The sequence below is a fragment of the Bombina bombina genome, chromosome 3, assembly GCF_027579735.1.
Source record: "Bombina bombina isolate aBomBom1 chromosome 3, aBomBom1.pri, whole genome shotgun sequence".
NCBI lineage: Eukaryota > Metazoa > Chordata > Amphibia > Anura > Bombinatoridae > Bombina > Bombina bombina.
In genome coordinates this window covers 1,074,345,870-1,074,417,958 of record NC_069501.1, presented here as the reverse complement: position 1 = coordinate 1,074,417,958, position 72,089 = coordinate 1,074,345,870, and positions in this window count along the sequence as shown.

Sequence of the window (72,089 nt, the reverse complement as noted above, 5' to 3'; positions counted from 1 at the left end):
TTGCTAATTTCGTTTTTAATTTTTTGTAATCTTAGAGTTGTTGTTTTTTTCGTAATTTAGTGTTTATTATTTTAAAGTTAGGGGGTGTTAGGTTTAGGGGTTATTAGTTTATTTTAGTATTTTGCAATGTGGGGGGGTGGCGGTATAGGGGTTAATTTGTTTAGTAGTTACGATGTGGGGGGCTGAAGGTTTAGTGGTTAATACTTTATTATAGTGTTGGCGATGTGGGGGGCAGCGGTTTAGGGGTTAATAGGTTTATTTAGGTGTCGGAGGTGTTGGGGGCAGCGGATTAGGGGTTAATAACTTTTATTAGTGTTGGCGATGTCGGGGAGCGGCAGATTAGGGGTTAATAGGTTTATTTACTGTCGACGATGTCGGGGGTGTTAGATTAGGGGTTAATAGGTTTATTTTATAGTCACGATGTGGGTGGGCGCCAGATTAGGGGTTAATAAATTATAGTATAGTATTTGCGATGCAGGAGGGTGGCGGTTTAGGGGTTAATAGGTAGTTAATAGGTAGTTTATGAGTGTTAGTGTACTTTGTTACATTTTAGTTATGAGTTTTGTGAAACATTTTTTAAAAACAAAATCCACTCTGCTCTCAGGTGGAGGTATGGATCGTGTCGGTATTGGCTGAAACGCAAGCATTTTAGCCGGATCACACAACCTGTAAAACATTTTTTTAGATGAGGAATGGATGTTGCGTTACAGGCTAAAATGCTTGTGGTATAGCTATACCGCTGCGACTCGTAATATGCGTTCCCGGCCATTCCACGCACAATAGCCAATTTTTCAGCGGTGTAGCTGTACCACAAAACTCATAATCTAGCCAATAGTTTGCAAGTATTTCAAGGCAATATGGAATAATTCTATTATGTGCACATGTGTTAGACAATCTGAAATGACCAAAGACGACATTTTATAGGTGTATTTGCATATATGGTCTAGATTCATTAACACTTTATTCATCCCTGTTGTGTAGTCCATCTGCAGTGAGCAGAACACAAAATTACATATGTTCTGTGGCCTCTATGGGGGGTAGTTATCAAGCCGTCTACTTTTCTGGCTTCGCCGGCCCAATACACCCGCCTAAGCTCGCCTACCTTTGCCGCCGCGGACCTTGAATACGTTCGCCTAAGTTATCAAATAAAGCTGTCAAAAAGCCGCGGGACGATGAGCAGCGGACTGTGAGAGTTATCACTCATCCGATCTCGCTGCTCTTCGGCTTTTTCCCAGCTTTATTGCTAGGCTGTCACTAAGCACTCACACTAAACTACACTGTTCTACCCCCTATACCGGCGCCCCCGGAGCCCCCCGCAACTAAATAAAGTTACTAACCCCTAAACCGCCGCTCCTAGACCCTGCCGCAAGCCTTATAAATGTATTAACCCCTAAACCGCCGCTCCTAGACCCTGCCGCAAGTCTTATAAATGTATTAACCCCTAAACCGCCGCTCCCGGACACCGCTGCCACCTACAGTATGCCTAGTAACCCCTATCCTGCCCCCCCTATACCGTCACCCTCTATAATAAAATTATTAACCCCTATCCTGCCGATCCCGCACCTCGCCGAAACTAAATAAATAGTTTAACCCCTAAACCGTCGCACCCTGAACCCGCCGAAACCTATATTAAACCTATTAACCCCTATCCTGCCCCCCCTACAACGTCCTCACCTATAATAAATGTATTAACCCCTATCCTGCCCCCCACTACACCGCCGCCACTGTAATAAAATTATTAACCCCTAAACCTAAGTCTAACACTAACCCTAACGCCCCCCTAACTTAAATATTAATTAAATAAATCTAAATAATATTTTTTATTATTAACTAAATTAATCATATTTAAAACTAAATACTTACCTTTAAAATAAACCCTAATATAGCTACAATGTAATTAATAATTATATTCTAGCTATTTTAGGATTTATTTTTATTTTACAGGCAACTTTCAATTTATTTTAACTAGGTACAATAGCTATTAAATAGTTATTAACTATTTAATAGCTTACCTAGCTAAAATAAACTGAAATTTACCTGTAAAATAAATCCTAACCTAAGTTACAATTACACCTAACACTACACTATACTTTAATAAATTATTCCTATTTAAAACTAAATACTTACCTGTAAAATAAACCCTAAGATAGCTACAATATAATTAATAATTACATTGTAGCTATCTTAGGATTTATATTTATTTTACAGGTAACTATGTATTTATTTTAGCTAGTTAGAATAGTTATTAAATAGTTATTAACTATTTAATAACTACCTAGCTAAAAGAAATACAAAATTACCTGTAAAATAAATCCTAACCTAAGTTACAATTAAACCTAATACTACACTATCATTAAATTAATTAAATAAACTACCTACAAATAACTACAATTAAATACAATTACATAAACTAATTAAAGTACAAAAAATAATCTAACCCAAACCCCCCTTACAAAAACCTAACACTAACCCCCTGAAGATCACTGAAGATCAACCCCCTGATTGGAACAGCCAATAGAATGCGAGCTCAATCTGATTGGCTGATTCCATCAGCCAATCAGATTTTTCCTACCTTAATTCCGATTGGCTGATAGAATCCTATCAGCCAATCAGAATTGAGGGGACGCCATCTTGGATGACGTCCCTTAAAGGAGCCTTCATTCGTCGTAGTCCGTCGGTGAAGAAGGAGGTTCCGCGTCGGCGGGAGGAAGATTCAAGACCCGGCTTGGAAGATGACATCGCCCGGATAGAAGACATCTTCAACTTTAGTTAGTTTATGTAATTGTATTTAATTGTAGTTATTTGTAGGTAGTTTATTTAATTAATTTAATGATAGTGTAGTATTAGGTTTAATTGTAACTTAGGTTAGGATTTATTTTACAGGTAATTTTGTATTTCTTTTAGCTAGGTAGTTATTAAATAGTTAATAACTATTTAATAACTATTCTAACTAGCTAAAATAAATACAAAGTTACCTGTAAAATAAATATAAATCCTAAGATAGCTACAATGTAATTATTAATTATATTGTAGCTATCTTAGGGTTTATTTTACAGGTAAGTATTTAGTTTTAAATAGGAATAATTTATTAAAGTATAGTGTAGTGTTAGGTATAATTGTAACTTAGGTTAGGATTTATTTTACAGGTAAATTTCAGTTTATTTTAGCTAGGTAAGCTATTAAATAGTTAATAACTATTTAATAGCTATTGTACCTAGTTAAAATAAATTGAAAGGTACCTGTAAAATAAAAATAAATCCTAAAATAGCTAGAATATAATTATTAATTACATTGTAGCTATATTAGGGTTTATTTTAAAGGTAAGTATTTAGTTTTCAATAGGATTAATTTAGTTAATAATAAAAATATTATTTAGATTTATTTAATTAATATTTAAGTTAGGGGGGCGTTAGGGTTAGTGTTAGACTTAGGTTTAGGAGTTAATAATTTTATTACAGTGGCGGCGGCATAGTGGGGGGCAGGATAGGGGTTAATAAATTTATTATAGGTGGCGACGGTGTAGGGGGGGGCAGATTAGGGGTTAATAAATTTATTATAGGTGGCGACGGGTTCAGGGAGCGGCGGTTTAGGGGTTAATACATTTATTATAGTTGCGGTGGGCTCCGGGAGCGGCGGTTTAGGGGTTAATATGTATAGAGTAGCTTGCGGTGGGCTCCGGGGGCGGTGGTTTAGGGGTTAATATGTATAGAGTAGCTTGCGGTGGGCTCCGGGAGCGGCAGTTTAGGGGGTAATAACTTTATTTAGTTGCCGCGGTGTAGGGGGGGTCAGATTAGCGGTGTTTAGACTTGGGGTACATGTTAGGGTGTTAGGTGCAGACAGCTCCCATAGGAATGAATGGGATGTCTGTCAGCAGCGAACTTGTACTTTCGCTATGGTCAGACTCCCATTGATTCCTATGGGATCCACCGCCTCCAGGGGTGGCGTTTTGAAAACCAGGTACGCTGGGCCGTAAAAGTGCCGAGCGTACCTGCTAGTCATTTGATAACTAGCAAAAGTAGTGAGATTGTGCCGCACTTGTGTGCGGAACATCTGGAGTGACGTAAGAATCGATCTGTGTCAGACTGAGTCCGGCGGATCGAAGCTTACGTCACTAAATTCTACTTTAGCCGGTCTCGAGCCTTTGATAACTAAGGCGAATCAGCCTCGCCACAAATACGCTGCGGAATTCCAGCGTATTTGAGGTTGACGGCTTGATAACTAGGCCCCTATTTATCAAGCCGTCAACCGCAAATACGCTGGAATTCCACAGCGTATTTCTGGCGAGGCTTATTCGACATAGTTATCAAGCCCTACAGATCGGCAAAAGTAGAATTTAGTGACGTAACATACAATCCGCTGGACTCAGTCTGACACAGATCGATGCTTACGTCACTCCAGATGTTCCGAATGCAAGTTCGGCACAATCTGACTACTTTTGGTAGTTATCAAAGAAGAACCAGGTACGCTCGCCACTATTCCGGCCCAGCGTACCTGTTTTTCAATCCGCCGCCCCGGAGGCGGCGGATCCCATAGGAATCAATGGGAGTCTGACAGCAGCGAAAGCTTATATTCGCTGCTGCTCAATATCCCATTGATTCCTATGGGAAGTGTCTGCACTTAACACCCTAACATGTACCCATTGTCTAAACACCCCTAATCTGACCCCCCTACACCGCCGATTCTTATTCTTATTTACAGGTAACATTAATGGTGACAGCATGTTTCCCAACGTTTTAGCTTTACGAGAGATGAAATTACACCCCTCATGCACTATGCCCTTAAGCCCATCATCAACCTCTAAGATGGATAAAGAGCTGCGTATAATATTACAGATTTTGTGGTACTCATTACTGTAGGTAGTTATGAATTTAGGTTTATGTTCATACGAACGAGACTCCTTTTTCTGACAGAGTACCCCTTTCCAAAACATCCACTTAGTTCTTAGCATTCACCAAAACACATATGTTATAGCCCCTCTCCAAAAACCAGTCGGTTAATTCTTATTTCTCTGAATCAGTACAATTACGTTTGACTCTCATATATTGACTCTTTGGTATAGAGACAACAGTATGTCTGGGGTGACAGGAGTTGGCATTAAGGATGGTATTACCTGCAACCTCTATTCTGTACAGTTGAACCTCTATACTATGTTTTACAATATTGGAATAAAGTTCAACATCCAAGTAAAAGATTTTCTCCCCACTACTTACATACGTGAATTTCAGATTCAGATCGTTATCCTGTAAATATGGGGCAACAGTCTCCTCAGGACCCTTCCATATAAATAGAAGGTCATCTATATTACGACCAAAATACATAATATGTTCCCTGAAGGGGTTAGTATCTCCAAAGACGCAGAACAGCTCCCACCAACCTAAATAAAGGTTGGCATATGATGGGGCAAATTTTCCCCCCATAGCTGTTCCGCGCTTCTGGAGATAGTAATCCCCTTCAAACATGAAAAAATTATGAGTAAGGAGAAAATCAAAGGACCTACGAATAATTCTTTCAATTCGGTACTGTAATGATCAAGAAAAAACTCAATAGCTCTTACACCTTTGTCATGAGGGATACATGTATAAAGTTAAACAACATCTACTGATAAGAATGAATAACCTGCCTTCCAATCCCTCAATCTGTTTAATGACATCACTAGTGTCCTTCACATGACTCATTAGATTCTCAACTAACGGTTGCAGATATGTATCAATCATTTCTGATAATAGCTCTATAAGGCCTAGATTTGGAGTTCGGCGGTAAAAGGGCTGTTAACGCTCCGCGGGCTTTTTTCTGGCCGCACCATAAATTTAACTCTGGTATCGAGAGTTTAATCAAATGCTGCGTTAGGCTCCAAAAAAGGAGCGTAGAGCATTTTTACCGCAAATGCAACTCTCGATACCAGAGTTGCTTACGGACACGGCCGGCCTCAAAAACGTGCTCGTGCACGATTCTCCCATAGGAAACAATGGGGCTGTTTGAGCTGAAAAAAAACCTAACACCTGCAAAAAAGCAGCGTTCAGCTCCTAACGCAGCCCCATTGTTTCCTATGGGGAAACACTTCCTACGTCTGCACCTAACACCCTAACATGTACCCCGAGTCTAAACACCCCTAACCTTACACTTATTAACCCCTAATCTGCCGCCCCCGCTATCGCTGACCCCTGCATATTTTTTTTAACCCCTAATCTGCCGCTCCGTAAACCGCCGCAACCTACGTTATCCCTATGTACCCCTAATCTGCTGCCCTAACATCGCCGACCCCTATATTATATTTATTAACCCCTAATCTGCCCCCCTCAACGTCGCCGACACCTGCCTACACTTATTAACCCCTAATCTGCCGAGCGGACCTGAGTGCTACTATAATAAAGTTATTAACCCCTAATCCGCCTCACTAACCCTATCATAAATAGTATTAACCCCTAATCTGCCCTCCCTAACATCGCCGACACCTACCTTCAATTATTAACCCCTTATCTTCCGATCGGAGCTCACCGCTATTCTAATAAATGGATTAACCCCTAAAGCTAAGTCTAACCCTAACACTAACACCCCCCTAAGTTAAATATAATTTACATCTAACAAAATAAATTAACTCTTATTAAATAAATTATTCCTATTTAAAGCTAAATACTTACCTGTAAAATAAATCCTAATATAGCTACAATATAAATTATAATTATATTATAGCTATTTTAGGATTAATATTTATTTTACAGGTAACTTTGTATTTATTTTAACCAGGTACAATAGCTATTAAATAGTTAAGAACTATTTAATAGTTACCTAGTTAAAATAATAACAAATTTACCTGTAAAATAAATCCTAACCTAAGATATAATTAAACCTAACACTACCCTATCAATAAAATAATTAAATAAACTACCTACAATTACCTACAATTAACCTAACACTACACTATCAATAAATTAATTAAACACAATTCCTACAAATAAATACAATTAAATAAACTAGCTAAAGTACAAAAAATAAAAAAGAACTAAGTTACAGAAAATAAAAAAATATTTACAAACATAAGAAAAATATTACAACAATTTTAAACTAATTACACCTACTCTAAGCCCCCTAATAAAATAACAAAGCCCCCCAAAATAAAAAATTCCCTACCCTATTCTAAATTAAAAAAGTTACAAGCTCTTTTACCTTACCAGCCCTGAACAGGGCCTTTGCGGGGCATGCCCCAAGAAGTTCAGCTCTTTTGCCTGTAAAAAAAAAACATACAATACCCCCCCCAACATTACAACCCACCACCCACATACCCCTAATCTAACCCAAACCCCCCTTAAATAAACCTAACACTAAGCCCCTGAAGATCTTCCTACCTTGTCTTCACCATCCAGGTATCACCGATCCGTCCTGGCTCCAAGATCTTCATCCAACCCAAGCGGGGGTTGGCGATCCATAATCCGGTGCTGAAGAGGTCCAGAAGAGGCTCCAAAGTCTTCCTCCTATCCGGCAAGAAGAGGACATCCGGACCGGCAAACATCTTCTCCAAGCGGCATCTTCGATCTTCTTCCATCCGGAGCGAAGCGGCAGGATCCTGAAGACCTCCAGCGCGGAACATCCATCCGGACCGACGACTGAACGACGAATGACTGTTCCTTTAAGGGACGTCATCCAAGATGGCGTCCCTCGAATTCCGATTGGCTGATAGGATTCTATCAGCCAATCGGAATTAAGGTAGGAATTTTCTGATTGGCTGATGGAATCAGCCAATCAGAATCAAGTTCAATCCGATTGGCTGATCCAATCAGCCAATCAGATTGAGCTCGCATTCTATTGGCTGTTCCGATCAGCCAATAGAATGCGAGCTCAATCTGATTGGCTGATTGGATCAGCCAATCGGATTGAACTTGATTCTGATTGGCTGATTCCATCAGCCAATCAGAAAATTCCTACCTTAATTCCGATTGGCTGATAGAATCCTATCAGCCAATCGGAATTCGAGGGACAGCCATCTTGGATGACGTCCCTTAAAGGAACAGTCATTCGTCGTTCAGTCGTCGGTCCGGATGGATGTTCCGCGCTGGAGGTCTTCAGGATCCTGCCGCTTCGCTCCGGATGGAAGAAGATCGAAGATGCCGCTTGGAGAAGATGTTTGCCGGTCCGGATGTCCTCTTCTTGCCGGATAGGAGGAAGACTTTGGAGCCTCTTCTGGACCTCTTCAGCACCGGATTATGGATCGCCAACCCCCGCTTGGGTTGGATGAAGATCTTGGAGCCAGGACGGATCGGTGATACCTGGATGGTGAAGACAAGGTAGGAAGATCTTCAGGGGATTAGTGTTAGGTTTATTTAAGGGGGGTTTGGGTTAGATTAGGGGTATGTGGGTGGTGGGTTGTAATGTTGGGGGGGGGGTATTGTATGTTTTTTTTTACAGGCAAAAGAGCTGAACTTCTTGGGGCATGCCCCGCAAAGGGCCCTGTTCAGGGCTGGTAAGCTAAAAGAGCTTGTAACTTTTTTAATTTAGAATAGGGTAGGGAATTTTTTATTTTGGGGGGCTTTGTTATTTTATTAGGGGGCTTAGAGTAGGTGTAATTAGTTTAAAATTGTTGTAATATTTTTCTTATGTTTGTAAATATTTTTTTATTTTCTGTAACTTAGTTCTTTTTTATTTTTTGTACTTTAGCTAGTTTATTTAATTGTATTTATTTGTAGGAATTGTGTTTAATTAATTTATTGATAGTGTAGTGTTAGGTTAATTGTAGGTAATTGTAGGTAGTTTATTTAATTATTTTATTGATAGGGTAGTGTTAGGTTTAATTATATCTTAGGTTAGGATTTATTTTACAGGTAAATTTGTTATTATTTTAACTAGGTAACTATTAAATAGTTCTTAACTATTTAATAGCTATTGTACCTGGTTAAAATAATTACAAAGTTGCCTGTAAAATAAATATTAATCCTAAAATAGCTATAATATAATTATAATTTATATTGTAGCTATATTAGGATTTATTTTACAGGTAAGTATTTAGCTTTAAATAGGAATCATTTATTTAATAAGAGTTAATTTATTTCGTTAGATGTAAATTATATTTAACTTAGGGGGGTGTTAGTGTTAGGGTTAGACTTAGCTTTAGGGGTTAATCCATTTATTAGAATAGCGGTGAGCTCCGCTCGGAAGATTAGGAGTTAATAAGTGTAGGCAGGTGTCGGCGACGTTGTGGGGGGCAGATTAGGGGTTAATAAATATAATATAGGGGTCGGCGGTGTTAGGGGTAGCAGATTAGGGGTACATAGGGATAACGTAGGTGGCGGCGCTTTGCGGTCGGAAGATTAGGGGTTAATTATTTTAAGTAGCTGGCGGCGATGTTGTAGGGGGCAGGTTAGGGGTTAATAAATATAATACAGGGGTCGGCGGGGTTAGGGGCAGCAGATTAGGGGTACATAAATATAACGTAGGTGGCGGTCGGCAGATTAGGGGTTAAAAATTTTAATCGAGTGTCGGCGATGTGGGGGGACCTCGGTTTAGGGGTACATAGGTAGTTTATGGGTGTTAGTGTACTTTAGGGTACAGTAGTTAAGAGCTTTATGAACCGGCGTTAGCCAGAAAGCTCTTAACTCCTGCTATTTTCAGGCGGCTGGAATCTTGTCGTTAGAGCTCTAACGCTCACTTCAGAAACGACTCTAAATACCGGCGTTAGAAAGATCCCATTGAAAAGATAGGCTACGCAAATGGCGTAGGGGGATCTGCGGTATGGAAAAGTCGCGGCTGAAAAGTGAGCGTTAGACCCTTTAATCACTGACTCCAAATACCAGCGGGCGGCCAAAACCAGCGTTAGGAGCCTCTAACGCTGGTTTTGACGGCTACCGCCGAACTCCAAATCTAGGCCTAAGAGATCCAATTCCAGCCACTATAGGGCGTCCTGGGGGCTTACATAAGCTTTTATGAATTTTAGGCAAGTAATGAAAAATTGCCACTTTCTGATGTTTAACAGTCAAAAATTCAGCATTTTTCTGAGTCTTTATACCATTATAGGTAGCCCAATCAATGATGGAATTTAGCTCTTTCTGATATTAAAAAGTGGGATTGTAAGGTAATTTCATATAAACCTCCTTATCAGATTAATTGTCTCCCTGCTTCTGCTAAATACTCATGCTTGTCTAACACAACAATTTTTCTCCCTTTGTCTGATCCTCAAATAACTATATCCTTAGAGTTCTGTAATGCCTGTAATGCCTGCTATTCACGTTTAGTTAAATTGTCACTCTTATGTGTTTTCCAATCAATACTAGCATGTAAATCTTTTAATTTCAACTCCACTGTGTTTGCACCCACATTCTTTGCATATGCAACCATGCGCTTGTAATCCGTGCAAAATGTTGTTTGGCATTGTCCTGCTGGAAAATGCAGGGACGTCCCTGGAAAAGACTACGGGGCCGATTTATCAAGGGCGGAATGGCCCCTGATACCCCTGTTTCTGCGCGAGCCTTTAGGCTCGCTGGAAACAGCAGTTATGAAGCAGAGGTCTTAAGACCGCTGCTCTATAACTGGTGGTCCGCTGCTTCTGAGGCTGCTGTCTGCAATCCGCCCGATCCTATACGATCGAGGTGATTGACACCCCCTGCTAGCGGCCAATTGTTTGCGAATCTGCAGGGGGCAGCATTCCACAAGTAGTTCACCAGAACTGCTTGTGCAATGTTAAATACCGACAGCGTATGCTGACGGCATTCAGCGATGTCTGTCGGACATGATACGCTACAGCATATCATGTCGGACAGACAATGATAAATCGGCCCCTACGTCTGGATGGCAGCATATGTTGCTCCAAAATGTATACATATCTTTCTGCATTAATGGTGCCCTCACAGATGTGCCAGTTACCCATGCCATGGGCACTGACACCCCCCATACCATGACAGATGCTGGCTTTTGGACCTGATGCTGATAACAGCTTGAATGGAGTTTGTTATACTGATAATATCATAGTCCTCTTCTGCAACTAAGAGCTCCAGCTCCCCCATTTTGTCATGCTTCTTGCATTTGCTGTCATACATTTAAGTTTCATGTGCTTTCTGTTGCTACTTGGTGCACTTTCCTCCAGACTTTCTAATGTGACATTTCCTAAGTGTACCCTTCTGTCATCTCTTCCTTGAGATATTCTAGGAGTGACATATTCACAGACTGATCTGTCTGTTCTTTTATGCTTGGACTGCTATTGGGTTGTAGGGTGTCTATATAACAACAATCTGGCAATTTATTTAAATAAAAACTATATAATATAATTCTGAAAAAAATATTAGGGAAAGGAGTATCCCAGTAATCCTCTTTGAGAAAAATGGGGCGTGGACATTGTAAGCTGCTGGTCTCCAAATTTCCCAGGGCTGCTTTTTATTCCCAGTCCGGCCCTGAGTGAAGGGGTTAAATAAAGTGTTGTTTGTCTGAGCCAGCGGCATGCTACACAGTAATTGCTTAGTTCAGAGCAAGAGCTCTTATTAGCTGAGAAGATAAATTATACATATTCAAAAGGCTTTCCAAGGACTATATCGTAGTGTTCGGAAAACTGCAAAATCCTGTGAATGAAATTACAGTTTTAAACCCTTATAAAACTTTAATATCTCATTATGTTTTACAAGACAGAGGCTACTCTCATCAATTTAGGTTTATGTAATTAAGAAGAATTTATCTGTCTAGCTGATTTATGAATAATGATTAATTTATGAAGTTCAAGCACATTTACAAGCCTCAGATGATTAGTGTCTCATTATTTTCTATCATCCCAGTATTCTGTGTTAAAGGGACAGTCCAGCCAAAACTGGAATCAACATGGATGCATTTCAATTTTGAATAGAAGCATTTTTGTAATATAATGTATTAGCAAAAACGCTTCTAATAAAATATATAGCTGTTTCAAATGGGTATTTAAGTATGCACCATGCACCAATATTTTAAACGGTATAATTAATTTAAAGTGCTTGTGTAATAGGTAATAAATGTGATAGCAAACAAATGCATGTGAGTAAGGTGTATTTATAAACACCTGTGATTAGTTAATAGCAAAAAAGTTTAAAAGAGCTTATTAGAGAGTTTGAAAAAGGCCCCCTAAGGCTGAAACGCGTTACTACTGTTTGTATTGTCTTTCCTGGGCTTCCGTAGTCCAGTTTCGTATCAAGTAAGTCGCCATACTCCCTTACCCTGTGATACATCAAGACTGTATCTAGAGACGCCGGGAGGTGTCCGTTCTAGTGAAAGCTTCACAGGATCGCTATTGCCTGCAGAGACGCTGTGTAGAACCAGCTCTGTCAGACTATAACATCTATCCGGAAAAATCATATGCCTGCAAGGATTCCCAAACGATACCCGGTGTAATACTTGGCACCTTTTTGTTTTGGTTCTGTGTTTTGCTTCTCATTGGAATCTTCTTGTATTTTAGCGCTCCTGGCCTCTCTATATCAGAAGAATTCTGTAAAAGACTCTCTGGCACCTTCACCTGGATGCAATTCTGGGATGTTTGTTTTTAATGTTTTGTTATTATGTCTGTAATTGTATTGTAATTGTACCTTTATTTGTATTTTTATTTCAATTGCTCATTTGAATTCAATTATTGCTGATACTATGCTTATATCAATTTTCTGTTGATATTATGTCCATACAAGTTTTTTATATTTGATGTGTCACATTTTTATGAAATTGTGCATTTTTTTATTAAATTATTAAACATTTTAATTGGGTCGCATTTGCACCTTACTCCTCCATGTTCTAGATATTGCATCATATCTCTCAATATTTTATACACCTTTTTGATATTAACTAATCACAGGTGTTTATAAATACACCATACTCACATGCATTTATTTGCTATGACATTTATTACCTATTGCACAAGCACTTTAAATTAATTATACTTTTTTTTTTAAATATCTTTTTATTGAAGGAGTCTGTTCAAGCAGTACAATATTCGTAACATAGACACACAATCTATGGTACATCAGAGCATATAAAACAAATTGCAATCCCAGACTCACAAATTATTTGGATAAAGCAGACTATACATAGTATCAAATAGTAAGTACATACATAAACAACAGCAAACATGTCTCAGAAATAATTAACAAGTTAAAAAACTAAATGGTTTATAATTATACCTTTTTTATTCACATTGTACATATATATTCTTTGCCATTTTTTATCTTACACTTACACACGCACATTATATTTTTTGAATTTGTCATCCTTGTTACTAAATCAGCTACACCTAATAGAGCATAGCACATTTTTTTTCTCTTGCAAAAGAGAAATTTCCTTAAAACTTTCTATACCTTACCTGCTATGTGATACAATACCCTTAACCCAATAACCCCAATAAACACACGGACACCAGTTATGGGAGAAAAAAATCCTTCCCCGTCCGGGGACAAGGGTTTCATTTATTAAAGAATAACTTAATACTTAACACTTAAATAACTTAGTAATAATAACTTAGCGTTGGCCGGCAAGAACATCCCTGTCCTACAACTCCTAAGAAAGGGGTGTGACCGCCCTAAAGGAATGGGGGGCGCACCCCATTCCGACAGCCTGGAGGGCTTTTTTAGGAGGGATCGTGCAGGGAGCCACCGAGCGGCAGCCCTTGCGGCTGGCGTTGAATGTGCTTGTCTGTCCCCCTCCTCTTTTCACCCCACCAGGCTGCCCCAACTGAAGATTTGTCACACCCCTGCTGCCGCCGCAACAGGAAGCATGACTCCATGTTCCTACCTAACTGGAGTTGAGGGACCCCCGAACTCCTAAGACAACGGTTCCTCGGCCAAAAGACTGTTAGTTCCGAAGGGGGGTCCCTAAGAGCAAAATACAGAACTTTGGGCTTACTAAGGTCCGAATGATTATTCAGCCCCCAGCCAAAGTGATACTCTTGCCAGCATCTCCGCAGACCACAGTCCACTGGAACACACCATTCATAACTGGAAACCGATCATCTGTAACTTGGGAGGGAAGATAGGGAAGACAAGAAACAGGTTAGTGATTCTACTTCCTGCCTGCAGACACTAATATAGGCTCTGCAACATCTCCCTCTAGCTGTCAGACCAGCTAAGACACTTAGACAGCAATACACCTAGCAATCAAGACAAAAGTTAACCCTTAAGTTGCTGCGCGCTTAATCAGCTCTCCACTTTCCTCCTGACTCACTGTTTAGGGGGATATAGGGATCCCCTTTCTCTTGTTAAGTGTATCCAGTCCACGGATCATCCATTACTTATGGGATATTAACTCCTCCCCAACAGGAAGTGCAAGAGGATTCACCCAGCAGAGCTGCTATATAGCTCCTCCCCTAACTGCCATTACCAGTCATTCTCTTGCACCCAACGAATAGATAGGATGTGTGAGAGGACTTTGGTGATTATACTTAGTTTCATACCTTCAATCAAAAGTTTGTTATTTTATAATAGCACCGGAGTGTGTTATTCCTTCTCTGGTAGAATTTGAAGAAGAATCTACCTGAGTTTTTCTATGATTTTAGCCGGAGTAGTTAAGATCATATTGCTGTTTCTCGGCCATCTGAGGAGAGGTAAACTTCAGATCAGGGGACAGCGGGCAGATTAATCTGCAAAGAGGTATGTAGCAGCTTATTATTTTCTGACAATGGAATTGATGAGAAAATTCTGCCATACCGATATAATGTAAACTCAGCCTTAAATGCAGTAGCAGCAACTGGTATCAGGCTGTCATGTATGTATATTTTACACTTCAGTATTCTGGGGAATGGCACTTCACTGGAATTATACTGTATGCATAAAACTTTAGCCTAATTTGCAGGGACTAGCAACAGGCTTTTTAATAACACTCAATTTATTAATGTTAAACGTTTTTTGCTGGCATGTAAAATCGTTTAATTTTCTGAGGTACTGGGTGAAAAAATGTTTTGGGCACTATTTTTTTCCACTTGGCAGTCGTTTTATTTAATTTATGACAGTTTATTGATCTCTCTCACTGTTATGTGTGAGGGGGAGGGGCCTTTTTTGGTGCTTTTGCTACGCATCAAAAAATTCAGTCAGAAGTTTATTGTCTTCCCTGCATGATCCGGTTCATCTCTACAGAACTCAGGGGTCTTCAAAACTTGTTTTGAGGGAGGTAATCACTCACAGCAGAGCTGTGAGATTGTAGTTGACTGTGATAAAAAAAAAACGTTTATTTCTGTATTTTTTTTCTGCTATCAGGGTTAGTTATCCTTTGCTAATGGGAGCAATCCTTTGCTAAAATTGTGTTTTTTACAAAGATTTGATGCTATAACTTTTCAGTTTATTAATTTTCAACTGTCATAACTTTTTCTGTGCTTCTTATAGGCACAGTACGTTTTCATATTATAGTAAATTACTTGAAAAGTATTTCCAAGTTGCTAGTTTATTTGCTAGTGTGTTAAACATGTCTGATTCAGAGGAAGATATCTGTGCTATATGTGCTAAAGCCAAAGTGGAGCCCAATAGAAATTTATGTACTAACTGTATTGATGCTACTTTAAATAAAAGTCAATCTGTACAAATTGAACATATTTCACCAAACAACGAGGGGAGAGTTATGCCGACTAACTCGCCTCACGTGTCAGTACCTGCATCTCCCGCTCGGGAGGTGCGTGATATTGTAGCGCCGAGTACATCTGGGCGGCCATTACAAATCACATTACAGGATATGGCTACTGTTATGACTGAAGTTTTGGCTAAATTACCAGAACTAAGAGGTAAGCGTGATCACTCTGGGGTGAGAACAGAGTGCGCTGATAATATTAGGGCCATGTCAGACACTGCGTCACAATTTGCAGAACATGAGGACGGAGAGCTTCATTCTGCGGGTGACGGTTCTGATCCAAACAAACTGGATTCAGATATTTCAAATTTTAAATTTAAGCTGGAAAACCTCCGTGTATTACTAGGGGAGGTGTTAGCGGCTCTGAATGATTGTAACACAGTTGCAATACCAGAGAAAATGTGTAGGTTGGATAAATATTTTGCGGTACCGGCGAGTACTGACGTTTTTCCTATACCTAAGAGACTTACTGAAATTGTTACTAAGGAGTGGGATAGACCCGGTGTGCCGTTCTCACCCCCTCCGATATTTAGAAAGATGTTTCCAATAGACGCCACCACACGGGACTTATGGCAAACGGTCCCTAAGGTGGAGGGAGCAGTTTCTACTTTAGCTAAGCGTACCACTATCCCGGTGGAGGATAGCTGTGCCTTTTCAGATCCAATGGATAAAAAGTTAGAGGGTTACCTTAAGAAAATGTTTGTTCAACAAGGTTTTATATTGCAACCTCTTGCATGCATTGCGCCTGTCACGGCTGCAGCAGCATTTTGGTTTGAGTCTCTGGAAGAGACACTTGAATCAGCTCCATTAGATGAGATTACACACAAGCTTAAAGCCCTTAAGTTAGCTAACTCATTTATTTCAGATGCCGTAGTACATTTAACTAAACTTACGGCTAAGAATTCCGGATTCGCCATTCAGGCACGCAGAGCACTGTGGCTAAAATCCTGATCAGCTGACGTTACTTCTAAATCTAAATTGCTTAATATACCTTTCAAAGGGCAGACCTTATTCGGGCCCGGGTTGAAAGAAATTATCGCTGACATTACAGGAGGTAAAGGCCATGCCCTGCCTCAAGACAGAGCCAAACCTAAGGCTAGACAGTCTAATTTTCGTTCCTTTCGTAATTTCAAAGCAGGAGCAGCATCAACTTCCTCTGCACCAAAACAGGAAGGAGCTGTTGCTCGCTACAGACAAGGCTGGAGACCTAACCAGTCCTGGAACAAGGGCAAGCAGGCCAGGAAACCTGCTGCTGCCCCTAAGACAGCATGAATCGAGGGCCCCCGATCCGGGAACGGATCTAGTGGGGGGCAGACTTTCTCTCTTCGCCCAGGCTTGGGCAAGAGATGTCCAGGATCCCTGGGCGTTAGAGATCATATCTCAGGGATACCTTCTAGACTTCAAATTCTCTCCCCCAAGAGGGAGATTTCATCTGTCAAGGTTGTCAACAAACCAAATAAAGAAAGAGGCGTTTCTACGCTGCGTACAAGATCTTTTATTAATGGGAGTGATCCATCCGGTTCCGCGGTCGGAACAAGGACAAGGGTTTTACTCAAATCTGTTTGTGGTTCCCAAAAAAGAGGGAACTTTCAGGCCAATCTTGGATTTAAAGATCCTAAACAAATTCCTAAGAGTTCCATCGTTCAAAATGGAAACTATTCGGACAATTTTACCCATGATCCAAAAGGGTCAGTACATGACCACAGTGGATTTAAAGGATGCTTACCTTCACATACCGATTCACAAAGATCATTACCGGTATCTAAGGTTTGCCTTTCTAGACAGGCATTACCAGTTTGTAGCTCTTCCATTCGGATTGGCTACGGCTCCGAGAATCTTCACAAAGGTTCTGGGTGCTCTTCTGGCGGTACTAAGACCGCGAGGAATTGCGGTAGCTCCGTACCTAGACGACATTCTGATACAAGCTTCAAGCTTTCAAACTGCCAAGTCTCATACAGAGTTAGTACTGGCATTTCTAAGGTCGCATGGATGGAAGGTGAACGAAAAGAAGAGTTCTCTCTTTCCACTCACAAGAGTTCCCTTCTTGGGGACTCTTATAGATTCTGTAGAAATGAAGATTTACCTGACAGAAGACAGGTTAACAAAGCTTCAAAATGCATGCCGTGCCCTTCATTCCATTCAACACCCGTCAGTAGCTCAATGCATGGAGGTGATCGGCTTAATGGTAGCAGCAATGGACATAGTACCCTTTGCACGCCTACATCTCAGACCGCTGCAATTGTGCATGCTAAGTCAGTGGAATGGGGATTACTCAGACTTGTCCCCTACTCTGAATCTGGATCAAGAGACCAGAAATTCTCTTCTATGGTGGCTTTCTCGGCCACATCTGTCCAGGGGGATGCCATTCAGCAGGCCGGACTGGACAATTGTAACAACAGACGCCAGCCTACTAGGTTGGGGCGCTGTCTGGAATTCTCTGAAGGCTCAGGGACAATGGAATCAGGAGGAGAGTCTCCTACCAATAAACATTCTGGAATTGAGAGCAGTTCTCAATGCCCTTCTGGCTTGGCCCCAGTTAACAACTCGGGGGTTCATCAGGTTTCAGTCGGACAACATCACGACTGTAGCTTACATCAACCATCAGGGAGGGACAAGAAGCTCCCTAGCAATGATGGAAGTATCAAAGATAATTCGCTGGGCAGAGTCTCACTCTTGCCACCTGTCAGCAATCCACATCCCGGGAGTGGAAAACTGGGAGGCGGATTTCTTAAGTCGTCAGACTTTTCATCCGGGGGAGTGGGAACTTCATCCGGAGGTCTTTGCCCAAATACTTTGACGTTGGGGCAAACCAGAGATAGATCTCATGGCGTCTCGACAGAACGCCAAGCTCCCTCGTTACGGGTCCAGATCCAGGGATCCGGGAGCGGTTCTGATAGATGCTTTGACAGCACCTTGGACCTTCGGGATGGCTTATGTGTTTCCACCCTTCCCGATGCTTCCTCGATTGATTGCCAGAATCAAACAGGAGAGAGCATCAGTGATTCTAATAGCGCCTGCATGGCCACGCAGGACTTGGTATGCAGATCTAGTGGACATGTCATCCTGTCCACCTTGGTCGCTACCTCTGAAACAGGACCTTCTGATCCAGGGTCCCTTCAAACATCAAAATCTAATTTCTCTGAAGCTGACTGCTTGGAAATTGAACGCTTGATTTTATCAAAACGTGGTTTTTCTGAGTCAGTTATTGATACCTTAATACAGGCTAGGAAGCCTGTTACCAGAAAGATTTACCATAAGATATGGCGCAAATACTTATATTGGTGCGAATCCAAGAGTTACTCATGGAGTAAGGTTAGGATTCCGAGGATATTGTCTTTTCTACAAGAAGGTTTAGAAAAGGGTTTATCCGCTAGTTCCTTAAAGGGACAGATTTCAGCTCTGTCCATTCTTTTACACAAACGTCTGTCAGAAGTTCCGGACGTTCAAGCTTTTTGTCAGGCTTTAGCTAGGATCAAGCCTGTGTTTAAAACTGTTGCTCCACCATGGAGTTTGAACTTAGTTCTTAATGTTTTACAGGGGGTTCCGTTTGAACCCCTTCATTCCATTGATATCAAGTTGTTATCTTGGAAAGTTCTGTTTTTAATGGCGATTTCCTCGGCTCGAAGAGTCTCTGAGTTATCTGCCTTACATTGTGATTCTCCTTCTCTGATTTTTCATTCAGACAAGGTAGTTCTGCGTACTAAACCTGGGTTCCTACCTAAGGTGGTCACTAACAGGAATATCAATCAAGAGATTGTGGTTCCATCTTTGTGTCCTAATCCTTCTTCGAAAAAAGGAACGTCTGCTACACAATCTAGATGTAGTCCGTGCCCTGAAATTTTATCTACAGGCAACTAAGGATTTTCGACAAACGTCTTCCCTGTTTGTCGTTTATTCTGGTCAGAGGAGAGGTCAAAAAGCTTCGGCTACCTCTCTCTCCTTTTGGCTTCGTAGCATAATACGGTTAGCCTATGAGACTGCTGGACAGCAGCCTCCTGAAAGAATTACAGCACATTCTACTAGAGCTGTGGCTTCCACTTGGGCCTTTAAGAATGAGGCTTCTGTTGAACAGATTTGCAAGGCTGCAACTTGGTCTTCTCTTCATACTTTTTCCAAATTTTCCAAATTTGACACTTTTGCTTCTTCGGAGGCTGTTTTTGGGAGAAAGGTTCTTCAGGCAGTGGTTCCTTCCGTATAAAGAGCCTGCCTGTCCCTCCCGTCATCCGTGTACTTTAGCTTTGGTATTGGTATCCCATAAGTAATGGATGATCCGTGGACTGGATACACTTAAAAAGAGAAAACATAATTTATGCTTACCTGATAAATGTATTTCTCTTGTAGTGTATCCAGTCCACGGCCCGCCCTGTCACTTTAAGGCAGGTAATTTTTCCATTAAACTACAGTCACCACTGCACCCTATGGTTTTCCTTTCTCTGCATGTTTTCGGTCGAATGACTGGTAATGGCAGTTAGGGGAGGAGCTATATAGCAGCTCTGCTGGGTGAATCCTCTTGCACTTCCTGTTGGGGAGGAGTTAATATCCCATAAGTAATGGATGATCCGTGGACTGGATACACTACAAGAGAAATAAATTTATCAGGTAAGCATAAATTATGTTTTTTTGCACTGTACTTTAAGTAACTTTTCTATAGCGCAAATATCCTTTCACACACTGTTACAAGTATTTTAAACACAGCATTTACTCGGAGAGCCTAAAGTGCTTATACCATCTGGTAATGACTCAATTTGTTATTGCTCACATGATACAAGTCCCACTGGTGCTCTAGTCTGAGCAGCTTCAGTATTTAAAATGCTGGTGCACTTAGAATATCTAGCTATGCTTCACTTACAGAATAAAAGTTAACTCTAAAACAGTGATAACTTTTACCAGAAACATTTTTGCCAATACATGTATATTGTAAATGTGTTTCTATTCAAAGATGTTATTCAACTTTGTGCATTAAAATATTGACTGGATTATCCCGTTATTGTCACCCAAACATTTATGGGCATCTTGAGCATACTTTCAGTCCACAGATGCCCTATTATATATATATATATATATATATATATATATATATATATATATATATATATATAATATATGTAAATATGTGTAAGCGTGTATATGTGTGTATTTGTGTGTATTTATGTGTTTATGTGTGTAAATATGTATGTGAACAAAAAAACAAACGCCTAGATTTAGAGTTTTGCGTTAGGGTTCAAAACCAGCGTTAAGGGCTCCTAACGCTGCTTTTTCCCGGCCGCTGGTATTTAGAGTTTCCTTAACGTGACTACAAAATAGTTTAACGCTGAAATCATTACCGACAGCTCAGACCCAGTAGTTAACATCTAACGACAAAATAAACATCCACAAATCGAATAAAAAATATTACACAAAGTACAATTACACTCATACAAACACTACACTATATATATATTTTTTTTTTCATATTTTCCTGGCAAAATAGAAAGGATCAAAGTTACGAGATCTCGGATGTTTGAAAAAAAAGCAACAGAAAACCATTTTCCATTGACTTACATTGACAGACGGGAACAGACTGTAATGCTAAGCAGCAGTGTTGGATCTATTTTTGCAGATGAGAGAAACAAAGAACTTGGTTAACATAATATATTTATGCTTTCAAATTATGTTTTTTGTAGCTTGATTCAGATCTGAAATATGACTGAAATAATCCAGAATTTGTGAAGCAAGCAATTACTATATAAGTAGTGTTTTAGAAGTGTTTATAAGAACTAGACTGGTAAATCACTTCTGGCAGCACACTACTTAACAGCAACACCTAACACCTGAAAAAAAGCCGCGTTCAGCTCCTAACGCAGCCCCATTGTTTGCTATGCGGAAACACTTCCTACGTCTGCACCTAACACTCTAACATGTACCCCGAGTCTAAACACCCCTAACCTTACACTTATTAACCCCTAATCTGCTGCCCCCGCTATCGCTGACCCCTGCATATTATTATTAACCCCTAATCTGCCGCTCCGTAAACCGCCGCTACTTACATTATCCCTATGTACCCCTAATCTGCTGCCCTTACATCGCCGACCCCTATATTATATTTATTAACCCCTAATCTGCCCCCCACAACGTCGCCTCCACCTGCCTACACTTATTAACCCCTAATCTGCCGAGCGGACCTGAGCGCTACTATAATAAAGTTATTAACCCCTAATCCGCCTCACTAACCGTATAATAAATAGTATTAACCCCCTAATCTGCCCTCCCTAACATCGCCGACACCTAACTTCAATTATTAACCCCTAATCTGCCGACTGGAGCTCACCGCTATTCTAATAAATGTATTAACCCCTAAAGCTAAGTCTAACACTAACACCCCCTATATAATTTACATCTAACGAAATTAATTATCTCTTATTAAATAAATTATTCCTATTTAAAGTAAATACTTACCTGTAAAATAAATCCTAATATAGCTACACTATAAATTATAATTATATTATAGCTATTTTAGGATTAATATTTATTTTACAGGTAACTTTGTAATTATTTTAACCAGGTACAATAGCTATTAAATAGTTAAGAACTATTTAATAGTTACCTAGTTAGAATAATAACAAAATTACCTGTAAAATAAATCCTAACCTAAGTTACAATTAAACCTAACACTACACTATCATTAAATTAATTAAATAAAATATCTACAATTACCTACAATTAAACCTAACACTACATAATACATTAATTAAATACAATATCTACAAATAACTACAATGAAATAAACTAAAGTACAAAAAATAAAAAAGAACTAAGTTACAAAAAATAAAAAAATATTTACAAACATAAGGAAAATCTTACAACAATTTTAAACTAATTACACCTACTCTAAGCCCCCTAATAAAATAACAAAGCCCCCCAAAATAAAAAATGCCCTACCCTATTCTAAATTACTAAAGTTCAAAGCTCTTTTACCTTACCAGCCCTGAACAGGGCCCTTTGCGGGGCATGCCCCAAGAAGTTCAGCTCTTTTGCCTGTAAAAAAAAACATACAATACCCCCCCCCAACATTACAACCCACCACCCACATACCCCTAATCTAACCCAAACCCACTTAAATAAACCTAACACTAAGCCCCTGAAGATCATCCTACCTTGTCTTCACCAAACCAGGTTCACCGATCCGTCCTGGCTCCAAAATCTTCATCCAACCCAAGCGGGGGCTAGCGATCCATCTTCCGGCGGCTGAAGAGGTCCAGAAGAGGCTCCAAAGTCTTCATCCTATCCGGGAAGAAGAGTAGATCCGGACCGGCAACCATCATCTTCCAAGCGGCATCTTCTATCTTCATCTGATGAGGACCGGCTCCATCCTGAAGACCTCCACCGCGGACCCATCTTCATCCGGCGACGTCCAACTGAAGAATGACGGTTCCTTTAAGGGACGTCATCCAAGATGGCGTCCCTCGAATTCCGATTGGCTGATAGGATTCTATCAGCCAATCGGAATTAAGGTAGGAATATTCTGATTGGCTGATGGAATCAGCCAATCAGAATCAAGTTCAATCAGATTGGCTGATCCAATCAGCCAATCAGATTGAGCTCGCATTCTATTGGCTGTTCCGATCAGCCAATAGAATGCGAGCTCAATCTGATTGAAGTTAGGTGTCAGCGATGTTAGGGAGGGCAGGTTAGGGGTTAATAAATATAATATAGGGGTCGGCGGTGTTAGGGGCAGCAGATTAGGGGTACATAGCTATAATTTAATGGCGGCTCTTTGCGGTCGGCAGATTAGGGGTTAATTATTGTAGGTAGGTGGCGGCGACGTTGTGGGGGGCAGGTTAGGGGTTAATAAATATAATATAGGGGTCGGCGATATTAGGGCAGCAGATTAGGGGTACATAGGGATAATGTAGCTGGCGGCGGCGTGCGGACGGCAGATTAGGAGTTAATAAGTGTAGGTAGCTGGCGGCGACGTTGTGGGGGGCAGATTAGGGGTTAATAAATATAATATAGGGGTCGGCGGTGTTAGGGGCAGCAGATTAGGGGTACATAAGGATAACGTAGGTGGCGGTCGGCAGATTAGGGGTTAAAAAAAATTAATCGAGTTGCGGCGATGTGGGGGACCTCGGTTTAGGGGTACATAGGTAGTTTATGGGTGTTAGTGTACTTTAGAGTACAGTAGTTAAGAGCTTTATGAACCGGCGTTAGCCCAGAAAGCTCTTAACTACTGACTTTTTTCTGCGGCTGGAGTTTTGTCGTTAGATTTCTAACGCTCACTTCAGACACGACTCTAAATACCGGAGTTAGAAAAATCCCATTGAAAAGATAGGATACGCAATTTACGTAAGGGGATCTGCGGTATGGAAAAGTTGCGGCTGAAAAGTGAGCGTTAGACCCCTTTTTGAGTGACTCCAAATACCGGCGGTAGCCTAAAACCAGCGTTAGGAGCCTCTAACGCTGGTTTTCACGGCTACCGCCAAACTCCAAATCTAGGCCATAGGTAATTGCAACTGAAGCTGTGCAGCTGAACCAGGGGGTTAGCTGATGAAGTTAGATAGGTAACATTTGCAACAAGTTTAGAATGATCCCTTTAGTTCGTAGTTACACATATTTGTAGAATTATGCAGTTAGAGTAAAAGTCTTTCTGAGTGGAAGTCCCAAAATACTCACAGTATTAGCAAGAAATGATATGTTGTATCCGAATGGGAGATAAAGATACAAAAGGATAATCCTCAATTCAGGAAACGGCTGGGCAAAAGAGCAGCTAGTGAATCTAGCAAGGATTCAAATTACCAAGCAATGAATTATGGGAAAGGTAAGGCTTTATAGGGAGGATGCAAGCAGGTGATCAATCTCCTTAAAGGTATATGCATGACACAGACACTCATATAGCTACATATAAATAAGAATATTATCACATACATACACTCATCGATACATACAAACAATATACACCACATTACATACACAAATAACATTTTGATTATGAAATAAATACGATTTAGCTACTTTTTCACACAAGACCATGACGTCACTCACTTTACGCTCAAAACCAGTCTTGGATTTTATTTACACACACATTTTTAGCCTCCATTGACTTCTATGGGGAAGACGTGCTCGTGCACGAGACAGACAGATTTCCCTAACGCAAAAAAAGCGTAGACAAGAAAACTCTAAATACCAGTGTTACAATTCTTAAATTAACTCATGTTTTCCTGCGTTAGTCCAGCTATGACAAATACATCAAGAAATGGCTATTTCCATATGGACTTATGGCTTTTACTCATGTGAAATTCACAACAACATCAAATAGTTTGAGACATTCACATGACATCAACTATAAATCACCATCACTAATAACAAACTTTTTGAATAATTACAACACATTTAAACGGACAGAAAAATAATTGGAACATTTCAGGATTCACAAACAGTAGACTATTGGAAACACCTCTCATTTACCTCGATTATATAATTTCATTTATTCAACTCATATGCTTGCATCAACACATATCTACATCGGATTAACACATGATCATTAATGGATGCACATACATTACTTTTAGCATTCACTCATACATGTGCATTCATATGATGTAGGGAAAACACATTAAATTCTCTCTAGGAATCACGAATCATAAAATAGGGATTTCTCTTGTAAGGTGTATCCAGTCCACGGGTTCATCCATTACTTGTGGGATATTCTCCTTCCCAACAGGAAGTTGCAAGAGGACACCAACAGCAGAGCTGTCTATATAGCTCCTCCCCTAACTGCCACTACCAGTCATTCTCTTACAACTCTCGACAAGATAGGAAGTATCAAGAGATATGTGGTGACTTAGTGTAGTTTTTACCATCAATCAAGAGTTTGTTATTTTTAAACGGTACCGGCATCGTACTGTTTTACTCGCAGGCAGAAATTAGAAGAAGAATCTGCCTGGAGGTTGATGATCTTAGCGGTTTGTAACTAAGGTCCATTGCTGTTCTCACACATAACTGAAGAGTATGGGAAAGACTTCAGTTGGGGGAACGGTTTGCAGATTACCTGCCTTGATGTATGTTCAGTATATTTATTTCTAGAGAGATGATAAGATCTAGAAAACGCTGACAGAGCCTTGTATAATTGAGGTAAGCCTGATGCAGTGATTTAACAATGACTGGGATCATGCTTACAAAAAAAGGGTAATATTCATGTTAATACTCATATTTCTTAGTGACAAAACGTTTACATATTATATAGAAAGAACGTTTTTTTCTCTGAGGGTGATAAATCGTTTTTTTTGGGGCCTAGTTTCCACATGGCTAGTCAGATACTCCTAGGAGTATTTTCTTAAGGCCCTCTGACATCGAGTGCATGGTGGGAGGGGCCTATTTTCGCGCTCTAGATGCGCAGTTCTTATTCAGACTGAGACATCCAGCTTCCCTAAAGGAGTCCTCTAGCATCTGAGGACCACTATATAGGGCTTATTTCTTCCCTAAATCGTATTTGAGGGCAGGTAGGAGCCACAGCAGAGCTGTGGCAAGGTGTTTAACTGTTTATTAACGTTTTTTAACGTTTTTCAAATCCGGTTTGGGGCCTAAAGGGTTAATCATCCATTTGCAAGTGGGTGCAATGCTGCTTTAGTCCGTTATACACACTGTAAAAATTTCGAAGAGTTTACTACTTTTTAACACTGTTTTGCAGTTTATGTGATAGTTTTTTTCTCTTAAAGGCACAGTACCGTTTTTGTTTAATTGATGTTTCACATTTATTAAAGTGTTTTCCAAGCTTGCTGGTCTCATTACTAGTCTGTTAAACATGTCTGACATAGAGGAAACTCCTTGTTCAATATGTTCAGAAGCCATTGTGGAACCCCCTCTTAGAATGTGTACCAAATGTACTGAGATTTCTATAAATCATAAAGACCATATTATGGCATTTAAAGATTTATCACCAGAGGTTTCTCAGACTGACAAAAGGGAGGTTATGCCATCTAGCTCTCCCCACGTGTCAGAACCTATAACTCCGGCTCAAGTGACGCCAAGTACATCTAGCGCGTCCAATGCGTTTACCTTACAAGACATGGCGGCAGTTATGACTAATACCCTCACAGAGGTATTGTCCAAACTGCCAGGGTTACAGGGAAAGCGAGACAGCTCTGGGGCTAGAACAAATACAGAGCTTTCTGACGCTTTAGTAGCTATGTCCGATATACCCTCACAATGCTCCGAAGCCGTGGCAAGGGAGTTGCTATCTGAGGGTGAGATTTCAGATTCAGGGAAGACGTTACTTCAGTCCGATTCTGAAATGACAGCCTTTAAATTTAAGCTTGAACACCTCCGCTTATTGCTCAGGGAGGTTCTAGCGACTCTGGATGACTGTGACCCCATTGTAGTTCCAGAGAAATTGTGTAAAATGGACAAATACTTTGCAGTGCCTGTTTACACTGATGTCTTTCCAGTCCCTAAGAGGTTTTTTGGAAATTATTACTAAGGAATGGGATAGACCAGGTGTTCCGTTCTCTCCCCCTCCTGCTTTTAAAAAGATGTTTCCCATAGATGTCGCTATACGGGACTCGTGGCAGACAGTCCCTAAGGTGGAGGGTGCTGTTTCTACCCTAGCTAAGCGTACAACTATCCCCGTCAAGGACAGTTGTGCTTTCTTAGATCCTATGGATAAAAAATTGGAGGGTCTCCTTAAGAAATTTTTTATCCATCAAGGTTTTATTCTCCAGCCTCTTGCATGCATTACCCCAGTTACTGCTGCAGAGGCTTTTTGGTTCAAGTCTCTTGAGGAGGCTCTACAGGTGGAGACCCTGTTAGATTATATTTTAGACAGGATTAAAGGTCTCAAGTTAGCTAATTCCTTTATTTCTGACGCTGTTTTTCATCTAACCAAACTAACGGCTAAGAATTCAGGTTTTGCCATTCTGGCGCGCAGGGCGCTATGGCTTAAGTCCTGGTCATCAGACGTTACTTCAAAGTCTACGCTTCTTAACATCCCCTTCAAAGGACAGACCCTTTTCAGGCCGGGCCTGAAGGAGATCATTTCTGATATTACTGGAGGAAAAGGTCACGCCCTTCCTCAGGATAGGTCCAATAAATAAAGGACCAAATAGAATAATTTTCGTTCATTTTGAAACTTCAAAAGTGGCGCAGCTTCAGCTTCCTCTAATGCAAAACAAGAGGGAAATTTCGCCCAGTCCAAACCAGTCTGGAGACCGAACCAGGCTTGGAACAAGGGGAAGCAGGCCAAAAAACCTGCTGCCACCTCTAAGACAGCATGAAGGAGTAGCCCCCGATCCGGGACCGGATCTAGTAGGGGGCAGACTACTGGTTATGGGAGTGATCCACCCAGTTCCAAGGGAGGAACAGGGGCAGGGCTTCTATTCAAATCTGTTTATAGTTCCCAAAAAAGAGGGAACTTTCAGACCAATCTTGGATCTCAAGATCCTAAACAAATTTCTCAGGGTCCCATCCTTCAAGATGGAGACTATCCGAACCATCCTCCCTATGATCCAGGAGGGTCAATATATGACTGCTGTGGACTTAAAGGATGCTTATCTCCACATTCCGATTCACAGAAATCATCATCAGTTCCTCAGGTTCGCCTTCTTAGACAGGCATTACCAGTTTGTGGCTCTTCCCTTCGGGTTAGCCATGGCACCAAGAATCTTTGTGAAGGTTCTAGGGTCCCTACTGGCGGTTCTAAGGCCACAGGGCATAGCGGTGGCTCCTTTACCTAGACGACATTCTGATACAGGTGTCGACTTTTCAAATCGCCAAGTCCCATACGGACATTGTCATGGCCTTTCTGAGGTCTCACGGGTGGAAGGTGAACGAAGAAAAGAGTTCTCTCTCCCCTCTCACAAGAGTTTCCTTCCTAGGAACACTGATAGATTCAGTAGAAATGAAAATTTTTCTGACAGAGGTCAGGTTATCAAAGCTTCTAACTTCCTGCCGTGCTCTTCATTCCACTTCTCGGCCATCAGTGGCTCAGTGTATGGAAGTAATCGGCCTAATGGTAGCGGCAATGGACATAGTTCCGTTTGCCCGCCTACATCTCAGACCACTGCAACTTTGCATGCTCAATCAGTGGAATGGGGGCTACACAGATTTGTCCCCTCTGCTAAATTTGGATCAAGAGACCAGGGATTCTCTTCTCTGGTGGTTATCTTGGGTCCATCTGTCCAGGGGAATGAGTTTCCGCAGGCCAGAGTGGATTATAGTGATGACAGATGCCAGCCTTCTGGGCTGGGGCGCAGTCTGGAACTCCCTGAAGGCTCAGGGTTAGTGGACTCAGGAGGAAGCCCTCCTTCCGATAAACATTCTGGAACTGAGAGCGATATTCAATGCTCTTCAGGCTTGGACTCAACTAGCTGCAGTCAGGTTCATCAGATTTCAGTCGGACAATATCACGACTGTAGCCTATATCAACCATCAGGGGGGAACAAGAAGCCCCCTGGCAATGTTGGAGGTTTCAAAGATAATTCTATGGGCAGAGATTCACTATTGCCATCTCTCAGCTATCCATATCCCAGGAGTAGAGAACTGGGAGGCGGATTTTCTAAGTCGGCAGACTTTTCATCCGGGGGAGTGGGAGCTCCATCCGGAGGTATTTGCCCAGCTGATTCAACTATGGGGCAAACCAGAACTGGATCTGATGGCGTCTCGTCAGAACGCCAAGCCTCCTTGTTACGGGTCAGGTCAAGGGATCCCCAAGCAGCGCTGATAGATGCTCTAGCAGTGCCCTGGTCCTTCAGCCTGGCTTATGTGTTCCCACCATTTCCTCTCCTACCTCGTCTGATTGCCAAGATCAAGCAGGAGAGAGCTTCAGTGATTTTGATAGCACCTGCATGGCCACGCAGGACTTGGTATGCAAATCTGGTGGACATGTCATCCCTTCCACCATGGACTCTGCCGCTGAGGCAGGACCTTCTACTCCAAGGTCCATTCAAACATCCAAATCTAATTTCTCTGCGGCTGACTGCTTGGAGATTGAACGCTTGATTTTATCAAAACGTGGTTTCTCTGAGTCGGTCATTGATGCCTTAATTCAGGCTCAAAAGCCTGTCACCAGGAAAATCTATCATAAGATATGGTGTAAATATCTTCATTGGTGTGAATCCAAGGGTTACTCATGGAGTAAAGTCAGGATTCCTAGGATATTATCCTTTCTCCAAGAAGGATTGGAGAAGGGATTGTCAGCTAGTTCCTTAAAGGGACAGATTTCTGCTCTGTCTATTCTTCTGCACAAGCGTCTGGCAGATGTTCCAGACGTTCAGGCGTTTTGTCAGGCTTTAGTTAGAATCAAGCCTGTGTTTAAACCCGTTGCTCCACCAAGGAGTTTAAAATTTAGTTCTTAAAGTTCTTCAAGGGGTTCCGTTTGAACTCTGCATTCCATAGATATCAAGCTTTTATCTTGGAAATACTGTTTTTGGTAGCTATCTCTTCTGCTCGAAGAGTTTCAGAGTTATCTGCCTTACAGTGTGATGCCCCTTATCTGATATCCATGCAGATAAGGTAGTTTTGCGTACCAAACCTGGGTTTCTTCCTAAGGTGGTATCTAATAAGAATATCAATCAGGAGATTGTTGTTCCGTCACTGTGTCCTAATCCTTCTTCAAAGAAGGAACGTCTATTACACAATCTTGACGTGGTTTGTGCTTTAAAGTTTTATTTACAAGCTACTAAGGATTTTCGTCAAACATCTGCATTGTTTTTTGTCTACTCTGGACAGAGGAGAGGCCTAAAGGCTTCGGCATCTTCTCTTTCTTTTTGGCTGAGAAGCATAATCCGTTTAGCTTATGAGACTGCTGGCCACCAGCCTCCTGAAAGAATTACAGCTCATTCCACTAGAGCGGTAGCTTCCACATGGGCTTTTAAAAATGAGCCCTCTGTTGAACAGATTTGTAAGGCGGCGACTTGGTCTTCGCTTCATACTTTTTCTAAATTCTACAAATTTGATACTTTTGCTTCCTCGGAGGCTATTTTTGGGAGAAAGGTCTTGCAGGCAGTGGTGCCTTCCGTTTAAGTTCCTGCCTTGTCCCTCCCTTCATCCGTGTCCTAAAGCTTTGGTATTGGTAATGGATGAACCCGTGGACTGGATACACCTTACAAGAGAAAACAAAATTTATGCTTACCTGATAAATTTCTTTCTCTTGTGATGTATCCAGTCCACGGCCGGCCCTGTCACTTTAAGGCAAGTGTTTTTTATTTTTTAACTACAGTCACCACTGCACCCTATAGTTTCTCCTTTTTTCTTGCTTGTCTTCGGTCGAATTACTGGGAGTGGCAGTTAGGGGCAGAGCTATATAGACAGCTCTGCTGTGGGTGTCCTCTTGCAACTTCCTGTTGGGAAGGAGAATATCCCACAAGTAATGGATGAACCCGTGGACTGGATACACCACAAGAGAAAGAAATTTATCAGGTAAGCATAAATTTTGTTTTTTATATAATATATATAGTAGGAATATGGCTGCACCTCATTAACGAGGCATATTGAAGTCCAAAACGATTATCTGGGATTGCCTTGTTCCTTGTTCAGAGAGGAAATTCCTGGTATTTCAGTGCTGGACTAACCTTAATAGGCGGGATGAGACTGATATACTACAGGAAAGTTCTACTTTGTGAAAAACATTACTGGGCTAAAAAGCTGCTGCACCCTGGTGGAAAATCACCATATAAATAGCTAACAGGTTGTTTGTTCTTGAGAGTGCGCTTCTCTGTGTATATATATATTTTATCACAACATACAATGAGGGAGCCAATGGGGCTATTTTTGAAAATATACACATATTTCAAATCTGATGACTGCAACACGTTCCAAAAAAGTTAGGACAGGGGCAATTTAGGACTAATAGCGATGTGACAAGTTGAAATAAGAAGGTGATGTGAAACAGGTGAGGCAATCGTGTAATCAAAGTATATAAGAAGCCTCCAAAAATGGCCTACTCCTTTAAGAGCAAGGATGGGTTGAGGCTCGCCAATCTGCCAACAGATTTGCAAGCGAATAATCCAACACTTTGAGAACAACATTTCCCAAAGACAAAATGGTAGGATTTTGGGCATTTCACCTTCTACAGTGCACAATATAATTAAAAGATTCATGGAATCTGGTCAAATCTAGGTGCATAGAGGGCAAGGCCAAAAAAAAAAACACTTCTGAATGCTCGTGATCTCTGATCCCTCAGACATGGATATCCTGACAAGGGTTCGGAAATACTTTGGTAAACCTTTGTCAGTCAACACCATTCACTGCTGCATCCACAGATGCAAGTTAAAGCTTTACTATGCAAAGCAGAAGCCATACATCAATACTGTCCAGAAGTGCAGCCAACTTCTCTGGGCTCGGTCTCATCTGAGATGGACAGTAGCACAGTGGAATCGTGTTTTGTGGTCCGACGAGTCAACATTTCAAATAGTTTCAAAAAGGAAAAGGATCATCCAAGCTGTTATCAGCGTTAGATATAAAAGACAGCGTCTGTCATGGTATGGGGGTCTGTCATGGCATGGGTAACTTGCACATCTGTGAGGGCACCATTAATGCTGAAAGATATTTATACATTTTAGAGCAACATATGCTGCCATCCAGATGTCATCTTTTCCAGAGACAGAGAATATGTGGAGCATTATGAAGTGCAAAACAAGGTAATGAAGGCTCCGTACAGTTGCACAGCTGAAGACATGCATAATGGATGAATGGGGGAAAATTCTGATTGCTAAACTTAACCAACTGGTGTCTTCAGTACCCAAACGCTTAATAAGTGTTATTAAAAGAAAAGGTGATGTTACACAGTCGCAAACAGTCTACTGTCCCAACTTTTTTGGAGTGTGTTGCAGTCATCAGATTTGAAATTAGTGTATATTTTCATTTAAATCATCTTATTGAGGTTTTGTAGAAAAGAAAACACAATAAATGATACATGTCGTAAATGACAACAGTTTGTCATAGAACACAATACAGGTGGCCCTCGTTTTACAACGGTTCAATTTACACCGTTTCAGAATAACAACCTTTTTTTCCAGTCATGTGACTGCTACTGAAAAGCATTGAGAAGCAGTGCATTTATTAAAATAGCCAGTAGGTGGATCTGTCCACTTGTGTTGCAGCAAAGCCAAGCAAGCTGAAATTATTCAGTTTAACCAGACCTGAGCTATCGAGCAGATTTCAAAGGAACAAGATCTTCCTGTCTATAACTTAGTCCAGATTGGAATGCATAGAAAGAACTGTTTGCAGAAAAATGCAAGTGAAGTCTGTGTTGTGTGATTGTTTTATTAGGTTTATAATGCTGTTTAGCAAATATTTTTGTTCAATTAACTTAGTTTAATTATATATTTTGTGTTGTCATTATTTTATTAGGTTTATAATGCTGCCTACCATTTAAAGTCTTCATTTCAAAGCTTTAAAAATAATGTATTAGGTGTTACTTATGACAATTTTGAGAGGGGTCTGGAACCTATCTCCCTCACTTCCCATTGACTTACATTATAAACTGGGTTTCAATTTACAACGGTTTCGATTTACAACCATTCCTTCTGGAACCTAACCCCGGCATAAACTGAGGGCTACCTGTACAATGAAATAAGTAAAATAAAAACCAACAAACATAAGAAGTGGCAAAATATTAACTGAAACCTCTATTTTATATATGTAATAGTTTTCATAAATGACTAGGTAGCTGGCCTCTCATGGACTCTTTGATGTAGGAAAAACTGCTGGGACATGGTAGTCATGTCAGAGACCCTATTGGGCCTAATGGCACTTAAAAAATTTAAAAAAATTAAGAAATATAATAGTCAATTATAAACTTATATTAAGTTTAAGATATTTTTTCAGCGGGTAAGCACTGCTTGAGATTATGTGGTCACTTATGGACTTTAGTACTGATAGGTGGATATTATCAGATAGAGAATGATATAAAATAATATAGAATGTGGGGGGGGGGGGTGAGGTTAATATCAGAGAGAGGGAGGTTTACCAGATATAGGAGGAGCAACTGTAGTGTGAATGGTTAGTGATGAGGCCAGATATGGGCTAATCATAGAGGAGTATTCCAATCATAGAGAGCCTTTCCATAGGAGATAAGAGCTACGCATGATGTTGAAAATATATATTGGCGTATCTACCTACTTTTGCTTGCATGTCTGTCTCAACATCAAGCTTGCAGGTCATGGGTAAATAAAAGGTTCACCTGTGTGGCAGATCAAGCTAGTGGGGTAAATAAGTTGTAAAGTCTTGCTCTTGGGGTAATTGATGTAGTCAGGGAATTAAGTTGATCATGTGTAGTCCAACGAGTAGCATACTTAAACACTATACAGTAACCAGTTAAACATACTCAGCCATTATAGAGATTATTTGACATAGCTGCTATTATATTAAACTACTCATTTAACAACTCTCAGGAATAATATTAATTATAGGTAAGCACTTCATCATTTCTAGGTTGTGCTCATGAAGAAGTCAGTCCAAAGCTCCTGTAACTGTATCACTATGGGCTATTGATTAGGGCTCGGACTTAAGTTGTGAAAATGAGAGTTCAGTTCTCCAGCTCACACAGGTCCCAAAAGTGAGTCTAGTATGATAGCATAGAGACACGAATCAAAGGGAGGTATGTCAGTGTTTTTGTGTAGATGTGGGTCATGATGTCAGAAAATCAGTCAAGGCACTAAGCCCATATTGGAGAACCGTCATAAATTGTTAAATGTATGCTATTTAGTAAGTGAGGTGTGTGAGCCCACAAACTAACGTCCCTCCTCACCCTCACTGGCTGAGGGGAATGGAGGGATCAAATCAATGCGGTTTTAGTAAGAGGACTTAGCAGTGATCAGCACAGGGCATTCACAGACTGTCTGGGGGATAATAGTCTGATACATTACAAGATATAGCATTAAACGACAATGAGCATAGTTTCAGAACAAAATATAATCAACACTTTAGAGAGTTAATAAATAAATGCAACAGTCTGTAGGAAATATACTAGTTCAGGGTAAGAGTTAACCTTGCAGAATATAACTCTAAGCTTATATAGAGAAAGGCATATGGAACGAACTATAACTAGAAAACTAGGCCTCTGAGAAGCCCATAGAATATTTGTCTCTGATCTCTGTTCACTAATGTTACCGAGCAGAGATTTAGGACTGTTAGTAATGTTCCCAGAATATGAGTCAGGACTAACTAGCTAATTTGTATAAGGAAAAATGAACCTCTTGCAAGGTAGAAATCGTTCCGCAAAACTTGGTGCAAGTAAAAATAGATTTTATTGTAAGTCGTGACATACATACAGGGTACAAACAAGCTCAGCAAAGATTATACTAGAAAGAGGAGGTATCAACGGCACTACTTAGCCTAATGTGGCTTAAATATTTCTAATTCCCTATTTAACCCCAATTTGTCCTTAATATATGTGGGGATAATTCCCCTAAGAGAATGTGGACTGCTAAAGGTGCTATGTAGTTTTCAACATGTGAAACTAGGTAGAGAGAGGCTCTAACTCGACAGACTACATGTATAGCACTCTTGGGGGTTAATATAGGGTATAATTCTGTATGGTATGAAAGACTTTATTCCTATAGGCAAAATAGAGTTACTGATGGTCTAGTGAGTTTGCGTGTTCCACGTTAAAACATAACTTTTATTGTGTCAAACTTAATAAAAATTGCTGGAAATAAATTTAAAAACACACTTAGATGCTAAAAACTCAATGGTTAGCCTGTTCTTTGTAAGTAGATTCTAGCCAGGTGGGTTCTAGGTTATGTTGGTAACCTTCTAAAGTATAATTGCAACAAGTTAGTGAACCTGATGCAGACTTATAACAAGAGGTCCTGTAAAAGTTGTATGTATATCCGTGTAATGGACCTAACAGAGTAAAATATTCTGTAGTCTTAAATAGTATTAATCTTTATAAGACATTACTTAGTTATACACAACAGTTACTGTGTATTGTGATTTGACCTTTGGTTAATACAGCTCTAATTCTATTATATCACCTCAATGCTGTTTACTGGTGGATAGTATACTTTATATACTAACATAGGGTAATAAGAGTACCTTGAATCTTATTAAAGAAGTTAATGGTGCTGTAGTCAGCAATTTTTAACCCAATGTATTCGTTCTAAATGTCAGACTAATGACAGATTGATATTCCACATATCAACAGCTTATAAACTTGTCATTATAACGTAACCGTTATTATCAAATGAGTAAGAGAGGTGATCTTCAATATGATATAAATGTGCACTTTATATACCGTGTTTTCCAGGCAATGTTAATTCTCATTAATAAAAATTCAGTATACATATGTTTTATACGCTATAACTACTCATGTATAGCTCATTCGTATCGTTTCAGGTATACTGTGTTACCATTTAAATGACTGATGGAAACACATGTTGCATGTGAGTTTGTAACTGTAGCATAGCGGTTATTGCCAATAGGTGACAGGGCTGTTTGCTGATTATATAGAGAGTTTTAAATGCAGCTTAACTCGAACACAAATGCTGTTTAATTTCAGCACACTCATGTACTGCCGGTTTTACCAGTTCAAATGGGGTTACTGCTAGCCACACCACTCGGTATAGAGCCGATGGAGTAGATGTAATTTTACCCGATAATTATTAAGTAGTATGCCCGTATTATGTATTAATATTTGATTCCCAGCTTGCCGGTATAGCTTTATCTGTGTCGAGTGAATCCTGCAGCTCTGCCCCACAATTAGGTATACAGATTTAGTATCGTTTGCACATCAAGTCTATTAAACGAATATCGAGCGTGTAAGAACAAACATCGTTAGATTTTAACCAGAATAATAACCACCAAAGGCTAGTGTTTAAGTAAATTTAGAGCAGGTTGTGTACTAAAGCATTCTAAGGCTCATCTAAAAAATACAGGAGCTCCAGGACTCCTCACCAATTCCCTAACGTCCCTAACATGTTTCGCCCTAACGGCTTTCTCAAAGGGTGAGCGCGCCGCTCACTGACTGGTTATTTAAAGGATTTTGGGTCCCGCCCTTCTGATGACGTCACGATTCTACTTATAACTGGGTGCTTTCTATTGGACCCCCGTATTATTACTGATGGAAGTTACATTGTGTGGTTAATACATTGCGATTCATTTCAGAACACTGTTGTATTCATATCATAACTGTCAGTCTATTGTTAAAGACCATTACATCTATCCGCGGTCTTTAAATTATTATAACTTTCATTCCCATAACGTTGTTTACTTGAACATATGTTATATAAAAGCAAAGATTTGTTTTTTGTATCAGAGGCAATAACATTATTGTCATCCTATTTTCCATGCTTTTGACTTACTTTGATGGAGTAATAAATGTTAACTAAATCTTATATTGTAACATTATATGCAGTGCTAATCTCGGAAATTGTGTTTGTGACAAATTAGTGGTAAATAAAAATTGTATATAAAAAAGTGAACGATAGACGATAAGGTGCAAAAATAAAAATTCTAGTGCACTGTGCTAACTGGATATTTGTGTTCATTTTATTACAGATGAGTCAGTCTAGTTGTGTAGCTGTGTGTGTCCAAAGATAACTTAAAAGTTTGAAAGGTTTTGTATAGATACCCATATTATTAAGTGATGGTATCTATTGTGTTGTTTAAATCTTTCGAAAAAGTATCAATTTTTATGTGAAGTTTACTTAAGTTAAGCTAGTTGAACTTGATAGGGGGAATTTATATTATAGGTGATTGTGACATTGTTGTGTTTACTAACTTTGATGACCAGGTATTATAATGTTACATTTTGATGGTTGTAGTACCAGTTTTTTATAGGAATATGTTATTTGTACTGTATATGGTTAGGTCTTATATTTAGTAGTCACTATTAGTATGTGATCCTGACATATATAAATAATTCGACAGATACTGACAGTAGTCTTCACATTGATTTAACCAATCTAATCAATAGTTGTATGATATTTCCCAAATTGGGGTCCTATAGGGTTATGAGTATTGACCCCACATTTGGGGTCCTGTAGAATTGTGAATTCCAATCTTTACAAGAAAGATGAGAAGTTGTTATTCTTGTTAAGACCTGAGGGTTGGACTGAATTCATCAAGAAAATCCATCTACTTTCCGCTTGTAGTAGTTTGTTTTCTAAGTTTCCACCCCTAATACCCAGGTTTATTTTTTGTAGGCCAAAACATTTCAGATCACTTTGTCTACAGTTCTGTTTTTTCATAAAATGTCTTGCTACTGATGTTAATTGTTTTCCTGCTTGTAGGTCTTTTGCTGCATTTTTGATGTTTCTAAGATGCTCTTGCAATCTTGTTCTTATTTTTCTGGTTGACATCCCTATGTAAAATAGGTTACATGTACATTTGATTGCATAGATGATCCCCTCTGTTTGACAGTTAATGTGTGAATTTATTGTGTGGGTTTTATTAAATCGGTCCTTTACTGTGTGTGTTTTCACCATGTGACAATATGTTGAACATGTACCACATTTAAAGGATCCTTTGGTAAAGGCCGTTGCTGTTTTTTTACTTTGCAGATGACTAGGGCTGATTAGATCTTTTAGATTGCTACTTCTCCTATAACCTGTTAGAATTTTTGGTCCTAGAATTTTATTTAGGATAGGGTCTGATAATACAATATGCCAGTTATCTTGTAAGATTTTCCTTACTTGTGGACTAGCTGGATTATATGTAGAGATAAATCTGATGTTGTCCTGTTAGTTGCTGTTGGTTTTCTATGCACATCCATGGATAGGAGTCCTTCTGTAGTTTTACTGATTTCTAAATCCAGAAAGTTGATCTTGGTTAAACTGGTTTCATGAGTTAATTTGATATTGAGCCTATTCCTATTAAGGTTTTGGAGAAAGAGATCTAATTCATTCTTGGTGCCCTCCCACAGAAACAGTATGTCATCTATAAACCTCATCCAGAGGGGAATTTTCTCTAGAGACTGTGAATTTTGATCAGAAAAGACATATTTTTGCTCCCACCACCCTAAAAATATGTTGGCGTAGGTAGGGGCACAAGCAGTACCCATCGCGGTTCCTCTTCCACACAATGTAACTTCCATCAGTAATAATACGGGGGTCCAATAGAAAGCACCCAGTTATAATTAGAATCGTGACGTCATCAGAAGGGCGGGACCCAAAATCCTTTAAATAACCAGTCAGTGAGCGGCGCGCTCACCCTTTGAGAAAGCCGTTAGGGCGAAACATGTTAGGGACTTTAGGGAATTGGTGAGGAGTCCTGGAGCTCCTGTATTTTTTAGATGAGCCTTAGAATGCTTTAGTACACAACCTGCTCTAAATTTACTTAAACACTAGCCTTTGGTGGTTATTATTCTGGTTAAAATCTAACGATGTTTGTTCTTACACGCTCGATATTCGTTTAATAGACTTGATGTGCAAACGATACTAAATCTGTATACCTAATTGTGGGGCAGAGCTGCAGGATTCACTCGACACAGATAAAGCTATACCGGCAAGCTGGGAATCAAATATTAATACATAATACGGGCATACTACTTAATAATTATCGGGTAAAATTACATCTACTCCATCAGCTCTATACCGAGTGGTGTGGCTAGCAGTAACCCCATTTGAACTGGTAAAACCGGCAGTACATGAGTGTGCTGAAATTAAACAGCATTTGTGTTCGAGTTAAGCTGCATTTAAAACTCTCTATATAATCAGCAAACAGCCCTGTCACCTATTGGCAATAACCGCTATGCTACAGTTACAAACTCACATGCAACATGTGTTTCCATCAGTCATTTAAATGGTAACACAGTATACCTGAAACGATACGAATGAGCTATACATGAGTAGTTATAGCGTATAAAACATATGTATACTGAATTTTTATTAATGAGAATTAACATTGCCTGGAAAACACGGTATATAAAGTGCACATTTATATCATATTGAAGATCACCTCTCTTACTCATTTGATAATAACGGTTACGTTATAATGACAAGTTTATAAGCTGTTGATATGTGGAATATCAATCTGTCATTAATCTGACATTTAGAACGAATACATTGGGTTAAAAATTGCTGACTACAGCACCATTAACTTCTTTAATAAGATTCAAGGTACTCTTATTACCCTATGTTAGTATATAAAGTATACTATCCACCAGTAAACAGCATTGAGGTGATATAATAGAATTAGAGCTGTATTAACCAAAGGTCAAATCACAATACACAGTAACTGTTGTGTATAACTAAGTAATGTCTTATAAAGATTAATACTATTTAAGACTACAGAATATTTTACTCTGTTAGGTCCATTACACGGATATACATACAACTTTTACAGGACCTCTTGTTATAAGTCTGCATCAGGTTCACTAACTTGTTGCAATTATACTTTAGAAGGTTACCAACATAACCTAGAACCCACCTGGCTAGAATCTACTTACAAAGAACAGGCTAACCATTGAGTTTTTAGCATCTAAGTGTGTTTTTAAATTTATTTCCAGCAATTTTTATTAAGTTTGACACAATAAAAGTTATGTTTTAACGTGGAACACGCAAACTCACTAGACCATCAGTAACTCTATTTTGCCTATAGGAATAGAGTCTTTCATACCATACAGAATTATACCCTATATTAACCCCCAAGAGTGCTATACATGTAGTCTGTCGAGTTAGAGCCTCTCTCTACCTAGTTTCACAAGCTCAGCAAAGAGCTTGAGACAACAAAGACGTCCGACGCGTTTCCTGCCCGTAGGCACTTTGTCAGGGACTAAACATGGTAATTCCAACACTGCTTAAAAAGACACACCTAGCTATGTCATGATGGTAACACCTGTTATTTCACTGCATATTCACATTGACTGGCAATTAGGAGTAACAGTTACATAACCGAATTGTCTTTAAAGGTACAGGACTACCGCAGCAGTGCACACACATCTTCACTTTCTTCTGCTTAAACTGCATTTTCTGTTTGTGTTAACTAATTTGTATAGCAGAGTGCTAGATTCTTCCCCACAGGTAATAAAATACAGTAATTAATGTTTTGTGTAATTTCAGGTTATTCTTTAAATAAAGAAAAAAAAGGTACTTGGGGAAACAGGCAAAAACAACTCTCTTATAACATACAAGACCTATAAATGAAAATGCAGGTAGTTGCTATTATTTAGGTAATACCACTAAATCCTAGCAATTGTACTAAATGTATAACATATTGTCTAACCAACTCCTGCTTTCACACATATTGTCTCTCTCTGTTTTATGGAGTTCTTGTTGAGGACAATTTCTCTGTAGTGCCATCCAAACCTAAACCTTGCAATCCAGGGCTTAAACATCCAGTCAGAAGCAAGAGTCTCACGTACCAGCAAGAGTCTATTTATCGTTCCAGCTGTAGAGGAGGATTTGGGCTCGAGTTGTGAACCCTCTGCATATGAGGCTTCAGACGTTTGCTCTGAGTCTGTAGAAATAGATCTATTGAGCTGTATGTTTGACTCAAAGGACTCAACGAAGTCCGTCCTCCCCTGTAGCCTGATCAGCTCTATATTGGTGGTTAAGGGTGTATGAGCTGCTGCTAATATCCTTCATCTTGTCAATTAACGCACTCTGAGCAGGGTTGGATGCAGACCTGATCTCATGAGCCAGGACATGGTGATGGCGGTCCAGTTTAGAAATTAAACTGTGCAACATGCAAGTAACCTGTATCTCCATATTGAGTAGTATTGTAACAGTTTGGAAAATATGTACTTGTGGGCTTTTTAAAAAAAACGATATAGGGGTCCATCCGATAAAAATCGTCACCCACAAAAGCCGGCGACGCCAATATTTACGCTGGTTTGGTATCACATATACGGCGTAACCTAGAAGTTACGCGCGTATATTTCTGCCGTCGCCCGTAGTTTTTTGGGCTATAGGCAGGTATACCAAACCAGCGCAGTTTGGTATCCAATATGCAGCGTAAGGACTTACGTGGCGAAAATGGAGAAAACTTACTCCATTTTCACCTCGCCACAAAAAGCAGCCGTAAGAAGCCTTACGCTGACTATTGGAACCCCGTAACTCCCTAAACTGGCTGCTAAAATAAACCTAACACCTAACGCAAGCGCAATGTCTATCTCCCTGTCAACCGCGATCTTCTAAAATAAACCTAACACCTAACGCATGCGCAGTCTATCTCCCTGTCAACCGTGATCTTCTAAAATAAACCTAACACCTAACGCATGCGCAATGTCTATCTACCTGTCAACCGCGACCCCCCCCCCCCGAAATCCCTAATAAAGTTATTAACCCCTAAACCGCCACTCCCGGACCCCGCCGCCATCTACATAAACTAACCCCCTACTGTGAGCCCCTAAAACCGCCGCCATCTACCTTATCTATCCCCTAATTAGAACCCCTTACACCGCTGTCATCTACCTTATCTATCCCCTAATCTTGACCCCTTACACCGCCGCCACCTATATAAAAATTATTAACCCCTAATCTAATCCCCCTATACCGCCGCCAGCTATATTAATATTATTAACCCCTAATGTAAGCCCCTTACACCGCCGCCATCTCTATTAAAATGATTAACCCCTAATTTAATCTACCTACCCCGCCGCCAGCTATATTATCTATATTAACCCTAAGTATATTATAGTTAATATAGGTATTACATTATATATATTAACTATATTAACCCTTATTATATTAGGGTTAATATAGTTAATATAGTTACTATAGTATTTATATTAACTATATTAACTCTATCTAACCCTAACACCCCTAACTAAATTTATATTAAATTAATCTAATTAATTTATAAACTAAAATATTCCTATTTAAATCTAAATACTTACCTATAAAATAAACCCTAAGATAGCTACAATATAATTAATAATTACATTGTAGCTATGTTAGGGTTAATATTTATTTTACAGGTAAATTGTTAATTATTTTAACTATGTATAATAGCTATTAAATAGTTATTAACTATTTAATATCTACCTAGTTAAAATAATTACCCAATTACCTGTAAAATAAATCCTAACCTAAGTTACAAATACACCTACACTATCAATAAATTAAATAAACTACAAACATCTATCTAAAAATACAATTAAATTAACTAAACTAAATTACAAAAAAAAACAAACACTAAATTACAAAAAATAAAAAAAAGATTTTTAAGCTAATTACACCTATTCTAAGCCTATTCTAAGCCCCCTAATAAAATAATAAACCCCCAAAATAAAAAGAATTCCCTGCCCTATTCTAAATAAAAAAAAATTCAAAGCTCTTTACCTTACCAGCCCTTAAAAGGGCCTTTTGTGGGGCATGCCCCAAAGAATTCAGCTCTTTTGCATACAAATACAATACCCCCCCCATTACAACCCACCACCCACATACCCCTATTCTAAAACCACCCAAACCCCCCTTAAAAAAGCCTAACACTACCCCCCTGAAGATCTCCCTACCTTGTCTTCACCACACCGGGCCGAACTCCTGATCCGATCCGGGCGATGTCTTCCTCCAAGCGGCAAAGAAGAATTCTTCCTCCGGCGATGTCTTCCTCCAAGCGGCAAAGAAGAATTCTTCCTCCGGCGATGTCTTCCTCCAAGCGGCAAAGAAGAATTCTTCCTCCGGCGACGTCTTCCTCCAAGCGGCAGCAAAGTCTTCATTCTTCCGGCGGCATCTTCAATCTTCTTTCTTCGCTCCACCGCCGCGGAGCATCCATCCCGGCCGACGACTGAACGACGAATGAGGTACCTTTAAATGACGTCATCCAAGATGGCGTCCGCCGAATTCTGATTGGCTGATAGGATTCTATCAGCCAATCGGAATTAAGTTAGAAAAATCTGATTGGCTGATTGAATCAGCCAATCAGATTCAAGTTCAATCCGATTGGCTGATCCAATCAGCCAATCAGATTGAGCTCGCATTCTATTGGCTGATTTTGGGGGTTTATTATTTTATTAGGGGGCTTAGAATAGGTGTAATTAGCTTAAAAATCTTGTAATCTTTTTTTATTTTTTGTAATTTAGTGTTTGTTTTTTTTTGTAATTTAGTTTAGTTAATTTAATTGTATTTTTAGATAGATGTTTGTAGTTTATTTAATTTATTGATAGTGTAGGTGTATTTGTAACTTAGGTTAGGATTTATTTTACAGGTAATTGGGTAATTATTTTAACTAGGTAGATATTAAATAGTTAATAACTATTTAATAGCTATTATACCTAGTTAAAATAATTAACAATTTACCTGTAAAATAAATATTAACCCTAACATAGCTACAATGTAATTATTAATTATATTGTAGCTATCTTAGGGTTTATTTTATAGGTAAGTATTTAGATTTAAATAGGAATATTTTAGTTTATAAATTAATTAGATTAATTTAATATAAATTTAGTTAGGGGTGTTAGGGTTAGATAGAGTTAATATATAGTTTATATAAATACTATAGTAACTATATTAACTATATTAACCCTAATATAATTAGGGTTAATATAGTTAATATATATAATGTAATACCTATATTAACTATAATATACTTAGGGTTAATATAGATAATATAGCTGGCGGCGGGGTAGGTAGATTAAATTAGGGATTAATCATTTTAATAGAGATGGCGGAAGTGTTAGGGGCTTACATTAGGGGTTAATAATTTTAATATAGATGGCGGCGGTGTTAGGGGCTCACTTTAGGGGGTTATAGATATAATATAGCTGGCGGCGGGGTACGGGAGCGACGGTTTAGGGGTTAATAACTTTATTAGGTTGCGGCGGGGTCCGGGAGCGGCGGTTTAGGGGTTAATAGCTTTTTTATTGTTAGGATAGTGAGGGGGGATAGCGGATAGAGGGTTAGACGTGTCGGGCTATGTTTAGGAGGCGTGTTAGACAGTGCGGGTGATTTAGACTTTAGTCAGGTTTTATAGGCGCTGGCAGTTTCTAACGTGGCGCAATTCACTGGCGACTCCAAAAATCTGTACTTACGTAGATTTCTGGACATCGCTGGTTTGTGAGACTTGCGCCACTTTAGCAAGTGACGGCGCCGCATATTGGATGGCTCGAGTTGCGAGCTGAAACTGCGGGCGACGTGGGTTCCCTCGCTTGCGCCGCAAATTGCGATCTATATCGGATCGCGCCCATAGAGTGCACAGTTGCTACCCCGCCGAACCGGGGGGGAGGGGTAATATGTTATATTATAGGAGCCGTAGTGTTGGTTTCAGCACTAGTTAAAGCAGAGAATGACTTACTGTAACCTGAAAGAAAGCCGCTGCATTCCAAGATGGCGTCTCACGCCGCTCCAGCTATTTGCACCACCCGTAACCTGCTTTTAGATCCTTTGTCTGTAATGTTGTTCCACTGCGTCAGACTTTGGTACATGCAGGGAAAAACAGGCTTTGATGGGAGCAGATCCATGCACCCTGACTCTGAAAGGAACAAGAGTTCTTTCCCATAGGCGTCTTAATATGAGCTGAAACCAGAGATCGTCTGAAATACAATGTCCTGTAGTTTAAGACCATACATAGCAGGTAGTTTGCTGTGTAGTAGTAGGTAATATAAAGTTATTATGCTAAAGTCACTGAGAGCTCAAGAGGTGCACGTCTTGTTGCTTCGGCTGTTGGCTCCGCTGCCCATGAGTGTATATTTTAAAAAATATATTAAATTAACAAAGTAAAACATCAAATAATGTGTTAATAATGTGTTTTTATAGTACAGGGTGAATTGAATTTTCAAACTACTCTTTTTGTTTGTTTTATTGCATTTTCCATACTGTCCAAATTTTTTCGGAATTCGGGTCGTATGTTTCCGTGCTTGTAATTGGATATTACAGTAGCTTACAAAGTATTATCATCGACCTAATATACATTTGAGATGTATTTAACCTAATATAACTATTGTACACATTTGTTTCACTACTAATATTTACATTTCATCTGAACACTGTATACCATTTCACTTTATATGGGTTCAATGTACATTCTGCTGCTTGCATGAGTACCCCCACAAAAAAACATATATATATATATATATATATATATATATATATATATATATATATATATATACAGTATATCTTTATGTATTCATATAGATATATAGGTATAGATACATATTTTACAAAAAATAATTATATAGATCTATAACCATATATGAATATATATATAATATATATATATATATATTTCAAAATAAAAAAATAAAAAATTTCTAAGGGAAGAACATAGAAAAGTAAAGTATTGCTAACGCTCATTCGGCTTTAGTGCAACAGTGTCGGGTTACCGCGCAATCCATAATTAATACACATTTCTTCAGTTGGGGAGAAGATATACAAAGTCTATCCACTTTCGCACTAACTTTTTACTTTCAACTTGTAATATGCGCATTACTCTAGTAGCGTTACATTTTTACTCTGAGCGCAGTTAGCGTGCGAGTGAAAAAAACCTATAAGCACACCACTTGTAATCTGGGCCTATGTTACTCTATTTTGAAAGTGCTAGTGACTCATCCCTTTTTATTTGATTTGATTGCATTTCAGTTTGCATTCTGCCTTGAGGGGATTACATGTTAACAAATGTTCATCTTTTTATTTGATAATCCAACCTTTCTCTTTTGCAGGAGATCTGGCATCGTATGTCTTTAATACTAAATAATGTGAACAAGATATTGGAAAACAACACAATGATTGCAGAGTTCTATAAAGAGTCAGAGGATAAGTCTTTGATTGAACGACCAGTATTAACGGAGAAGATAAAAATTATGCTTGAGACATCTATGGTGACCCAGGATGATCTGCAACATGTGCTTGCATGGTTATCTAATTTAAGTATGTTTAGATGAAGTTGGATTATCTAAAAGGGAACAGTAGTGGTACTTCTGTTTAGGCCTATAGCCAAAAAAAATATTAAATGGACTTTGTACTCAAACAATTTCTAAGCATGCACATGAAAGAAAGCCATTTACACATAAATATATATATATATATAACAAAATGAGGTATGTATATAGCATATAGGACCTTAATAGGTCCCTCCACGAGTGGGTATCAGATAGAAATCCCCAATTCCTGTTAAAGGCTCCGTAGAGAGGCCCCACACAGCTGATAATAGATCTCAATTGAGGTATATACAGTAAAAAGTTATTCGCCTCTTAAAAATAGCGCTAGAAGTCTAGCTAAGAGGAGGTACAACAATGTCTAAAATCAAGTAAACAGTAAACAGTTAAAATATATAATATAAAATAGATATTCCCTGACGCGTTTCAAAGGTTGCTTTCGATAGTTCCTTCTTCTTCAGAGGGGTGTATCGGGGGGGGACAGTGATTGTAGAGGATAAGATGAAAAGCAAAAGTTACAGATGTAGGTTATCAATCCTTGTATTCAAATCCCAAAACAAATATATTTACAGTTTTCATGTATTTTTTTACCTTTATATAATAAATAAATTAAATTAAATGCACAGTGGTCTGTAAAATCGTCTCCCTTTAAATGTTTTCCCAATCATCTATTTTTCCTGCCTAAGGCCTAGATTTAGAGTTTGGCGGTAGCCGTCAAAACCAGCGTTAGAGGCTCCTAACGCTTGTTTCTCTTGTTAAGTGTATCCAGTCCACGGATCATCCATTACTTATGGGATATTAACTCCTCCCCAACAGGAAGTGCAAGAGGATTCACCCAGCAGAGCTGCTATATAGCTCCTCCCCTAACTGCCATTACCAGTCATTCTCTTGCACCCAACGAATAGATAGGATGTGTGAGAGGACTGTGGTGATTATACTTAGTTTCATACCTTCAATCAAAAGTTTGTTATTTTATAATAGCACCGGAGTGTGTTATTCCTTCTCTGGTAGAATTTGAAGAAGAATCTACCTGAGTTTTTCTATGATTTTAGCCGGAGTAGTTAAGATCATATTGCTGTTTCTCGGCCATCTGAGGAGAGGTAAACTTCAGATCAGGGGACAGCGGGCAGATTAATCTGCAAAGAGGTATGTAGCAGCTTATTATTTTCTGACAATGGAATTGATGAGAAAATTCTGCCATACCGATATAATGTAAACTCAGCCTTAAATGCAGTAGCAGCAACTGGTATCAGGCTGTCATGTATGTATATTTTACACTTCAGTATTCTGGGGAATGGCACTTCACTGGAATTATACTGTATGCATAAAACTTTAGCCTAATTTGCAGGGACTAGCAACAGGCTTTTTAATAACACTCAATTTATTAATGTTAAACGTTTTTTGCTGGCATGTAAAATCGTTTAATTTTCTGAGGTACTGGGTGAAAAAATGTTTTGGGCACTATTTTTTTCCACTTGGCAGTCGTTTTATTTAATTTATGACAGTTTACTGATCTCTCTCACTGTTATGTGTGAGGGGGAGGGGCCTTTTTTGGTGCTTTTGCTACGCATCAAAAAATTCAGTCAGAAGTTTATTGTCTTCCCTGCATGATCCGGTTCATCTCTACAGAACTCAGGGGTCTTCAAAACTTGTTTTGAGGGAGGTAATCACTCACAGCAGAGCTGTGAGATTGTAGTTGACTGTGATAAAAAAACGTTTATTTCTGTATTTTTTTTTTTTTTTCTGCTATCAGGGTTAGTTATCCTTTGCTAATGGGAGCAATCCTTTGCTAAAATTGTGTTTTTTACAAAGATTTGATGCTATAACTTTTCAGTTTATTAATTTTCAACTGTCATAACTTTTTCTGTGCTTCTTATAGGCACAGTACGTTTTCATATTATAGTAAATTACTTGAAAAGTATTTCCAAGTTGCTAGTTTATTTGCTAGTGTGTTAAACATGTCTGATTCAGAGGAAGATATCTGTTCTATATGTGCTAAAGCCAAAGTGGAGCCCAATAGAAATTTATGTACTAACTGTATTGATGCTACTTTAAATAAAAGTCAATCTGTACAAATTGAACATATTTCACCAAACAACGAGGGGAGAGTTATGCCGACTAACTCGCCTCACGTGTCAGTACCTGCATCTCCCGCTCGGGAGGTGCGTGATATTGTAGCGCCGAGTACATCTGGGCGGCCATTACAAATCACATTACAGGATATGGCTACTGTTATGACTGAAGTTTTGGCTAAATTACCAGAACTAAGAGGTAAGCGTGATCACTCTGGGGTGAGAACAGAGTGCGCTGATAATATTAGGGCCATGTCAGACACTGCGTCACAATTTGCAGAACATGAGGACGGAGAGCTTCATTCTGCGGGTGACGGTTCTGATCCAAACAAACTGGATTCAGATATTTCAAATTTTAAATTTAAGCTGGAAAACCTCCGTGTATTACTAGGGGAGGTGTTAGCGGCTCTGAATGATTGTAACACAGTTGCAATACCAGAGAAAATGTGTAGGTTGGATAAATATTTTGCGGTACCGGCGAGTACTGACGTTTTTCCTATACCTAAGAGACTTACTGAAATTGTTACTAAGGAGTGGGATAGACCCGGTGTGCCGTTCTCACCCCCTCCGATATTTAGAAAGATGTTTCCAATAGACGCCACCACACGGGACTTATGGCAAACGGTCCCTAAGGTGGAGGGAGCAGTTTCTACTTTAGCTAAGCGTACCACTATCCCGGTGGAGGATAGCTGTGCCTTTTCAGATCCAATGGATAAAAAGTTAGAGGGTTACCTTAAGAAAATGTTTGTTCAACAAGGTTTTATATTGCAACCTCTTGCATGCATTGCGCCTGTCACGGCTGCAGCAGCATTTTGGTTTGAGTCTCTGGAAGAGACACTTGAATCAGCTCCATTAGATGAGATTACACACAAGCTTAAAGCCCTTAAGTTAGCTAACTCATTTATTTCAGATGCCGTAGTACATTTAACTAAACTTACGGCTAAGAATTCCGGATTCGCCATTCAGGCACGCAGAGCACTGTGGCTAAAATCCTGGTCAGCTGACGTTACTTCTAAATCTAAATTGCTTAATATACCTTTCAAAGGGCAGACCTTATTCGGGCCCGGGTTGAAAGAAATTATCGCTGACATTACAGGAGGTAAAGGCCATGCCCTGCCTCAAGACAGAGCCAAACCTAAGGCTAGACAGTCTAATTTTCGTTCCTTTCGTAATTTCAAAGCAGGAGCAGCATCAACTTCCTCTGCACCAAAACAGGAAGGAGCTGTTGCTCGCTACAGACAAGGCTGGAGACCTAACCAGTCCTGGAACAAGGGCAAGCAGGCCAGGAAACCTGCTGCTACCCCTAAGACAGCATGAATCGAGGGCCCCCGATCCGGGAACGGATCTAGTGGGGGGCAGACTTTCTCTCTTCGCCCAGGCTTGGGCAAGAGATGTCCAGGATCCCTGGGCGTTAGAGATCATATCTCAGGGATACCTTCTAGACTTCAAATTCTCTCCCCCAAGAGGGAGATTTCATCTGTCAAGGTTGTCAACAAACCAAATAAAGAAAGAGGCGTTTCTACGCTGCGTACAAGATCTTTTATTAATGGGAGTGATCCATCCGGTTCCGCGGTCGGAACAAGGACAAGGGTTTTACTCAAATCTGTTTGTGGTTCCCAAAAAAGAGGGAACTTTCAGGCCAATCTTGGATTTAAAGATCCTAAACAAATTCCTAAGAGTTCCATCGTTCAAAATGGAAACTATTCGGACAATTTTACCCATGATCCAAAAGGGTCAGTACATGACCACAGTGGATTTAAAGGATGCTTACCTTCACATACCGATTCACAAAGATCATTACCGGTATCTAAGGTTTGCCTTTCTAGACAGGCATTACCAGTTTGTAGCTCTTCCATTCGGATTGGCTACGGCTCCGAGAATCTTCACAAAGGTTCTGGGTGCTCTTCTGGCGGTACTAAGACCGCGAGGAATTGCGGTAGCTCCGTACCTAGACGACATTCTGATACAAGCTTCAAGCTTTCAAACTGCCAAGTCTCATACAGAGTTAGTACTGGCATTTCTAAGGTCGCATGGATGGAAGGTGAACGAAAAGAAGAGTTCTCTCTTTCCACTCACAAGAGTTCCCTTCTTGGGGACTCTTATAGATTCTGTAGAAATGAAGATTTACCTGACAGAAGACAGGTTAACAAAGCTTCAAAATGCATGCCGTGTCCTTCATTCCATTCAACACCCGTCAGTAGCTCAATGCATGGAGGTGATCGGCTTAATGGTAGCAGCAATGGACATAGTACCCTTTGCACGTCTACATCTCAGACCGCTGCAATTGTGCATGCTAAGTCAGTGGAATGGGGATTACTCAGACTTGTCCCCTACTCTGAATCTGGATCAAGAGACCAGAAATTCTCTTCTATGGTGGCTTTCTCGGCCACATCTGTCCAGGGGGATGCCATTCAGCAGGCCGGACTGGACAATTGTAACAACAGACGCCAGCCTACTAGGTTGGGGCGCTGTCTGGAATTCTCTGAAGGCTCAGGGACAATGGAATCAGGAGGAGAGTCTCCTACCAATAAACATTCTGGAATTGAGAGCAGTTCTCAATGCCCTTCTGGCTTGGCCCCAGTTAACAACTCGGGGGTTCATCAGGTTTCAGTCGGACAACATCACGACTGTAGCTTACATCAACCATCAGGGAGGGACAAGAAGCTCCCTAGCAATGATGGAAGTATCAAAGATAATTTGCTGGGCAGAGTCTCACTCTTGCCACCTGTCAGCAATCCACATCCCGGGAGTGGAGAACTGGGAGGCGGATTTCTTAAGTCGCCAGACTTTTCATCCGGGGGAGTGGGAACTTCATCCGGAGGTCTTTGCCCAAATACTTCGACGTTGGGGCAAACCAGAGATAGATCTCATGGCGTCTCGACAGAACGCCAAGCTTCCTCGTTACGGGTCCAGATCCAGGGATCCGGGAGCGGTTCTGATAGATGCTTTGACAACACCTTGGACCTTCGGGATGGCTTATGTGTTTCCACCCTTCCCGATGCTTCCTCGATTGATTGCCAGAATCAAACAGGAGAGAGCATCAGTGATTCTAATAGCTCCTGCATGGCCACGCAGGACTTGGTATGCAGATCTAGTGGACATGTCATCCTGTCCACCTTGGTCGCTACCTCTGAAACAGGACCTTCTGATCCAGGGTCCCTTCAAACATCAAAATCTAATTTCTCTGAAGCTGACTGCTTGGAAATTGAACGCTTGATTTTATCAAAACGTGGTTTTTCTGAGTCAGTTATTGATACCTTAATACAGGCTAGGAAGCCTGTTACCAGAAAGATTTACCATAAGATATGGCGCAAATACTTATATTGGTGCGAATCCAAGAGTTACTCATGGAGTAAGGTTAGGATTCCGAGGATATTGTCTTTTCTACAAGAAGGTTTAGAAAAGGGTTTATCCGCTAGTTCCTTAAAGGGACAGATTTCAGCTCTGTCCATTCTTTTACACAAACGTCTGTCAGAAGTTCCGGACGTTCAAGCTTTTTGTCAGGCTTTAGCTAGGATCAAGCCTGTGTTTAAAACTGTTGCTCCACCATGGAGTTTGAACTTAGTTCTTAATGTTTTACAGGGGGTTCCGTTTGAACCCCTTCATTCCATTGATATCAAGTTGTTATCTTGGAAAGTTCTGTTTTTAATGGCGATTTCCTCGGCTCGAAGAGTCTCTGAGTCATCTGCCTTACATTGTGATTCTCCTTATCTGATTTTTCATTCAGACAAGGTAGTTCTGCGTACTAAACCTGGGTTCCTACCTAAGGTGGTCACTAACAGGAATATCAATCAAGAGATTGTGGTTACATCTTTGTGTCCTAATCCTTCTTCGAAAAAGGAACGTCTGCTACACAATCTAGATGTAGTCCGTGCCCTGAAATTTTATCTACAGGCAACTAAGGATTTTCGACAAACGTCTTCCCTGTTTGTCGTTTATTCTGGTCAGAGGAGAGGTCAAAAAGCTTCGGCTACCTCTCTCTCCTTTTGGCTTCGTAGCATAATACGGTTAGCCTATGAGACTGCTGGACAGCAGCCTCCTGAAAGAATTACAGCACATTCTACTAGAGCTGTGGCTTCCACTTGGGCCTTTAAGAATGAGGCTTCTGTTGAACAGATTTGCAAGGCTGCAACTTGGTCTTCTCTTCATACTTTTTCCAAATTTTACAAATTTGACACTTTTGCTTCTTCGGAGGCTGTTTTTGGGAGAAAGGTTCTTCAGGCAGTGGTTCCTTCCGTATAAAGAGCCTGCCTGTCCCTCCCGTCATCCGTGTACTTTAGCTTTGGTATTGGTATCCCATAAGTAATGGATGATCCGTGGACTGGATACACTTAACAAGAGAAAACATAATTTATGCTTACCTGATAAATTTATTTCTCTTGTGGTGTATCCAGTCCACGGCCCGCCCTGTCACTTTAAGGCAGGTAATTTTTCCATTAAACTACAGTCACCACTGTACCCTATGGTTTTCCTTTCTCTGCATGTTTTCGGTCGAATGACTGGTAATGGCAGTTAGGGGAGGAGCTATATAGCAGCTCTGCTGGGTGAATCCTCTTGCACTTCCTGTTGGGGAGGAGTTAATATCCCATAAGTAATGGATGATCCGTGGACTGGATACACCACAAGAGAAATAAATTTATCAGGTAAGCATAAATTATGTTTTTTACCGCCCTCCGGTATTTAGAGTTTAGTTACCGACACTCAAAAATCACCCAACGCACAAATCTCTACCGACAGCTCAGACCCAGTAGTTAACATCTACCGACAAAATAAACATCCACGAATCACAAAACAAATATTACACAAAGTACACTTACACTCATACAAACACTACACTATATTTATTTTTCAGATTTAATATTTTTTCTTCAAAATAGAAAGGATCAAAGTTGCGAGATCTCGGGTGTTAGAAAAAAAACAACACAAATCCATTTTGCCATTGACTTACATTGACACACGGAAAAGACCCTCATATAGCTACATCTAACTAATAATATTATCACAAACATACACTCATCGATGCATATAAAAAATATACACCACATTACATACACAAACAAGTTATTTATTACAAAATGAACACGATTTAGCTACTTTTTCACACAAGACCATGACGTCACTCACTTTACGAGGAAAACCAGTCTTTGAATTTTTTTTAACCAAAATGTTGAGCCTCCATTGACTTCTATGGGGAAGACGTGCTCGTGCACGCAACAGACAGATTTCCCTAACGCACGCAAAAAGCGTAGACAAAAAAACTCCAAATACCAGCGCTAGAAATCGGAAAAAAAAACATGCTTTTCTGCGTTAGACCCAGCTATGACAAATAGATCAAGAAATGACTATTTCCCTATGGTGGACTTATGGATTTTACTTATTGAATACTCACAACAGCATTAAATTGTTTGATACTTTTACATTACATCAACTACAAATCAACATCACTAGTAACAAACATTTTTAAAAATAAAATCACATTTAAACGGACACAAAAATAATTACAACATTTCAGGATTCACAAACAGTACCCAATGGGAAACACCTCTCATTTACCTTTATTATTGCATTTCATTTATTCAACTCATATGCTTGCAGCAATGCATATCTACATAAGCTTAACACATGATCAGTCATGGATGCACATACATTACTTTTATCATTCACTCATACATGTGCATTCAAATGATGGGGGAAAAACACATTACATTCTCTCTAGGAATCACAAAACAGAACATATGGATTTTACTGTACTTTTAACATCATGATTCCATCACAATAAACCATTAGGAATTACGTACAAGAAGAACATCATTACACCAGATTACAGATGTCACTTTATGGGAAGGAACAACAATGCCAGACCGCTATATAGAAGTCAGCATATGTGGGACACAATCACAATATATACGTATATGTACATAACACGCATCACCCATCACGCAACCACAAAGCACACATTTATATTTTATTCAGCACACAATAACAATGTAGCACAATACAACAACACAATGAGGATTTCAGAACTACATAGGCAGGTTAATAATATGATGACGTCATTAGAAGATTCAACCATACACATTACAGCTTTACGACTGTACCGCCCCTTTCAGAACTTTAGCACTCAATACTACAATACAACATATACGTAAACAACAGTTTGGAACAGCATTATTAGGGCGATTTGAATGGGACAATTAATAAATATTGTCAGCTCGCAAATCACTTAGATATATAATACTACAGATGACAGCCGGAAGTTCTTCAGTATTAGTGCCATTTTAATGGGACGCATACAATATTGACAGCTCGGCAATCACTTATATATACAATACTACAGATGACAGCCGGAAGTTATTCAGTATTAGTGCCATTTTAATGGGACGCATACAATATTGACAGCTCGGCAATCACTTATATATACAATACTACAGATGACAGCCGGAAGTTATTCAGTATTAGTGCGATTTGAATGGGATGCATACAATATTTACTGCTCGCTAATCACTTATATATACAATACTACAGATGACAGCCGGAAGTTCTTCAGTATTAGTGCCATTTTAATGGGACGCATACAATATTTACATCTCGCTAATCACTTATATATACAATACTACAGATGGCAGACGGGAAGTTCTTCAGTATTAGTGCCATTTTAATGGGACGCATACAATATTTACATCTCGGCAATCACTTATATATACAATACTACAGATGACAGCCGGAAGTTCTTCAGTATTAGTGCGATTTGAATGGGATGCATACAATATTTACAGCTCGCTAATCACTTATGTATACAATACTACAGATGACAGCCGGAAGTTCTTCAGTATTAGTGCAATTTTAATGGGACGCATACAATATTGACAGCGCGGCAATCACTTATATATACAATATTACAGATGACAGCCGGAAGTTCTTCAGTATTAGTGCCATTTTAATGGGACGCATAAAATATTGACAGCTCGGCAATCACTTATATATACAATACTACAGATGGCAGACGGGAAGTTCTGAATTATTATTGCGATTTTAAAGGGACGCATACAATATTTACATCTCGCTAATCACTTATATATACAATACTACAGATGACAGCCGGAAGTTATTCAGTATTAGTGCCATTTTAATGGGACGCATACAATATTGACAGCTCGGCAATCACTTATATATACAATACTACAAATGGCAGATGTTACCTTATCGTTTACAAACAATGTGGCAGCAACATTGATCGATCACATTCGATGCACATTATACACAACTATGCACTTTCATTCATGTTAGCCTGGACGTGTGCTTTTTACTATAAGATCGCGTTTAAGAAATATTGATTACGCATATGATCAAACATTACAAACATGCACTGTATGTGTGATATTTGTCACTTTCACATTGAGATTCATTGGGGGAAAACAACATTTCAGCAAACACCAAAAAAACGCCCACTGTGAAAGCATTCGCGCCGCTCACATGCAAACAAGTGAATACAATTAGCAATCATTGCAAACTCACTACCATTGGACTAATTGTACTATAAATCCCCCAAACAACATGGCCAAAGCATCCCTTGTGATCCACATCAGATCAATTTGCATACCTTGTTACACCTTGCTCTGCTGTTTTGAAATATGGATGATGATGACATGGTAGACGCTGCTGGTGCTGCTATTGGCGAACTAGCTGTTGATAGAATCAGGCAGCCTCGGCGGCTCCGAGTGAGACGAAGGGCTCGTCTGGTTCGAGGTCCTCGTGTCTACAGGGTGAGACCCACCTTGGAAAACATGAGCGACTTTGAGGTTTATGATAAGTATCGGCTCAATCGCGAACAGCTCATTGGCCTTTACGATCTTCTTAAACCTCATTTGGAGCCACGTATAAGAATAAGGACTGCTGTTCCCGGCATGAGTAAGATGCTATGTTGTCTATACGTCCTGGCCTCCGGGAGTTTTCAATCCGGAGAAATGTACATGCATGGCCTGTCTCAAGGTACATTCTCTGTGGTGTTTGATAACTTTCTGGACGCCATGGTACGTATCAGTAAGCAATACATAGGATTCCCACAGAATGATGGTGATTGGAGGCGCCCGAAGCGGGAATTCTTTGCTATTGCTCAATTGCCCAATGTCTTGGGAGCCATAGATTGTACCCACATTGCGCTGCGTGCTCCAATTGATGACTTGCCCTTCAGAAATCGCAAACATTTTCATAGCCTCAACGTGCAGTATGTTTGTGACGCACAGATGAGGATTATGCATGTGTGTGCAAATTTTGGAGGGGCTTGTCATGATGCCCGCATCCTCTCTCTGTCCACCCTGTGGCGGCAGTTTGAGGAAAGACAAATGCCCCCTGGTTATCTCGTTGGTGAGTATTTGTGCACAACATGGTTAATTAGTTAGACAATTGCCAATGTAGTTTTAAAATGTTAGCGTAATGTTCAGCTATAGGATGCAATTTAACCATTTATTTATATTTCCGCAAATGTCTAGTTTTAGTTCAATGCAGATATGTAGCATGTCCTACCTTAAATGCTCAGATAGAGAATGCAATGTAACCATTTAGTTGGTATTTTACACAAGGTCTGGTTTATGCTAAATACGCATATGTAGCATGTCTTAGCTGAAATGGGAAGATAGCAGCAAATGCAATTTAACCATGTCATTGTCTCTTTCCGCTAATGTCTACTTTTAGTTCAATGCAGATATGTAGCATGTCTTACCTTAAATGCTCAGATAGAGAATGCAATGTAACCATTTAGTTGGTATTTTACACAAGGTCTGGTTTAGGAGAAATACACATATGTAGCATGTCTTAGCTGAAATGGGAAGATAGCAGCAAATGCAATTTAACCATGTCATTGTCTCTTTCCGCTAATGTCTACTTTTAGTTCAATGCAGATATGTAGCATGTCTTACCTTAAATGCTCAGATAGAGAATGCAATGTAACCATTTAGTTGGTATTTTACACAAGGTCTGGTTTAGGAGAAATACGCATATGTAGCATGTCTTAGCTGAAATGGGAAGATAGCAGCAAATGCAATTTAACCATGTCATTGTCTCTTTCCGCTAATGTCTACTTTTAGTTCAATGCAGATATGTAGCATGTCTTACCTTAAATGCTCAGATAGAGAATGCAATGTAACCATTTAGTTGGTATTTTACACAAGGTCTGGTTTAGGAGAAATACACATATGTAGCATGTCTTAGCTGAAATGGGAAGATAGAGAATAATATTGAACTAGATTATTCTTTTAAAAAATAAACATTTGTTAGTGGATTCTCGTGTACACAAACTTTTTTTGGAATCAAAATACAATTTTGAGGATTCAGTTTGAATTATGTTCTGTTCATAATTTATAGGTGATTCTGGTTACATGAGCCGGCCTTGGCTTATTACTCCCTTACGTAGCCCTACTGATGTGGCTGAGGAGCGCTACAATAGGGCTCATAAGAGAACCAGGGCTGTGGTTGAACGAATGTTCGGGCTCCTGAAGATGAGGTTCAGGTGCCTTGACAGGTCGGGAGGAGCCCTCCAGTACAACCCAAAGAAGGTGGCTAAGATCGTTATAGCCTGTAGTGTCCTGCATAATATTGCACAGCGGGCTGGGATGCTGCAGGCCGTCCAGGCACACCGAAACCTCCTCAGAGATGAGGAGGACGATCCAGTTCTAGAGGGGCCATTCCGGGACGAGGGGCTCAATGTCAGAGCAGACATCATCAACCGCCACTTTAGACGGTAAATAATAGAAGTTAGATTGGAGTATTGTCAATAGATGTGAACTCTAGGGAAATGACAAGTAGAGAATTGTGCAAACATGTTAGGATTGTTCATCAAATGCTAAAAATGTGTTTCATTTATTAATATAGGTGATGCTCTGGTCATTGGGTCCTGTAGCGAGTCTTTGCCACCTGGTTTTTAAAGAGGACATCAGCTGGTAAGTATAAATGTATGGACTGTTGCTGGCATGAATTGTACACAAATACATCATATGGCATACATTTTCAAAACTAGTATTTAGTTTACACATTACTTAAAATGTAAATACTCAGAAAGGGATCCTCTAGCATAACTATCCTCTAGCATGACTATGGTTCAAAGTCACACATTAGAGGTTCGTTCTGCTCAATATGACTCATCTTCACACTTGATAGAACATAACACAAGATGCTACACACCCTTAGTAAGCTAGTGACAGAAATTGATTCAGAAATGGGGGGTGGGAGAGGGGTACAGAACTGATTCACACACTTGTAGTAGTAATTTTAATAAAACTTTTTATGCCATTAGGGAGATGACTTCATGTAAAGACTGAAAGGGAAGAATTCGAAGAATGACAGTGAAGAATTCCCAGACTGACAGTGGAAAAAGACAAGATTGAAATTGAAGAATACCAACGGGATCATGTCTGGCATTATCTTTCAAATCTGCTGACCTTGAATACCATACAAAGACATGTTCACATGGTAAGTGCCAACTATTTGATAGAATAAGGCTGTGGAGGCATCCTATTGGAGACACTTAGATTATTTTTTAATTTTTAGATGGTATTTCCCAGTCCTCTATTTTTGAAATGATGAATAAGACACCTATTGAAGATCAACTGTTTTCTCCAGAATTGACTTTCAAAGACCATGCATTATCCAGGTTGGTTTACCAATGCATGATAGTTAAGAATCACATGAAGAATGTAGAATATTTGTAGCTTACATACATTAGTCATACTTTGTTCATAATTAGATATTTAGGTATCACAATCAGACACTTAGATTATTTTTTAATTTTTAGATGATTTTTCAGTCCTCTATTTTTGAAATGATGAATAAGACACCTATTGAAGATCAACTGTTTTCTCCAGAATTGACTTTCAAAGACCATGCATTATCCAGGTTGGTTTACCAATGCATGATAGTTAAGAATCACAGGAACAATGTAGAATATTTGTAGCTTACATACATTAGTCATACTTTGTTCATAATTAGATATTTAGGTATCACAATCAGACACTTAGATTATTTTTTAATTTTTAGATGGTTTTTCAGTCCTCTATTTTTGAAATGATGAATAAGACACCTATTGAAGATCAACTGTTTTCTCCAGAATTGACTTTCAAAGACCATGCATTATCCAGGTTGGTTTACCAATGCATGATAGTTAAGAATCACAGGAAGAATGTAGAATATTTGTAGCTTACATACATTAGTCATACTTTGTTCATAATTAGACATTTAGGTATAACAATCAGACACTTAGATTATCTTTTAATTTTTAGATGGTTTTTCAGTCCTCTATTTTTGAAATGATGAATAAGACACCTATTGAAGATCAACTGTTTTCTCCAGAATTGACTTTCAAAGACCATGCATTATCCAGGTTGGTTTACCAATGCATGATAGTTAAGAATCACAGGAAGAATGTAGAATATTTGTAGCTTACATACATTAGTCATACTTTGTTCATAATTAGATATTTAGGTATCACAATCAGACACTTAGATTATTTTTTAATTTTTAGATGGTTTTTCAGTCCTCTATTTTTGAAATGATGAATAAGACACCTATTGAAGATCAACTGTTTTCTCCAGAATTGACTTTCAAAGACCATGCATTAGCAAGGTTGGTTTACCAATGCATGATAGTTAAGAATCACAGGAAGAATGTAGAATATTTGTAGCTTACATACATTAGTCATACTTTGTTCATAATTAGATATTTAGGTATCACAATCAGACACTTAGATTATTTTTTAATTTTTAGATGGTTTTTCAGTCCTCTATTTTTGAAATGATGAATAAGACACCTATTGAAGATCAACTGTTTTCTCCAGAATTGACTTTCAAAGACCATGCATTATCCAGGTTAGTTTACCAATGCATGATAGTTAAGAATCACAGGAAGAATGTAGAATATTTGTAGCTTACATACATTAGTCATACTTTGTTCATAATTAGATATTTAGGTATCACAATCAGACACTTAGATTATTTTTAAATTTTTAGATGGTTTTTCAGTCCTCTATTTTTGAAATGATGAATAAGACACCTATTGAAGATCAACTGTTTTCTCCAGAATTGACTTTCAAAGACCATGCATTATCCAGGTTGGTTTACCAATGCATGATAGTTAAGAATCACAGGAAGAATGTAGAATATTTGTAGCTTACATACATTAGTCATACTTTGTTCATAATTAGATATTTAGGTATCACAATCAGACAAAGGAATACATATTATAGTTGATATAGAGGTATTTGAATGGACATGAAATATTACATTTATGTTCAGCATACATATATATTTATTATTTATATGTGATATACATTATTAAGTATAATTAGAAATGCTGATATTTAAATGTAATTTTTATTACACAATATAATGGTGTATGGTTTTTTTTGGTTTTTAATCCAAAAATTTAATTCATAAATATCTTGATAAAATGTTGCACAAAGTTAGAGCATAGACACAAGATGATTGTAAATGTATTTTATGAATATTTTACAACGTGTGTATTAACTTTATAAAATATTTTTTTTTATTTTCAGATTTTCATCTGATGACTTCCAGGAATATTTTTTTTTTGTTTTTGTTAAAAGAACTTTTTTTTTTTTAAATGGTAATAATCAACATTTTATTATTAAATACCCTCTTTTGAACAGATTATAATAAATATCCATATAATCTGTCAATAAAAAACAATTTGACTCCCATGACTGGTAGTTGTCTATTTGACAAGCACATGCATAAGATCAAATTAGGCATCATGTATAGCATTAATTTTAGAAAATCCACTGATTCCGAGAATATTAAAGTCAACTATCTTTTTTAAATTAATTGGGGAGTGAAATCCATCGATGCTTTTATTGTGTAATTTTTAGATGTTAAAATATTTTCGGATATGTATTCAGAATTTGACATAAATTTATTTGTTTCACTTTTAAGAAGGGGAAGTGGTTCACTTACATTAAAGTGACAGTGTTGTTGAATGTAAAATTTATTTTATAAGATCTTGTATCTTCCTTAGGTATCTAAAAACATTATTTTAATAAATTTATATTTTTTAAATTTAAAAATGGTAGGTCAGTTAACTTCATATTTTGCACAAGCTAGTTATTGGATGCCATGTTAATAGATTTTATTTTCTAGTGGAGTCATTTAAAGGGTCATTTAACTATAGTTATTAATATTATGTCGTTTTTTAAATCTTACCTCTTGGGTTAGACATCACATATCTATATATAATTTTCATTCCCCTTTAGTTTCTTTCGACAATGTTAAATCAACATTCCGAATGTTTTGGTCCTTAAAGGGACATTCACAAAATATATTGTGTATTGAATTTTAAACAATCATAAAAGAATTTTAACATATTTATAAAGTACTATTGAATTACATTCAGTCTTTAAATATACTTAGAAAAAGATACATCAATGCACATATCTTAGACAATTACATAAGGCATCTATGTGCAACCAACAATCAGCATCAAAATAGCCTATGTAGATATGTATTTAATCCAAGAATATATATAATTAAAATCTAATGATCGAATAACAAAACATATTAAGTTGTTCAAATATTATAATCTTATCCAAAATGCATAAATAACATATAGCTTAATGTCCCTCTAAGCTGAAGACTGCGAAATACATCCATTACAATATATATTTCAGTCAGTGTGTAAAACAATCCAGAAGTTAATCTAAATATGCTTTACTCATATGTTATACTAATTTTGCCAAAGGAAGGTGCCTAGGTTTATGATATTTCAAGCATTATTGTGAAATGTCTCCTTAAAGGGACATGAACTCAAAATATACTTAAAGGGACACAGTAAAAAAATTAATTATTTATACATTCTGAACGAGTATTCTATTTTAAGCAACTTTATAAATTGACTCATATTATCAATGTTCCTTGTGATGTTGCTATCATTACTTTAAAAATTAGGCATTAAATTGATAATTTATTTGCTTCAGTACTCTGGACAGAACTTTTTTTTTGGGTGGATTAATTTATCCAACAATCATCAAGGACAACCCAGGTTTTTCGCCAAAAATTGTCCGTAATATAAAATATCATTTTTGATTTGCAAAGAAAGATAACAAGATAATTCTTAACATTTGAGAATCGGATTAAATTATAAAGTTGCGTAACATTTCATGCTCAATCTGAATCACGAACGCTAAATTTGTTTGGACAGTGTCCCTTTAAGAGATTTAAAGAGTGTATTTACTTCTCTTCTTATCTTGACATACTTTGCTTGAAAAGCATATCGAGATAGGCTCAGTAGATGAAGATTGGTGGATGCACAGAGATGCCTTATGTGATTGGCTCAACCATGTGCATTTAAATTTCTTCTGTTGAGGATATCTAAATACAAATATAAATTGAGTTACATTTTAAAGTCTAAACAATTTTTTATCTCTACAGATCATTTGATACAATTGTTTGGTTGTAATGTCTATTTAAAAATAAAGACGCCATTGCACAATAACATATATGAGCAGTTCAGACAAATACAAGCTCGAGGTTTATTTACTAATAACAAACAAACCTGTAGTTTAACATCTATAAACAGATTATCCAAGTTACTGACATTATAACCTGAATTTGAACATTCAGAAATGTTGCGTGGGAAACGGATCTTGAAACACCAGATTTGCATCTTTAAACATTAGAGTCTAATGTCACGCAATAGCACACAATCAATGTGCATTATAAATACATTTAATAGAGCAATGTCAATACTTCACAATAAGTCACCAAATTGATTTTATGAACAATAAAGACATAAAATATTAAATGTGTATTAATCCAACGTATTTGTATTAAAGAAACAGACCGTTATTAAACCGAAAAATGTCTACAACATTTAATAATGTGACAGTATTAGATTTTAAAGAGAATTTAAACATTAATATTTAACGGATCACGGATATTAAATCTGCGTCACACATATCCGCATGACAGGCCCATGAGTTACAAATAAGTCTACATGAAAAATGAAGTAACAGCACCACCAGGAGGTATGTGTATGGAAGTTGCTAAGATATGAAACATTAAGGAACGGCCAATCAGAGTTCATCACACAAGCACAACTTGAGTCAGGATGGTCTCACAGACATTCTAACAATATTTCAAACTTTTATCCAATCAGATGTACAGATAACTTGTCCAATGGTGCATCTCATGTTTACTTCACCATATAAAAGTCCATTACACGTTGCCATCTTTGTCAGTTCTCTAATGCCTGCTGGTATATTATAATATTCTCTCTCTCTCTCTCTATATATATATATATATATACACACATCTCGGCAGGCATGAAACCTCCCAGGTTTACCAAGCAGGAGAGCGCTGCACTGGTCCATGCCATCAAGGACTTTTATCCCCAGCTGTTTGGGAACAAGAGGAGGTCGACAGATGCGCCTGTTAAGAAGGCCCTCTGGGAGTCTATCACCAATGCGGTTCAATTGGTGTGTGGCGTCCAGAGGAGCCAGGATCAAATCATGCGGAGATTCGGAGATATGAGGTTGCGCTTGACAAAAAAAGTCAACCTCATAAGGGAGTGGGTACAAGCCCGTAAAAGAGGGGGCAAAAGAGAGGCCCCGCGGAAACTCTACCTACTCCCTTATGAGGTGACTTTATGCGAGCTCCTCACTCTCCGGGTCCCCAAAAGATTTAGATCCTCGCCATCCTCGGCCTCCTCTTCTTCCCTCCCAGCTGCTGGATCTGAAAGTCCTGACCCGGGGGCAGGGCAGCTGCTTCTCCGTCCGGTGGCCTGGGAGGAGCTGAAAGAGAATCTGAACCAGGTAACTATCCAACTTCATATAATATATTAATATTTGATTAGATTTTTAATAAATGTTTATATAGTCAGATACTAAACCTATATAGATCTCACAACATACGCTACATATGATGTTTAGATATCTGATTTTAGATTAGTGACACATGAAATAGGAATGATGTTTCTTGCGCTCTATAGAAAATGCTTCACAGAGCGAAAATTGAATTGTGCATACACGTTAACATGGGTTTGCTGTAAGTGGCATTGCTTTACACATGTTGGTCAAATGACGGATGCGTAATTCCGCTTGGAATCATTGCGCAATGATCCCGAAAATTAGAATTGCGCATACACGTTAACATGGGTTTGCTGTAAGTGGCATTGCTTTACACATGTTGGTCAAATGACGGATGCGTAATTCCGCTTGGAATCATTGCGCAATGATCCCGAAAATTAGAATTGCGCATACACGTTAACATGGGTTTGCTGTAAGTGGCATTGCTTTACACATGTTGGTCAAATGACGGATGCGTAATTCCGCTTGGAATCATTGCGCAATGATCCCGAAAATTAGAATTGCGCATACACGTTAACATGGGTTTGCTGTAAGTGGCATTGCTTTACACATGTTGGTCAAATGACGGATGCGTAATTCCGCTTGGAATCATTGCGCAATGATCCCGAAAATTAGAATTGCGCATACACGTTAACATGGGTTTGCTGTAAGTGGCATTGCTTTACACATGTTGGTCAAATGACTGATGCGTAATCCCGCTTGGAATCATTGCGCAATGATCCCAAAAATTAGAATTGCGCATACACGTTAACATGGGTTTTCTGTAAGTGGCATCGCTTTACACATGTTGGTCAAAATGAAATGTGAATTATTATATATGTGAAGAATACAGTATTCTTATTTTCAATATTATACATAATAAAAAATAAAATAGCAGAATCAAAATAAATAATAACATATGTCCATCAATTGATGAGAATGAAATAACACAAAAAATTAATTAAAGCTACAGTAAACAACACAACTGATTGAAAATAAGAGTACAGGATATATTTATCATGAATTTAATTGAGGAAACAATTAACTCATGGGACTACCAAAAGATTAATAGTTTTTAATTGATTTGGTAATAATGTAAAGATTTTAAACATGGCATGATTTGTATTAATGATATCCAATCCTCATTTAATATATTACAGATCGTGATGTTGGTGCTGGAACCTCAAGCCAGGGCTTGTCACAGTATGGTATGGTTCATTTTAATTGACATTTGTCTTAGAAACATGGACAGAACATTACATACAAAATCCACATTGTTCAATATTTATATGTATCCGCAAAATGGATTTGTAAAATATTTGTAAAAGAATAAAAAACAAACAAACATAGGATTACATTGTAATACTAATCTGAATTTTTATCGAATTTAAGATATCCCATCTATTCTTGATATCTTCATTTTAATGTAAGATTCTTTGAATGTCCAATTTATATTCTTCCCCTGTGTATTGCTTAATTTTATTTGGATACATTTCTCCAACATTGGTGTGTCCGGTCCACGGCGTCATCCTTACTTGTGGGATATTCTCTTCCCCAACAGGAAATGGCAAAGAGTCCCAGCAAAGCTGGTCACATGATCCCTCCTAGGCTCCGCCCACCCCAGTCATTCTCTTTGCCGTTGCACAGGCAACATCTCCACGGAGATGGTTAAGAGTTTTTTGGTGTTTAAATGTAGTTTTTATTCTTCTATCAAGTGTTTGTTATTTTAAAATAGTGCTGGTATGTACTATTTACTCTGAAACAGAAAAGGATGAAGATTTCTGTTTGTAAGAGGAAGATGATTTTAGCAGACAGTAACTAAAATCGATTGCTGTTTCCACATAGGACTGTTGAGATGAAGTAACTTCAGTTGGGGGAAACAGTTAGCAGACTTTTCTGCTTAAGGTATGACTAGCCATATTTCTAACAAGACTGTGTAATGCTGGAAGGCTGTCATTTCCCCTCATGGGGACCGGTAAGCCATTTTCTTAGTCAAAAACAAACAGAATAAAGGGCTTATTATGGGCTAAAAAAACTGGTAGACATTTTATGGGCTAAATCGATTGCTTTATTTGTGCATATTATTCAAATTTAGGCTAACAATTGACATTTATAATCTTGGGGAACGTTTATAAAACGGCAGGCACTGTATTGGATACCTTTTTCAGTCAGGGGGCCTTTCTAGTCATAGACTGAGCCTCATTTTCGCGCCACTAATGCACAGTTGTTTTTTGAGAGCAGGGCATGCAGATGCATGTGTGAGGATCTAAGAATCTCTGAAAAAGCTTTTAGAAGGCATCATTTGGTATCGTATTCCCCTCAGGGCTTGGTTGGGTCTTAGCAAAGACTGTATCTGGGACTGTATAGGGGTTAAATTGAAAAACGGCTCCGTTATTTTAAGGGTTAAAGCTCTGAAATTTGGTGTGCAATACTTTTAAGGCTTTAAGACACTGTGGTGAAAATTTGGTAATTTTTGAACAATTCCTTCATACTTTTTCACATATTCAGTAATAAAGTGTTTCTGTTTGAAATTTAAAGTGACAGTAACGGTTTTATTTTAAAACGTTTTTTGTGCATTGTTGACAAGTTTAAGCCTGTTTAACATGTCTGTACCTTCAGATAAGCTATGTTCTATATGTATGAAAGCCAATGTGTCTCCCCATTTATATTTATGTGATAATTGTGCCATAGCGTCCAAACAAAGTAAGGACAGTACTGCCACAAAAAATGATATTGCCCAAGATGATTCCTCAAATGAGGGGAGTAAACATGATACTACATCATCTCCTACTGTGTCTACACCAGTTTTGCCCATGCAGGAGGCCCCTAGTACATCTAGTGCGCCAATACTTATTACCATGCAACAATTAACGGCTGTAATGGATAACTCCATAGCAAATCTTTTATCCAAAATGCCTACTTATCAGAGAAAGCGTGATTGCTCTGTTTTAAACACTGAAGAGCAAGAGGACGCTGATGATAATTGTTCTGTCATACCCTCACACCAATCTGAAGGGGCCATGAGGGAGGTTTTGTCTGAGGGAGAAATTTCAGATTCAGGAAAAATTTCTCATCAAGCTGAACCTGATGTTGTGACATTTAAATTTAAATTAGAACATCTCCGCGCACTGCTTAAGGAGGTGTTATCTACTCTGGATGATTGTGACAATTTGGTCATTCCAGAGAAATTATGCAAGATGGACAGGTTCCTAGAGGTTCTGGTGCCCCCCGACGCTTTTCCTATACCCAAGCGGGTGGCGGACATAGTAAATAAAGAGTGGGAAAAGCCCGGCATACCTTTTGTTCCTCCCCCTATATTTAAGAATTTATTTCCTATGGTCGACCCCAGAAAGGACTTATGGCAGACAGTCCCCAAGGTCGAGGGGGCAGTTTCTACTCTAAACAAACGCACTACTATTCCTATCGAAGATAGTTGTGCTTTCAAAGATCCTATGGATAAAAAATTGGAAGGTTTGCTTAAAAAGATTTTTGTACAGCAAGGCTACCTTCTACAACCAATTTCATGCATTGTTCCTGTCACTACGGCAGCGTGGTTCTGGTTCGAGGAACTAGAAAAGTCGCTCAGTAGAGAAACTCCATATGAGGAGGTTATGGACAGAGTTCACGCACTTAAATTGGCTAACTCTTTTATTTTAGATGCCGCTTTGCAATTAGCAAAATTAGCGGCGAAAAATTCAGGGTTTGCTATTGTGGCGCGCAGAGCGCTTTGGCTAAAGTCTTGGTCAGCGGATGTGTCATCCAAGACAAAATTACTTAACATTCCTTTCAAAGGTAAAACTTTATTTGGACCTGATTTGAAAGAGATTATTTCAGACATCACTGGGGGAAAGGGCCACGCCCTTCCACAGGATAGGTCTTTTAAGGCTAAAAATAAGCCTAATTTTCGTCCTTTTCGCAGAAATGGACCAGCCTCTAATTCTGCATCCTCTAAGCAAGAGGGTAATGCCTCACAACCCAAACCAGCCTGGAAACCAATGCAAGGCTGGAACAAGGGTAAACAGGCCAAGAAGCCTGCCACTGCTAACAAGACAGCATGAAGGAGTAGCCCCCGATCCGGGACCGGATCTGGTGGGGGGCAGACTCTCTCTCTTTGCTCAGGCTTGGGCAAGAGATGTTCAGGATCCTTGGGCGCTAGAAATAGTTTCTCAAGGTTATCTCCTGGAATTCAAGGAACTACCCCCAAGGGGAAGGTTCCACAAGTCTCACTTATCCTCAAACCAAATAAAGAGACAGGCATTCTTACATTGTGTAGAAGACCTGTTAAAGATGGGAGTGATACACCCAGTTCCAATAAAGGAACAAGGAATGGGATTTTATTCCAATCTGTTCGTAGTTCCCAAAAAAGAGGGAACGTTCAGACCAATTTTGGATTTGAAGATCCTAAACAAATTTCTCAGGGTACCATCGTTCAAAATGGAAACTATTCGAGCGATTCTACCCACCATCCAGGAAAGTCAATTTATGACTACCGTGGATCTAAAGGATGCGTACCTACATATCCCTATCCACAAGGAACATCATCAGTTCCTAAGGTTCGCTTTTCTGGACAAACATTACCAGTTTGTGGCTCTTCCATTCGGATTAGCCACTGCTCCAAGGATTTTCACAAAGGTGCTAGGGTCCCCTCTAGCGGTTCTATGACCAAGGGGCATTGCAGTAGTACCTTACTTGGACGACATTCTAATACAAGCGTCGTCCCTGTCAAAGGCAAAGGCTCATACGGACATCGTTCTAGCCTTTCTCACATCTCACGGATGGAAGGTGAACAAAGAAAAGAGTTCTCTGTCCCCGTCAACAAGAGTTCCCTTCTTGGGAACAATAATAGATTCCTTAGAAATGAGGATTTTTCTGACAGAGGTCAGAAAATCAAAACTTCTAAGCTCTTGTCAAGTGCTTCATTCTGTTCCTCGTCCTTCCATAGTGCAGTGCATGGAAGTAATAGGATTGATGGTTGCAACAATGGACATAGTTCCTTTTGCACGAATTCATCTAAGACCATTACAACTGTGCATGCTCAAACAGTGGAATGGGGATTATACAGACTTGTCTCCAATGATTCAAGTAGATCAAAAGACCAGAGATTCACTCCGTTGGTGGCTGACCCTGGACCATCTGTCCCAGGGAATGAGCTTCCGCAGGCCAGAGTGGGTCATTGTCACGACCGACGCCAGTCTAGTGGGCTGGGGTGCAGTCTGGGAATCCCTGAAAGCTCAGGGTCTATGGTCTCGGGAAGAGTCTCTTCTCCCGATAAACATTCTGGAACTAAGAGCGATATTCAATGCTCTCAGAGCTTGGCCTCAACTAGCAAAGGCCAAATTCATAAGGTTCCAATCAGACAACATGACGACTGTTGCTTATATCAATCATCAAGGGGGAACAAAGAGTTCCCTGGCGATGAAAGAAGTGACCAAAATAATTCAATGGGCGGAGGATCACTCCTGCCACTTGCCTGCGATCCACATCCCAGGAGTGGAAAATTGGGAAGCGGATTTTCTGAGTCATCAGACATTTCATCCGGGGGAGTGGGAACTCCATCCGGAAATCTTTGCTCCTTGGACTTTCAACCTAGCTTACGTATTCCCACCGTTTCCTCTTATTCCCAGGCTGGTAGCCAGGATCAATCAGGAGAGGGCCTCGGTGATCTTAATAGCTCCTGCGTGGCCACGCAGGACTTGGTATGCAGACCTGGTGAATATGTCATCGGCTCCACCATGGAAGCTACCTTTGAGACAGGACCTTCTTGTTCAAGGTCCATTCGAACACCCAAATCTGGTCTCCCTCCAACTGACGGCTTGGAGATTGAACGCTTGATTCTATCAAAGCGTGGGTTTTCAGATTCGGTGATAGATACTCTGGTTCAGGCCAGAAAACCTGTAACTAGAAAAATTTACCATAAAATATGGAAAAAATATATCTGTTGGTTTGAATCCAAAGGATTCCCATGGAATAAGATAAAAATTCCTAAGATTCTCTCCTTTCTTCAAGAAGGTTTGGAGAAAGGATTATCTGCAAGTTCTATAAAGGGACAGATCTCTGCGTTATCTGTCTTACTACACAAAAGACTGGCAGCTGTGCCAGATGTTCAAGCATTTGTTCAGGCTCTGGTTAGGATCAAGCCTGTTTACAGACCTTTGACTCCTCCCTGGAGTCTAAATCTAGTTCTTTCAGTTCTTCAAGGGGTTCCGTTTGAACCCTTACATTCCATAGATATTAAGTTACTATCTTGGAAAGTTTTGTTTTTGGTTGCAATTTCTTCTGCTAGAAGAGTTTCAGAGTTATCTGCTCTGAAGTGTTCTCCTCCTTATCTGGTGTTCCATGCAGATAAGGTGGTTTTGCGTACTAAGCCTGGTTTTCTTCCTAAAGTTGTTTCTAACAAAAATATTAACCAGGAGATAGTTGTACCTTCTTTGTGTCCGAATCCAGTTTCAAAGAAGGAACGTTTGTTACACAATTTGGACGTTGTCCGTGCTCTAAAGTTCTATTTAGAGGCTACTAAAGATTTCAGACAAACATCTTCCTTGTTTGTTGTTTATTCTGGTAAAAGGAGAGGTCAAAAAGCGACTTCTACCTCTCTTTCCTTTTGGCTTAAAAGCATTATCCGATTGGCTTATGAGACTGCCGGACGGCAGCCTCCTGAAAGAATCACAGCTCACTCCACTAGGGCTGTGGCTTCCACATGGGCCTTCAAGAACGAGGCTTCTGTTGATCAGATATGTAAGGCAGCGACTTGGTCTTCACTGCACACTTTTGCCAAATTTTACAAATTTGATACTTTTGCTTCTTCGGAGGCTATTTTTGGGAGAAAAGTTTTGCAAGCTGTGGTGCCTTCCGTTTAGGTGACCTGATTTGCTCCCTCCCTTCATCCGTGTCCTAAAGCTTTGGTATTGGTTCCCACAAGTAAGGATGACGCCGTGGACCGGACACACCAATGTTGGAGAAAACAGAATTTATGCTTACCTGATAAATTACTTTCTCCAACGGTGTGTCCGGTCCACGGCCCGCCCTGGTTTTTTTTAATCAGGTCTGATGAATTATTTTCTCTAACTACAGTCACCACGGTATCATATGGTTTCTCCTATATATATTTCCTCCTGTCCGTCGGTCGAATGACTGGGGTGGGCGGAGCCTAGGAGGGATCATGTGACCAGCTTTGCTGGGACTCTTTGCCATTTCCTGTTGGGGAAGAGAATATCCCACAAGTAAGGATGACGCCGTGGACCGGACACACCGTTGGAGAAAGTAATTTATCAGGTAAGCATAAATTCTGTTTTTGACAAAATTCACACACTTTTGCATATGTTTTGATTTTAAAAATATAGATTCAATTTTTTAAATTGATCACGTCATTTAAGGGACATGCCAACTAAATTTTACATTGAATGATTTGGAAACGTGATTTTATTGTTTTGTTTAAACATTTTATGAGCTACATTGGTTCAGTCTATTGTTTTAGTTCTTCTAAAAACATATTGATTTTGGTTTAGGTTAAACAATGCATTACTGGTATTATCCGGCTGTTTTTTTATGCATAAATTGGCATTTTGTCAAAAGTTAAAATCATGTGTTCAGATAACAGTAGTACATAGTTTCAAAAAGTATACAATTACACATTTTGAGCTTCATGTCCCTTTAAGAGAGGAAAATTAAATAATTCTTAGGATTTCCTTAACTAACATATTAGATTGTAATTGCATGCTCCATCCCATTCATTACATCAATATATGGAGTAGAGAATTCATTAACAGCATCATTGTCAAATCAATATATTTTTATATTAAAGGGACACTGAGCTAAAATTATAAATGTTGTCATTCAGATAGAGCATGCAATATTAATCAACATTTAAATATAATACTATAATCATATTTGAAATATTCTATTGCTA